Below are 55028 nucleotides of genomic sequence, written 5' to 3' on the forward strand. Positions count from 1 at the left end.
ATTCAGAATGTAAATATTTTTGTACTGCTTTTGGTTAAACAAAAGAAAAGAAATCTAAAAAGTTAATTTGTACTATTTATATTCTCTTTGATTTTTCTTTTTTTACTTTTCTTTTTCTTTCTTTAAATTTGTCTTATACCCTTTTGGTCATAAATTACAAAAATAATCCCTCCATTTCTTTTTAATTGTCACTTTAAACTAATATATTATCCATTAATAGTTGTTATTTTAAAAAATTGAGTAATTCACAAAAATACCATAAAAGACCCTTCCTTTTCACCATATGCTATTGTTTTATTATTTATTACAAACCATACCATATTTCTCCAAAACATTTCACAAATGCCATTTCTTGGTATATTCACTTAAGCTGCAAATCAAATAACACTGACCCGCGCATGACGCGCGGGTCAGTAATGATTTGGACCCAATTCAGCTTACTGAATTGGGTCCAATTCATTTTATATCTATTTTTTAATAAAATAAATAACTTATTTATATATTTATTTAAACATTTAAATATTAATTTTAAAAATAAAAAATAAAAAAAATACACAAATACACATATGATATAATTTTATGAATTATTCATCGGATATATTGTTGATACAGACACGGATCTAATGTATAAATAATATATCTATCATGTATATTATGTATCAGACATGTATCTATTAAATATATTTAAAATATATGTATATTATGTATAGATTATTTATCAACAATAATCTGTGTATCAGTGATGTATCTTTCATTTAATATATTTAAAAATCGCACCTATCATGTATAATTTGTGTATCAGTGATGTATCTTTTAATTAAGTATATTTAAAAAATATATCATGTATAAATTTAGTAAAAAATGTGTCTATCATGAATAAATTATGTATCAGAGGTGTATCAAATATGTAAAAAAAATTATATGTAACAAAATTAAAAAAAATTGTAGAAAAATGTATGTATAAATCATGTATTAGCTATGTATCTATTAAGTACATTTAAAAAATGTATCTCTCATGTTTAATTATTTATTTTTAATAGATATCACGTAGAAATTATGTACCGAAGATATATTATCTATGTATCTGACATGTATCAAATATGTATAAACAAATATATGTAATAATACTAATCAAATTAACTAAAATCTTCAAAACAACTTATCGGAGATGTATCAAATATGTATAAAGCATTAATACAACAGTCTATTAAAATATATATTTTCTCAAATTTAAAATTATCAAATATTGTATCACATATGTATCAAATATGTATCACAATTGTATCTATTTTTTAATTACGAGATCTGAATAATATTTAAAAAACAAAGTAACATATTTCAGATATTTAAAATATAAATTAAATAAATGAAACCTCAAAATTTAAAAACAAACCGATCAAATTAGTCGGTTAATTTTTAAGTATTGAGTATGTTTCCGTTAGATGTATGAGAGATGTATTAAATATACACTTTGGACTAATACCCATTTGCAAATTCACCTTCTTTTACTATTTACAAATCCATGAACCCCACACATAAACCATATTCCTTCAAAAAGAATTTATGGATTTCTTTGAAAAAGTTTGATCTTTTTATCTACAGCTAAGCCCACATCTGTAGCCTTGAAGCATTTGGTGTTATGAAGTGAAAATAATCAACATCAATTCCCTTACCACCGTCCTCCTCTTGATAGAAATATATCATCCCATCAAGTTATCCTGCATTTCTATTATTTTTTCAGCTCAAATCTCTAATCAAATTCAAATTCTCTCATTAAATAACTCCAAAATAAATAACTACCCAACATCTCAATTCTAACCAAAGGCCTTCATTGCAACGTGCACCTAGTGGCCTCCACCACCACATATAGAGATTGGATGGCGGAGTTCCGAAACTCCCAAACACTCGTCGTTCACTTGCAATGACCACTCTCCGTCACCGGACCCGACTCCCCCTCTTCGTTAGGGACCAAGAATCAGAAGAGGAGCCGTACAAGATAATCCTCGTCCACAACCTCTTAGCCGACCACCCTTCTCTCTGCTATCCGGAGGTGCGCGCCGCCGCCGCTGTCGGAAACCTCCGATCTCTTAATTTCAGGCAACCTATCTAAGATCCAGATCCAGTCAGTTTCCATTTCAAGTGGTCATGGCGTGACGTGTCTATCAAAGTACAGAACATGAGGAACAAATATTTGATTGCAGTGATTTGTTTAAAGATTGTAGTGATGAAAATAAATCATGAAAAAATGGTAGTGATGAAAAGAAATTAGAAAAATGGTATTGTGCGAAAAGAGATGCAGAATTTTGGTTTTTCTTGTTATTTTCTCTAAAAAATTTATATAATTTTTACAATGCTAAAATCTAACCTTCTTATTAAATCACTTCATTAAATATTAGTTTAATTTTCAAAATTAAATCATTCAATAGTATAATTAAAATTTTTATTTTCAACATTAAATTTTTCAACAGTGGAGTTTATAAATAGGATTAAACTAGTCTTTATGCTTATAATTTAAGACAAAAGAACAACTTTCTTCATTCTACTCCCTCCGGTCCATAATATTTGTCGTATTTGGCTTTAACATAAGAACTAAGAAAACAATTAATATGTCTTAATTTATAAACACTTTTACTAAATTAACCCTACATTGAAACTTGGTTACATTTATTACTAGCATTTTCATTTGTTTATTGTATTTTTTCAATAAATTAATTAGGGGGAAACATGAAAAAATAGTTAATTAATGCTCTCTTAATATTATAAATGACAAATATTATGAACCAAAAAAATTTCTCAAATGTGACAAATATTATGGACCGGAGGGAGTAACAATTTGTCCAAAAGTGATAATTAAAAAAAAAATAGGAGTAAAAAACAATGGATTGTGGGGCAAAATCAAAAATATATCTATGATTAAAATGAGGTCGGATCGAATTTTAATTAGTTGGCATCTAATATAAAGACAAAAAATGGAATAATTAATATCAGACACGAATTATTAATGTTTTATAATCTATACATCAAGTAATTTATGAATAAAAAATATTTCGGATAAAATATATATTATTTTGGCATTTAAGTTAATATTTTTTTATAGGAAAATTACTTGATGTTTCGAATTATAAAAAGATAATACTACATGTTAGTCAAGATCATTTAAAGTTTATAATATATTAAAATTTGTGATTTTTTTTATAAATAACTCCTTAAAATTAAATATGTGGAACTACATAAGAATAATATATGTAAATAATTGGTTAAACTAGTGGTTGAACTAGTTAAATGTAATTAAATAGCTTTACCGGTTTGGTCACTAATTTAGATTTTAAAGCACCGGTTTGAACCATCAAATTTCTCTTTGATCAAAAGGGAAAAAAGGAATTTAAGGTCAAAAGGGCAGTTGGTTTTCACTTTTACTGTATGAACAGGCTTTTTACAATGTATTTTGCATATTTAGTCAAATACTCCATTATTTTACCAATTATTTCTACTGAACAAAGTAAAAGTAAAAGACAGAAGTTGAAAAGAACATATAATAGAAATAAATTTGCTAGTATATTCTATTCCAAACCACAAGACAAAATACACCTCTTCTTGATAATTAATACTATTTCCTTATCTATAAAAATAGATAAATCTTTATCATTTATATATTATTTCCATTAAGTTTACTACTAGTTTTATTGAACTTTCTTTGTCCCAAATTAAAAGTTTATTTTATTAGTTTGGCATTCTAAATTATCTTTTATCTTCAATAAACAATTTAAAGAAAATGTCTCATTTAAATCTAATAAATCTATATATTTATTCGCAAATATATTAATTTTTCATATTTTTATATAGAATAATTCTTTTTCCTGAAATTAGTACAAAATAATTGAACTAATGAGCTTATGTGATATTTAAATGTAACGATAAAGAGACTTGTCGTTTAAAAATAATTTTAACCAACTTAATTATATATTTTCAATTTCCGTATTTCTCCAAATTCTGAAATGGAGTATTATCTTAATCATAGTTAATTGCCACTTTATATAATATAAAAATTATCATAAATTTAGTTTTTAGTTTTAATTTTAATTCTAATAAATTATTGATATTTTAAAATACATAATTAACAATTTCAAAAATATCTAAACAATTATATTAAGACTGTAATACAAAACTAACATAAATATCAATCCAATATTTATTATTTAATTTTTTTAAAATTTTACATAAATTAAACTCTGACTATTTTTATGGGTAAAAAATCGATTGTATTTAGGCATATGGATTTTTAATAATTAAAAAATAAATGATAATTAAATTTTTTTTTATTATAAATACTCATCAGCTTGTTATAATATACGACATGGCGTAAATATTATATGAAATAAACGTTTCCTGAAAATATATATTTATATAAAAAAAATGACAAAATAAAGTGACTTTTTAATGTTTAGGGGTTAATTAGAAGAGAAGTTGCTTTCAATTGAGGGTCCGGCTTGGTGTGTGTGCCGTTACATTTTCTGCCCCGCCAACCATATTCACCGAAAGCACAAATTTATTTCCAAACCCAACACATTATATATTTCTAAAACTTTACCCTTCATTCATATGTTACTTTCAATTTCTATTTATTCATCATAATTCTATTATATTTAAAAAAAAAAATGAAAACTCTTGATGAAAGTATATTCTATAATTTAAATATAGTTAAAATGGATCTTCAAACAGTTCAAGAAAGAGAGTAAATTGAAATTTTAAAATTGCGGGCTAAGGATAATTTGATAAAATTAACTAAAATCAGCTTGTGGAACATATATCTAATTTTAGAAAAAGTAAATTACAATTATATCAAAATTTATATATGATCTGTTAAGTGGATCTTGATAGAGCTAATAATTAGATTTATTTAATAAAAATATCTACATAAATACATCAATGCTATATATTTTAAAATATTTAATATTTGAGAGTCACCTCATATACAATTTTCAAAATAGCTTACGTATTCGTTTTTAAAATTATATTGAAGAATAAACTAAACTCTAGCTATCGCTTATTTTTTCTTGCTTCTTGATTCTAGTAATAAATAAATAAATTTGATTACCATCGATCAATTTTATTAATCGGACATAGATTTTTTTTCGTTAATTTAGTACTTAGCTTTTTTATTCAAATTATATTCTCACTTGTTAGATTTATCACAATTCACATTTACATTCCTCTTCTTTCAGGATCAAACAATGTGATTTCTAAGCTTAAATTCTATTAATAATTGAAGTGTTATGTGAGTGAAAAATTGTCAAAATTCACACTAAAAGAAAAAAATAAAAAGATTAAATTAAAAAAAAGACAAAATTATAGATCATATACTGAACTTTTTCATCTTCAGCGGAAAAAAACATAAATATCTAACATAATATACATTTTAATTATTTATATTATTGAAACTACAGGAATCACGTCGTTTGATTATGAAAACCATGAAAATATAAATTATAATAAATGTTAAAAGCGTTAGATTAATTTGATCCTAATTTTTTACTATAATTTAGAATAAGATGATTAATACACACACATATATATATGATTAAATTGTAATCTAAACAGTTTTATTCTTGCTAATTTCTCTTTTGGGGTGTAATAAACGAAAACTTTTGTGAGAACATAAGATTATGAACTATTTATTAAATATATGACAAATGACGTTAATAAATATTATATCCAATCAATAAATATCACATTAATAACACCACATTTCATGTATTAAATGAATTGTTCACCATCTTACTTGGCGAACTAGGTTTACACAAAAGTTCTCATAATAAGCCTATATCTACGATAATAGAAAAGGAAAAGGATATGTATATATTTGAAGGGTGTAAGTAAACTTGTCTCATTTTTTTGGTTGCTCATCCGATTTTCAGGGTTTCGCCCTGACTAATTTGAATCTGACATGCGTCGTGCACCTGACATGGTGGATAAGTCTGTCAGCGAAAATTTTCTACATATACAAAATTCGAATACGAGACTTTTTTTAAGCGATATCAAACCGCTTATCATTTGGATCAACCGCGTTGGTTTTCTCTTTTCTTTAGTAGTATAATTAATGTTATAAATATTACAAACTTGTCATAAATATTTAACATAAAAGAACAAAAAGAGACAAGCGTGAAAGCCACTCTGTTAAAAATCAATCCTCTCCTTTTCCTTTTCTTCTCATCTTTAGCCTCTCTTCTTTCTCTTGCACAAATAAAGAGATCAACCAAAGTGAGTGAGAAACACCAACAAAAACACAAATCAAGAAACCAAAACATAAAAAACATAAAACAAATTCAAGAATGTGTAGTGTTTCTTTTCCACTGTTTTCTTTTGTATAATGAGAAGCAAACCTAATCCTCTTCTTCAAAGAAGAAGATGGCAATCCATCAACAACATCAAGAACATCATCAAGAACAAGAATTTCAAGAAAATTCTTGTTTCTTGATCGACACTCTTTATTGTGAAGAAGAAAAATGGGATGATGAAACAACTATAGAATATAAAAATCAAGAACCAATGTTTTCTTTTTTCCCACTCACTAATTTGCTCGAGCAAGATTTGTTTTGGGAAGATGGGGAGCTTCTCACACTATTTTCCAAAGAAAATGAGCAAAAATTTGTAGTGAATGACTGTAATTCTGTTGCTCGTCAAGAAGGTGTTGTATGGATGCTTAAAGTTAACGGTCATTATGGATTTTCAGCTCTAACGGCAGTCTTGGCCGTTAATTATTTTGATAGGTTTCTGTCAACTTCTTATTTTCAAAAAGATAAGCCGTGGATGATTCAACTTGTTGCTGTTACTTGTCTTTCTTTAGCTGCTAAAGTTGAAGAAACTCAAGTTCCTCTTCTTTTAGACCTTCAAGTATGTCATTTTTGTTCTAGTTTTTGTTAATAATGTTGCATTTTCTGATGAATTTTCTTGAATTTTTAGATGCTGAAATGAGTTTTCTTGAATTTTTTGAGTCGCCGGGGAGTTTTTTTGTTCTTGATTTGAGTTTTCTTTATATTTTAGTTGCTGATGTGAGTTTTCTTGATTTTTTTAGATGTTGATATGAGTTTTCTTGATTTTAAGTTGCGGGTATTTGTTTTCTTGAATTTTTAGGTTTTCATATGAGTTGTATTGATTTTTCAGGTTCTCGTATGAGTTTTCTTGATATTTTTTTATAATTGGAAAAGAAATCGGTGTCTAACGCCTATAACATTTGAGTTTTTTTGATTTTTAAGTTGCCGATACGAGTTTTCTTGATTTTTTCTTTTATATAATTGGAAGGACAGAACGCTAACATATTATTTTAGCAGAATGCTGTTTAGTGCCGGTTTTCTTGAATTTTTTAGTCGCTTATATGAATTTTCTTAATTTTTATAGGTGGAGGATTCAAAATTTGTTTTCGAGGCAAAAACAATTCAAAGAATGGAGCTATTAGTGTTATCAGCACTAAAATGGAAAATGCATCCAGTAACTCCACTTTCATTTCTTGATCATATAATTAGAAGACTTGGATTAAAGACTAATCTGCATTGGGAGTTTCTAAAAAGATGTGAAAATCTTCTAATCACTCTTGTCTCCGGTAATTACTCACTTAATTTTTTTTTTGCCGTTTTTTGACTGTATTTTAGATTTTTCGATAAGAACAAAATTTAAAGAAAAAAAGAAAAAAGATACCCTAATAAGTTTTTTTTTTTGTTATGGTTAGATTCAAGATCCGTCAATTATGTGCCTTCTGTATTGGCTACTGCCACAATGATGTACGTTATAGACCAAGTTGAACTCTTTAATCCCATTGACTATCAAAACCAGCTTTTGGGTGTTCTCAAGATAACCAAGGTATGTAATCTTAATTAGTCATAATTATTATCCAATTAAAGTTAAATTCAACCCTCAAACTTCTCACAAACGATTAAAAGATTCTTAACTCGTTTCGTTAGATAAAAGTGTATACAACTTGTTAATTTTGGATCAGTTTACACCTTTACCATAACAAATGACGGTAGATTCAAGCGTAAACTGGCAAAAATTGACAAGTTTAAGGGCGAGATAAATCTTTATTGAATTATAATCCAATTGAGATTAGGTCAAATTATTATTCTCTTATATATTAAAAAAATGATTTTTTAGATTAATTAAATCATTTTACGGTTATCAAATTGTATTGCTTTTATAGAAAAGTTACCGATGTTTTATTTATTATTCCATTTTAATAATTAAATATTATCCAATCAATTCTGCCTATGTGACAATCTGTAAGCCACATTATTAATCGATCAGTTAATATATGTAGATAGAATTTGACCTGAATTCATGAGCTAATCTCCTATTTTTCAAAAAATAAATTTTGAGTTATTAAAATACGATAAATTAAATATTGGTAATTAATTTATAAAATTAAATATAATTGAGTAACCGCATAAATATTTTATTCTGATTTTTAAAATGCTGAAACAATAGAGTAATGAGTCATTAATTATTATTGGATAATTTTTATTAATTTGTGATTAGTAAATTAACCATTTTTTTTCTTCTTTTCATTAGGAAAAAGTGAAAGATTGTTATGAACTCATTCTTGAGCTTTCATCAAAGACCAAAGCCAATGGCTATCATAACAATAAGTGTTATAAGCGCAAATTTGAGGCAATGCCGAGCAGTCCGAGTGGAGTGATTGATGCAATATTTAGCAGTGACAACTCGAACGATTCTTGGGTTTCGGATTCTTCAATTGTCTCTTCATCTTCATCTTCATCATCACCCGACGAACCACTTTTCAAGAAGAGCAGAGCTCAAGACCAATGGGTTTTTGTCGACATTGTTGCCAATAGTCCTCATTGATCACTTTCTCTCTCTAAATCTCTCTCTAAAACTCTATTTCTTTATTTTTATTTGCTATTATGCTTATTTTTAATTACGTTCTCTTCTCTTTAATTAAAATTGCCCCCTCAAAATCTTTATCCCAGTTCTATCTGGCTCGATCCGATAAAAAAACCTTACCCGATTCGATCTAAATTGATTAAAACGGCGGCCCTCTTTTCATCTCTAGTCCGGTCTTATCTAGCTCGATCCGACAAAATAACACTAACCAATTTGATCAAATTAATCGGAACAGTGGTTTTTGTTTGGTTTGATTTGATAAACCTATTCAGTTCGAGCTAAATTAATCGGAACAGTGACTTCAAATATCCGACGGTATGTGTACTAAAAAAGTTGTATTTTCTCTACTTAAGAAATTCCAAAATTGCCCATTTGTTGGAATTATGTCATCAAGATAGGTGGCAATGTGGCATTCATTTTAGAGAAAATGGAAGGAGGGATGAGAGAGTCAGTTTCTTATCTTATTTATTTATGTCTTTTTGGCAATGTTCACTTTTCTTTGTATAAGTCTCTTTATGAGAGAATACTTCTTTTATATATCAATGTCATGAACATATTATAATTATCATATTCATGAAATAAATTCAAACCCAAATTTTGTTCTTTTGTAGATATTCTAATTTCTTATGCTTTGCCAATTAATTTTCTTAACTTTTCCTTTGAAAGATATTGGTAATATTTATTGATAGTCCTTTAACTATCTAATCCTTACAACATAATTTTAAAAGTTTAATTCATAGTTACAACTTCTATTTTAAATCAATACTTTTTAAACATCACTCTAGTTCTATTTATGTAAATTTTTTATGATATGTTGATCATTTATAGTTCTATTTCAATTGTGATTTTTTTAATTAAAGTCATAATACGACTCCTATTGACTGCTACATTAGTTTTGTAGGTAATAAAATTGAAGTAACGCCAGAAGTAACATTTATACAAAATAGAAATTAACTAATATAATTCTGATCAATTAAAATTTATAAAATCAATGATAAAAGAGAAAAATTGAGAAGCTGTAAATAAAAAATATTTGAGAGATACTTCTCTCGTTTTAATCTAATTAAGAAAATTTTCTTTACATACTATAATTTTTTAAAATATATTTTAATATTTTCATGCTGAATTAAATCTATCATATTATTAATTAGAGTGGATAGAAGAAGAAAAAAAGTAACATAAAACATAACTATAAATGAAAATTATCAATTAGCATAAAACACTTAGAATTTTTTTTATGAATTATAAAAATATTTTTAATTAGATTAGGATAGAGAAAGTGTATAATAAAATTCAAAGTTTTGATTAAATATGATTAAACACTTTAAGTGAAACATCAACAATTAGAAGGGAAACAACATCAACAAAACTTAAAGTAGAAAATAGAATCCCACTCCAATATCCAAATAACATCCCATTTTAGGTATGGCATACTTAATATCTTAATCAAGTGATTAAATAGGGTCTTAATTAATTATGTAATTAAGACAATGGATTTGTTTTGATTAGCATGTGAAGAGAGGAACAAGCTGTCGGCCAGTGGGGAAATGGGGTTTGTATTTATTTTTGATTGGGGAGGGTTTTGACCCAAAAACCTTCTCATTTGTTTGCTCATGAGAGTGACCTTAATGTCTTCTTTCTTTATCAAAAACCTAATCCCAACCTATAAAAAACACCATTTATATTGCTCTAGATTTTCTTCACCTTTTGTCTCTAACTATTGCTTATAGGCCATTCTCTCTCTTGATTTGTAGATGACTTGACATGGAGATAAATATACTCATACTCTAATGATTTACATGTTTGATAATACATGGATCCAAATATGTGTTATGCCTCTCATAATGAATATTAGTATACAATTTACTCTATAATTCTCCAAAATAGTACCAATCACAGACACTTATGTGTTTTTAGAGCACGTAGAAAACAATCATAATTAATTGAAATACTTTATACTAAATTTTTCTATTTTTGTTTAATACTCTGATATATTTGCATTTAATACCTTTCCAGTTACTTTCTACGCACTCTGTAAATATACAAGTTGATGTGATTAAACGTATTTGAAGAGTTGTGGATTAAATTATCAAAATAAATTAAATTTAACTAATATGAGTCTGCCACACAAATTTAACGACTAAAATGACCTATTGCTCGATATTATATAGCTCCACCATAAAAAAAACTTGTACAGAAGGGAGAAGTTTGTGTGGGGAGTGATAATTAATTCAATAATTTAATTAACTATGTATATAGTGAGATTTGCAAAACGAGAAAAAAATCTATTTTTAATTAAAGATATTCAAGTGCGTGGAATGAAATTGAGATAATTTTTTAGAGTTGGAATGAAATAATGATAAAATAAGAGTCTTCTGATAAATAATTTCATACCAAGATTTTGTGAATTTACAATGCATTAAGGCAAAGAAGAACAAGCAAAAATAGGGCATGAGAGTCACCATCAAAATAAAAAAAATGTATTTTTCTTTATGGTTGCCCCAATTTTGCTAAATTGCAAAACCTTTTGACTTATATCACTCAACTTAATAATATACATTTCCATATAAGAGATGTCACCAATATTTAATCAAGTTATATATATATATAAAACCCAATAATAGTAGCAAATTTATCATCTTTCAAAAAACTTTAGCAACCTTGATAGCTCAATTATGTATTAGATAAAGCTTTTGGTCATATTATAAATTTAGCATTAACAAACAATAATGGAAAGAATTGTAATTAATGATTTTATCTCCACTAAACAATTATGTAACATTTGAATAGCTTTACCAATAATTTAAATCCCTTCTGGATTGTTAATATGGGTTTAAGACTAATTTGGATTAACTTCATAATTTTAAGTTAAAGCATCACAAAAGTTGGGGAAATTTCCATTGATGATACTTGAACATCTTCTTTCTTCCCGTGCGGTACCTAAAGTTCAATTCATTACTAGAATATACATGAAATATAATTTTATAACAATAAAATATCTCACGTACGTTAACAAGTCTTTGTTTTTGTCAAATAAATTAACCTGGATGTCTATATGACATAATTTTATTTTAATTCCTATTAAGCAATTTTTTATCGTCTAAGGAAAGATGGAGTGTCATGTGACATTCATGCATGTCTTATGTGGCGTTATATAAATCTTTATATGGTGTCTATTTCATACTAATATGTTTTTTTATATCAAATAGATATTCAACGCCAATATCCATTTAATAAACAAAGTAGAGATATATTAATATAAAATATTTTATTTTTTAATATAAATTAAAATGTAAATACCATATTACAAAAGAGATGAAAATTTAGAATTTGTAAAAATACCCTAAAAAATTAGGGCACCCACTAAACTATAAAGTTTGTTGATTAGTATTTGATCTCATAAGTTTCCTTAATTCACAGAGATCGAGATTCATGATGCCCCATTTTGGTGGATTCTACATTCGAGCATGCTCTCAATTCCTTTTGCTTTATTTCCTCTTCTTTTCTTTGAATTTTTTCTATTCATTTTTCATGGGTTTCTTCTTGCTTTTTTCACGTGTACTATAGTATATTTTCTTGGAATTCAAATTAATTTTTAGCAATGCATGCCAACCATTAAATTGGATTTTAAAAAAATCCACCAAACTTCTTTACATTTTTTTATCTATTATGATAAATGGTAGAATATATAGTACTTTTTGATATAAAAATTCATTGTTCTTCATGTGCGGAAGAATTTTTCTACGAGTAAACTATATTTTAAGCAATACATGAGAAAATATAATCAATTAGATTATGATAGAGAGAATATTTTTTAATAAAGCGGCATAACAAATAATGAAAGTGATATCATTTAAATTTTATTCTTATAATGAGTGTCGAAATGCTGAAATCATAGTATTTTTGTGTTTGTGATCATATGTAATGAGAAATTTATTGGAGGAGGAAATACCATAAAAGAAAATTAAGGAAGAGAGAAACATAAAGAAGATTAATATAGTTGTAGTAGTTTTGGTGGAAGAGTGATTCAACCTACTAAAAGGTTTGGCAAAATATATGTTTGGGCTCCTATACTTGTCCATTTTTAGCATTAATTTATATTTGTCAATCTTTAGTCCGTACACTTTTAGTTTGTAGACATTAGGTCCGTCTATTATGGAACTAAAGCCTATACTTCATGCGTTGTTACTGTAACTGGAATAAATTTTTTGTTGATGTTTTATTTAACATTATTAAAATATAGTCCCTATACTTTTATTTTTGTTGATAGTAAGTTCCTAAATTATTATTTTTAGGTCAAAATTGACATAGTTAACATTTTTCGGAAAGACCCGATGTCTAGAAAATTAAAAGTATAACATATAAAAACGAAAGGATCCAATGCTAAAAATAAAACAAGTATAGGGACCTAAAAATATATTTGCCAAAAGATCATAAAATATGAAAGGTGGGAGATTTTGAATTTGGGAGACAAAATCTTTCAAATTATGGAGTTGTGTCTTTGCTTCCCTCATGTTTTTTTTTATTATTTCTTTCTATCTTCTCCATGCTTTAAGGTGATATATAGTGTATAGAATTGGTAGTAGATACATGCCTAGTGCTCATATTCATGATTTTTTTTAGATAAATGGTATCTTAAATTTTATGAATGTGTCTGTTTAATATCTAAACTTTTAACTTTTAAAAAAAATATTTTACTTTTAAAATATATCAAACAAGTATGCTTAGTCATTTTTATCATAAAAATACTAATAAGATGAAAAAAATTTATAAATTTACCGATGTAATTGGTCATTTTGATTCCACATAATTTACACACTACCGTCATTTTTTTATAATCGAAATTTAAAAATTCACTTTTGTCCTTTTAACATAAAAGAAAAGTAATAGAGAGGGAGACTTTGTTTTTTCAAAGGAAAATAGCTTGCTCTCAAAGTCCAAAGCAAATAAGGTTGAAATCATATTGTCCCTACCCTAATAATTTTAGAAAATTAATATTTAGATTTTTGCCCTATCATCTTTTTTTAATTGAATCCCTCTATTTTTTTATTAATATTATATCCTTGTACTTTTTATTTTATAGATATTAGGTCTTTCAGTCGAGGAAATGAAATGTATGCACACCACGCGCCGTATTCCAACTTAAATAATTTTTTATTCATTTTCTTACATTTGCTTTTTTAAATTGAGTCCATGCATTTTAATTTTTATTAAAAGTAAGTTTCTTATTCAGTTTTTTTTCGGTCTGACTTGACACCGTTAATACTTTTTGTGATGGAAGAACCTAATGTCCATAAAATTTCAAATATAAGGACTTGATGTATATAAAGTATAGCGGAGAGATCGAATTATAAAAAGTTTGACAGTACAGGAACCTAACTGTACTTTTTGCCAATAATTTTAGAATTGTACAATCATGGCCAAGTCTTACACCATAACATACTGATCTTTAAAGAAAAACTCTTTTTCATGTCCTTAAACTATATCTATTTTATTTTTCTAGTCCTTAAACTATTTTTTGTCCTTATGTGGTCCTTCAACTTAGCGAAAATTCATTTTCCAGTCCCTGGTTGACAAAAAGACGCCGTTTAGGATAACAATTTGCATTTTTAAAAATAACAAAACAACGTCATTTTTATCATTCGGGAATTTAAAAATGCATTTTCGCTTAATTGAAGGATCAAATAAGGACAAAAAAATAGTTTAAGGACTAGATAAATAAAACATGTATAGTTTAAGGGCCTGAGAATGGATTATTCCATTTTTAAAACTTTCATTTGACCTCTTCTATTTTTTCTTATTATAAAGAATATTGGTAACTATTGAATAATAAAAATCCTATTAGAAGAACTATCATTAATTTCTCCCTCTAATTTTTAATGTTTTAAAAAAGAACGGATGTCTCATTAAAGAAACAAAATCCACAGTGGCACCTGGTCTCCTTCCCTATATAATTGTTTCATAAATAAATCACATGTATTTCATTTCAGACCAAAATCTACAAATAATTAATGTAAATTTTATCAATTCTTCTACTTCTTTTTTCTTCCTCACAGCTGTAAAGTTTTAGAAAAAATGTAAGGACCATTTTTATATATTTAGAGAGAGAAAGTGGGCCTATGTTTCTCTCTCTAAATACACAACTTATGTTTTCTGCCACAGTTTTGTTTTTATTGAAAGAAAATGGAAACAACATTCATGAGAATCACTGAGCCATGAAGCTTTTTGGTAATCAATTGGTTCTTTTGACTCTCTGAAAACTATACTAAAATGTTTTAATTTACCTATTTTTAAGTAATTTTTGCCACTATACTACATTAATTATGATCTTCACATTAATACATTTGCTGTCTGTAATCCATATTTTAATGTTCTTTTCATAACAGGGTTGCAAAAACTGAAACAAACCGAATAATCAAACCAATAAATTTGGTTTAATTTTAGTTTGGTTCGATTTAAAAAATAAAACAAAATTAGTTATATTTTAGTATAAACCGAAAAAATTGAATTAAAAAATCAATTGAACCGACTAGTTATGCTAAGATTGATTTGAAATTCTTTACATCCTTATAAATTTAATTTAATTAGATTAAAAACATTAATAATTTAATTCGGTTTATTATGATTTGTACAAGATGCGAACAATGACCATCCCCTCATCTTACGATTTTACTTCGACAAATAGAATTACAAAATATTGTGCTTGTTATTATTTATATATATATATATATATATATATATATATATAATATAGAGTTGCTTTCTAATTATTCTTTTGGAATTACATATAGTTTGGTTTATAACGTGGTCCAAATTTAATGATTCAGGAATGTGACCTCTAATTTAATGCTAGACATTGATTAAGATGAATAAATTAAATCCTTCCCTTGAGAAATTAATTGACTGAACTAAAGTTTCTATTCTTATCAAGATTTTAGAATGACAATTCTCAATTAATATGAATAATAGTTAAAAAGGAAAGACAGGTAATTAAATTTGGAGGTATCGAAGTATCACCTTTTGCAATATTTTGACCAAATTTTGATTCAATTAATTTGATTAACAAATATTAATTTTATTTCAATTGAAGGTTTTTTAGCAAAAGAAACATATGTGCTTGGCAGCGATAGTTTTTTTTTTTGCCTGAAATGAAAACTCGTGATTTATGCAAAATTTAACCTAAAAACTCTTTATTGAAATAAAATTACGTACAAGTGACAACTTTTCGGAAAAAACAAACAAATTCGATTGCTACGTGGAAAAGAATAAGCAATATTTGATTGTCATGTATGCATTTTAACCAAAACCTCTTCTTAAAATAAATTAAAGTTGAATAATTAGAATGAAACAAATTAAAATTTTAGTCACCAAAATGCAATAAAACGATAGTTTGATATTCCTAAGAATTAATTACCCGAAAAAAAAAAGATAATAGAAGTTTGTATTGTAAATAGAGGTATTCATCCTTATTGATGCCATTTTTCATCTCATTCTTTTACATTCATCATTTACAACCTAAATAAGAAGGCCTCGAACTCAAATCCACGATCGGCACTAATGTATATACATTTATTTTTACCATAAAGTATAGATCAAAAATAAATATTTAAGTGATAGAAGGTTCATCTACCACATTACATATAATTGTTACATAAATTTTAGAAGATAATGTTCGAAACATAAATAAATAAGAAGAGTAAATTCTCATAACAAAAGACACATTAATGATACATGTATTATACTCTCAAGAAACTATATATTATAAATATATTGAAGAAATAAAATGGTCCCAATCATACGAATGCATGCCCCTCAAAGAGATCAGAACATAGGACCCAGAAGCTACTGTCAACTTCCAATGGCAGTTTGCATTTCCATTGCGTGATTCAATTTAATTTTTTTGCATACATACCCCTCTTCTTGTTCTTATTATCATTTAATCATGTTTTTTTTATTAATTACTACCCATTTGGTATCCTATGTTTTAATATTGTATATATTTACATTGTTTTTCATGTGGTCACTATCATATATAATGACGAGAATTTTAAACCATTTGCTATGGAACAAGTTGTTGATGATGAACTTGGTAGAGTACCAATTCAATGTGATATGAGAGAGAGATTTAGAGACAACTATATATTATATGGCATCTATTCAATGAAGCCATTCACAACATATTTATAATTTGTGGTCCAACTTTGGATATGCACATATTTAATAAGCTTCTTATTTCCCTCCTTTTTCTTGCCCTTAATTATGAAATAATCATATTTACTAATTATGTTGCACTAAAATTTCTAGAGTGGCATGTTTGCACGTTTACGTGTTTTATCTTTATTTTCAAAAATGCTTCTGAAACTTCAAAACTCTAAATTTTTCATATATTTGTATAAAATATTATTTTATCGTCGACATATCTCGTTTCTTTGTTTCCGTTCCCGTGTTACATAGCTTATTAATGATGATAAATGAGATTTATGCAAATTTTGATTCATTATCGCCTTAGTTAATCAAAACAATCTCTCACGCTTGTTTTGTATTCAAGAGTTCACACTATGTGCGCGTTCATAGAGAGCGTTTTTCATATAGTCGTATTATTTAACGATGTCATTTATTATATTGAATATAGTGGATCCAAAAAATTATAGTAGTCTGAATAATAGTGTGATTTCGTTAAGGCACCGTTTGGATTGAGGGTTTTTACAATCCATGGATTTTAGCAAAATCGATGGATTTTAAATTAATGGAATTTAAATCCATAGATTTTAAAATTCCATCGTTTGGATTGAATATAAAATCAATGGATTTTTAATATTATTTATGGAAAATAATAAATAGTATAACAATCCATCATCTATAAAAAATGGTGGATTTGGACTTTCCCATCTATTAGGTGGGAAATCAAAACCCTAAAAACTGATGGATTGTAGAAAATGAGGGAATTTATAAATCCATGGATTGTATTAATTTTTTTTCTAAGCAAACGATGGATTTTGTCTAAATCCATGGATTGTTTAGAATCCATCAATCCAAACGGTGCCTAAATGAAAACACCTGTTCATGTGTCGGGCCCGCCATGTTTTTTAATTCTTTATACAAGTCTAAGCCGGCTCGAGCTTTATATTTCTTACCCAAATTCGGTTCTAACACAATATTTTTACAGACTCGGGCTAGACTTGGGTGGATTTACATGGAAATTTTATAAAATTGAAAGCTCGAGCCCGTCCATAAAATAGCGGCATTTTTTTGGGTTCAAACTCAGACCCGGCTTGGGATAAAAAAAATATTGCCCATCCCGGCTCTAAAGATCGGATTTGAACGGGTCTGAGCGGACACCCAAACCCCTGAACAGGTCTAGATGAAAATACCAAGTATATGCTTCATTATGTATAAATTTTTTGCATAGAGAAACAATTCACAAGAAATGGTGAAAGCTTGAAGTTACTATTCTAACTAAACAAACTTTTCTAACTAGTTTTTTTTTATAGAAAGATGGAAACTTTTCTAACTAGTGAGATCAAGTTTTAAGGGCAACTTGGAATGTTTAATCTAGGGGGTGATCAATCGATTGTTTTAACCAATCTATTTCGATTAACTTCCGTCAAAGGTTCAAAATCAATTATTTAGTCCAATCAACTATATTTTGTTAATTCAAGTTGATTAAATTGGTTGGTTCTTAACCGAACCAACCGCTTAACTCAACCCTAATTTTACCATCTCAACTTACTCAAGGTAAGCCATGGCCCGAACAAAAATGGAAGTGCCATCAAGACATTTACACTCCAAATCTCAAAAATGGGTCCTTAAAATTTTACCCTTTTAGGTTGAGCCCATACCATATAATTTAAATTTAGAAGCAAAGTGTGTAGTGAGAGAAGTAGCATTCAATTGAGAAATAATGGTTAGATCAGAATTATGGGTAGGTGGTCCAAAGGGTAGAAAAGTATAATGGTTTTGGGTCAGTTACAAAATTCCTTAGAAGGTTAAAAAATAAAAGAAACAATTTTATTAATTTTAGGGTTGGCTTTTTAGGGCACAAGTGACACCCTTTAAAGAAAAGGACAAGAGAAGTATTTTGGGGTCAGCTTATGTCCCAAATCTGTGAAACTTGGTGCAAGCATGTCTGCTCTCTCAGACAAAGATTTTGGGTATCTTTTGGCAGGTTTATGGGTCACCCAACTATTTCTAACCCTATCGGTTCAATTTTGATTGAGAAAGTGAAAGATTTGGGTCCATTTTGCATTATGGACCCAATTTTCAAATACCCTTTGTAAGTTCATACTCATGCCTACTCAAATACCATAATTAGTTTCATCTAAGAAATATAATGTATCCAATGAGCTATAACTCAACTGGTATGTGCGTTGAGCAGTTTTCTATCAAAATTGTATGATTAAATTCTTCTACAAACGCCAAACAATTCCCTCCCAATGATGAAAAAGAAAATGCAATATAGAGAGCCTGATTAAGTATGATGATAATTAAGAGCATACTTAAGAAACTCATGAACTTGTATAGATTAATGAGAGCAACAAATTCAAATAGGAAAAACACAAATTTTTATAGTTTGTAGGTAAAAAAAGAAACTATTTATGAATGTTAATTGGTAGAGAATTATTTTTTTAGCAAAACTAATAGTTTAATGAGAGAAAATAGAGATGGATATATAAAGCTAATATTAAATTAAATAAATCTCTCATAATTTAATATTTTTTTTATGAAATTCAATTATTTATACATTTATTTGTAAAATATGACAAAGAAGTAGTGATGAATTGTTAGTTAAAAAAGCATTGTCATTGTAGTAGAAGGAGAAAGTGAAAGAGGGGTTGGGTGAAAGGTAATGATCGTGGGCCAAGGGGGCGTCGCCCTGTCTCACCCTATCTCCGCCACTGCTTGCAACTAATGAATTTTTTTAATCAAGTAGTCCCTTAGATTTGTCAATTTTATCGATTAAACTAAACATGTTAAAAAATAACTGTAGGAACTAACTGACCAACAATTTAGGTTGGTTGATCGAATTTGAGGTAATTGATAAAAAATTAAGTATGTGGTCTAATTGACAAGAGAGTTAATTCTACTATCAACTCAAATAGGCTTCCACAAAAATACCACCCATGGCAATGTCTATAAAATTTAGACAACCTTTTACCTAAATTTAAAGTGGTCCAAAGTTTTTTTTATTCATATGGTATGAACCACAATGAGGTGGTTCCATGATATTTGGTAACATAGAATTGAATGCTATGATACCCTTTTTTCATGCAACTAGTTCACATTTCAATTTTGAAATCAGTACTCTAAGATTCTTCTAATGTGTGAATGCTATGTTTTTGTTTTTCTTTATCATGGCTTGAAATAATCTATTTAATTTTTAATAAAATGTTGTCTCATTTCCGTACATATTATTAGGGTTTAACTCATTCGAGTCAAACTTGTGAGCTATTCAAAATTACGAAAAATACTTAAAATCGACTTGATGTTAATTGAATCGGCCTCAAATTTGAGTTACTCAGCAATTTGATTAGTTTTTTTTTTATCTTTTATAATTGTATATTTACAAAAAAAAAGAATATATTATACTAAAATTAAATTTTAATTTTTTTTATATAAATAATCAAATCGATCTAAGTCCAACTTCATCCTCAGTTATTTTACCAAACTCGAATTACTAAAATAAAACTCGATCAATTTCAATTCAAATTATGAGATTCATATTTTGGAATCGAATCGATCTCAAACTTAACAGTATTTCATCTGGAATCGACTCAATTACCATGCTACTTATCATAGTAAAAGTTGGTAGGTCAATTCGCAACTAATACAAAACATGAGCACGTGAAACATGATTATAAGATAAGAAACTAGTAATTTTTAGAAAAAATTCGCGTAAAAAAAAGAGTTTCGGTATCACAGTGAAGTCATGAACATGGGAGCTGTTCATTGCAGTGAAGTTAAATAAAATGACATGAACCCAGACCTACAATAATTAGGTCACTCGTGAAAAAGGTTTGTTTCTGTCCCATGTAAAATGATATGAACCCAAGCCAACAATAATTGTCCAAGTAAACCAAAGATTAAATTTAACATGTGACATAAACAAACCATGTCCGAATCGTCACGGGAAACAATGGCCCAGGCCATTGTTTGCTTACTAGTATAATGTAGCAAAGGAGGAATTTAATGGCAATGCTCAAACCATTTTGAGTGATTCTATCAGCCAGATATAATAAAGTTTTCAGTCTGCTAATTAAAACGAGTAAATCTTAGCAAGTCAGCACGTTTTTAAAGTCATAGCAGTAAAACTTCTATAATACATCTGTTAATTGAAGTCTAACATGCATGACGAATCCTATTAAAGCACGTAAAATGATGCAAGTAGGCTTACTCAGTACAACAGGTAGAAGTTAATGTTTCATACAGATGCAGGGATGTACTTAGCATAAAAATATGCGGTTAGGATAAGATGTAAATAAGTTCGATAAAGTAAAGGAAGGGTGCTGAAATTTTACATGCTCATCCCACGCGCATGTGAGCACCTAGCTCCCCAAACTGATCATCAGCTCCCTCGGTATCTTCAGACAGGCGAACAGCATCCAATTTTGTTTTCAGAATTTCAATGGCGTTGAGTACCAGTTGAGAAGCTTTAACTGCGCCAGTTGATTCAACTGTGAATATAAAACTGTCCTCCTTGGCACGGATACTTATAAGCCCTGGCTTCCCCATAGATTCTGCTTTCTTAATGACTTCATCATCATAAGTGTATGCTTCAGGATCTGCCACTATAACCTAGACAATAATTGCCAAGAAAAGAACGTTACTGTTTAATAGACAAATTATAGCAGCATAGGAATAGAACAAATAAAAACAAGCAAACCATAGTATAATTATAATATGATAAATTTCAAAATGATAATGTCCGCCATAAGGAAGACATTTTTAGTTTCATAGAGGAATTATCACGATGCATTTGTGACATAACTTGCATCCACGTGATAAAAAATTTGATCGGAAATTACAGCTAAGAATCATTAACACTTTCATAACCAAATTCATTAATCTGGCAAAAATTGGCCATTCAAGCTCTTGGGATCATTTCTTTAGTTAATGGTTCGCAGCCAGAAATGGATACTGAAAAATTGGCAGCAGCTAATTTCCTTGTTTCGAGATTGAAAGCTCCTTTACTTTTGAAGTTTTCAATGCCATTTTATGTCAGTGCTAAAAACACCCAATCTTTATTTACCAGATAAATTAGACACAAACCTGTTGAGTATTGGGATCAATGTCAAATACTTTGGTAGGACTACTATCCACCCAACTTTGCTTCTCCTCAAGCGACAAAGTTTCCATCATATCCTCATTGATATGAATGTCTGGTTCATACATGAAAGTCACTGTGGCAGCAGGAGACCATTTGGCATGATCCTTCCCAATCCCTTTTCTCGCAATTGCTCTCAGTCGCAATTCTTGCCCCCTTCGCAGCTTCACAATAGTAATTCCCCTGCATAAAAAATAAGCCATTAATTCAAATCCCTAACAAAACAATCCAATTCACAATTTACTCAATAAAAATTAAATAACACACTTGAGAACTATCAGCTATGTAGCACAGACACATATATGAGAAAACTGGACACTAGTATACGAACATGATGAATCAGTGTTATTTTAAAGTTCCTATGTTAAAATGAAGTTTTGTATACAAAATTCAAGTTTCCGACACATTTCCGAAGCGAGAAACGCTGATTGAATGGAGTGTCTGTCCACGGCTCCACACTACTAAGCCTATCAAAAATGCCAAATCCAAGCCCAGCAAAAAATCAATTCCTAATAGAAACAGCATCAATCTTGTGGGAAATTTAGCAATCATCAGTTAATTGACAACTAATAAGTGTAGGAATCATTAGTCTAATGAGGAAAGCAACTAGTGGTTCTATAATAGTTTTCTCTACACTTCTGTTAAAAGTCGTATAAGCTGAGGAAATCATAGAATGTTATGGAAAAAGCCATCTTCACATGAATCAACTTATGGTGCTCTTTTAGTAACTACCCAAACATTCAGGATTCGAATACAAACGACAACGTATAATAACAGTAAAACTACCAAAATCAGCTCAGAAATCCCTTCAAACTCTTCATCCTACACTTTCCAAAAATGATAAGTTTCTATCATTCACACTATACTCAGTAGAGTACACATAAAGCTAACAACTATTCACTGCTCATCATCATCATTAGTTTCAAAAACAACTTGAACAACATGCCGACTCTACAAAACCTTAATTCCACAAATCCTACACAAAATCTAACAAGAACACTGACAAAGATACAAAATTTCCAAAATATCTATCAAAACAGCAAATCCCCGGACCCCGACAATAACAAATAATAGCCAAATTGCTCAAAAATTGAATTTTTTTAATTAACCTGCATAAAGAACCAAATCCAAAAAACGTATTTCCTAATTACCTGGAAGAAAAAAAACAGAATTCCTCAAACTATCAAAAACAAATTCCTAAACAACCTAAAAAATAAAACAAAATTATTCCTCATTGCCCTACATCTATGTAGGGCGGACACGGATACAAGGACATGGACATTTGCAGTGACAAAGGGAGGGGGAGGCATGGGATGGTCATGGCTAAAAATTAGCACCTAAAGTTTTCAAACTTTACAATTTGGCGCTCCCTATTTTCAAAAATTGCCTCCATATAATATATATAGCAATCTGGTATCGTCAATGTTAAAAATTAAAATCCTGGCTCCTTCGGTGGACATTGGACACAGACACGGCATCACAGTGTAATTTTAAGGTTTCCTATCTAAAAAATGAAATTTCTAGTCCCAAACGTGAAGTGTAGGAAACATTTCCGGAACATGTTGACTGAATGAAGTGTCCGTACTATATAGTCTACATTCACACAAAACACAAATCCCCAAACTAACCCTAAACCCTAATCCGAACAAGCATTAAACCAGCATTACCTTTGCTCAGAGGAATCATAACCAGCCGAATCCGAAAAATCGACCGGAACAACAGTATGATCAGAGCTATACAAATCCTTGCTAGTAACATCAAGCGTCTGATCAGTGATACACTTAGCTCTCAAATGAAACTCAACAGAGCAGTACTCACACTGACCGTCACCATCACAAGCGTCACAGTCACGTGAGAATCGCATAGCCATTGCTCTCTCACTCGTCAACGGGACAAGCCCTAGTCTATGAGCTATGAACTCGTCGTTTAAGACCGACGAGTTGACTTCGATTTCGACCAAGTCGATTGCGACCGTCGGGACTTCGGCTATCATCACTCGCCGTAAAGCGTTTGCCATCGACACGTCGGTATCTCGGAGCTCGAATTTGCAGTAGTCGTCTTTGAGTTCGCGGATTTTGACTCGGGGGAAGCGTTGATATGACATTCCTTCCATTTTTGTTCGATTTTTCTGAGTTAACTCAGTGTTTGTGTGTTGTCTCTGTGTTGGGGACGAAGGGGTTGATTTAAGGGTTTTTGATTTGGGGTTTTTCAAGAAACGCTGTCGTTTTACTGTCTAGAGCCGGACTATTACTGTATGGGCTGGATTTTCTCTCGTGAACTAGGCCCATCTCAGATATATCAATTGTTGCTATTATTAGCTAATGATATGAACAATAGAATTGTTATTAAATTTAAGGGTTAATATTATAAAAATTTACTAACTTTATACGTTTTTTTTTATTTTAATCACGCAGTTTAAATTTTCTCATTTGCATGCACGAACTACCACATTTTCTCAAATTCATACACAGTGGTGATGTGTCACGGCTCCATTGATGAAATCCGCTGAGGTGATTTTACACCAATGAATGAGTTTCACTTCTGCTCTGTGCATGAATTTGATAAAAAAATAGTAATTCGTATATGAAAATAAAAAAATTTAAACTACATGATTAAAATGAGAAAACGTGTAAAACCCGTGATTTTTTTTACATCAACCCTAAAGTTAAATGTTGCTGTATATTATGAATGAGTCAATGGCACATTATTAATTCAAAGTAGAAAACATTTTATAAAATAAAGAGTATGCGTTGCTATATGATATTTAATGGACAATTGGAGAACTTCCATGGAGTAGGGAGTCTAGATTTAAAATAAAGATGATATATAAAAAATTAATCTACATTTTATGAATTATTTACTTTATAGCTCTTTGTTTTAATAAATTATATAAATAATAAATAATGCTAGTTTTTTTCCGTTTAATTCTTCAAATAAATTAAAATAAAAAGATATGGCTATTTTTAAAATTAAAATTTCATATCATATAGAGTGAAGTTTGACTCAGTATATTAGGAGAGTTAAATTGAATCTTTGTTATAAATTTACACTATAAAAAGTTGAAGTAAACAATCTAATGGCACTTTTTTTTAAATAATCTAATAGTACTTAAACTCATCAAATTTAAATTATAATGAGTTAAAACTTAATTGTTATTTTAATATCTATTTTTTAACTAGCATTGTGAATTTTGATCCAAAATGGACTCACATTAACTCATGCTAATTTTAGCAGTCTCATTAATTAGATACCCTCACTTGATGTTTACATAAAATTAATATACTATAATATAGTATAGTATGTCCAAAATAAACATCCAATGAATGAATGGCCGTACTATTGGATAAAAAATAAATATGAAAAATGATGGATCGGCAAAAAGACATTCCACTAACATACATAAACAAGAATATATTTAGACTTGGACACATTTGGAGACATTTCATTTAAACTAGCACTAAAAATATTAATTTGACCATATATAACTAGTTATACAACTTTCATGATTTCTATATAAATCAAACACTAATCTCATTGCTAACACAAGTTTAGTAATTTGGATTAGCATTTACAGAAGATGAGTATGAGCCATAATATTGATCTTAAGTATGAAGATATTCATGATGAAGAAGATGTTTATTATAATGAGCTTAGAAGGCAGATTTTGCTTTTAACGGCCGACGATGACGATGACGATGACAAGGGACAGACTGAAAATATTTTCACAAAGTGAGTAAAAATATAAAAATAAAAGTGGGATATATTTTATTATGATTTTATAGAAATGAGTACAATAAAAATTGTATACATGATGCGCAAAACTATTATTTGTAAAATTTAAATTTAAAAAGTGGTTGATTGTTCACAATACGTTTTATGTAGGTCCGTCCGGAAAAGCTCGAAGAGGTCGACGTTCATGACAACACAACCAGCAGGAAGGTACTTCAACTGTTGGGAGACAGAAAATGAGAATTTAGCACCATTTTGGCTAGTGAATTTGTGGAGAAATAGTAATGGAGGAACTGGTGTTTTTATACCGAATATTAATGTCAAATTAAGAAAGAAACAAAGATCGGGTAATTAATTAATTATGTGATATTTTCTGATCAATGACAGACCAAATTAAATTTGAAATTTATTTTTATAATATTTGATTTACAATTTTGTTTTTCGAATTTCAGGTCAAACCAATCATTGGAGGAGAAGAAATATGCAAGAAAGTTGAGGATGACAAGCGGTCTTAAATAATGTGCAAAATCTGATTTTTCAAGGAAATTTAGCGGACCATAAACATGGAATTTATGTAGAATCTTATTCATTTATGTAAAAAAAAGGCTTAATTATTTAAAAATCACCCACCTTATAACTTTTTTTCAATTATATCATGATCTAGAAATTTTTTTAATTGTACCCTATTTTTAATTTTTATGTCTCATCTCTACCTAATGAGTTGAATTGACCTATTTTCTTTCGAAAAAAGTTTAAATTAATCCTTCATTTTTAACCTATATTCTAATAAAACGTTAATATTAATCGTTTATGTATCTTGTTTTTAATATTTTCATCTTTAAATTAATTAAATTATCAAAAAAATTACTCTTGATATACAAACGAAACATAAAAATCGAAAATAGGGTACAATTGAAATTTTTTCTAGGTCGTGGTATAAATGAAAAAAAGTTATAAGATGAGTGGTTTTTAAGTAATTAGGCCTAAAAGAAATAATTCTTTTTTTGTTTTTACATTCTTTTTTTGGTGACGAGGACTCACTCTAATAAGCCGAAACTCAATATCATTGTCAAACCCCGGGATGTGGACCGCCCGCAAGCCCACATACCTCGTAATTCCGGGCTATAATGGCCAGCAATCCAACCTCAACCACTCCATATTAAGAAAGGGCGTAGCCGGGGTTCGAACCCGCGATCTTTGGCGCCCAAATGGCTGAGATTTAGACCACTAGACCAAACCCGTGCGGATTTTTTTGTTTTTACATTATAATGATGAAAACTATATATTCATTCTTATTTTTTAATTATTATGACTTAAAATAGTTATAGGTTTATATTACTAAAACCCTGCAAACTAACTTCATTTTGCTATCAAATCACTGTATTTTTAACTAAGCCGAGTCTATACTTTGTAAACTTAACCAATCAGAAATTAGAATCTTTTGTATATTTTTTTCTAATTTATAATTGTCAGACCTATGAAAAAAATCCAAACATTTTCAACCTTTAAAAAATCTATCCAAACTTTCTAAAAGTTGTAAATATATACCATTTGACGAATTCGTCAAAAATTAATGCTATTTTCTAAAATCATTAACTGTCATTTGACAATTTTTTCTTTGCAAGTTTTAAAAAAATTACACATTCAATTTTCATTTAAACACAATTAAATTAATACAAAAAATCGGATAAATTTTCAACTTTGAGATATTTACAATTTTTTAAAAAATTAAATAAATTTCCAAAATATAAAGAGATTCAGTTTTTGAAACCATTGAACCTTCTACTTAACATAAAGTACTATAGTGTTTATATATTTTACTTTTTCTCAAAATAAGGAAATTGTATTCCATTCATAAAAAAACACTTTATCACAAAATGTGTCAATCCAGTACACAATATAACTAGTTAAAACAAATATTATTGAAATCTACACAACTTTAGGACAACCCTTTAATCATAGCCATGGCTTGAATTTCTACTTCCACAATCAAAGAATTATTTTGTGTAAAGCCCTTCAAATTGTCATCAAGATCAAGGAGAGACATAAACTTTAGAAAACCCCATGTCTTCTTACTAGGTTCGAAATGATGATTAAGACCTGCAAAATGTAATTAAATTATGGAATGTATAAATGAAGATTTTTTGTCTACATCTTCCAAATTGAATAAATATATTAAACATAAATTTACTCAAGTCCGATAACCATTAAATTATAACTTACTAATTAAGGCTAATCCACCCAATTGAATAAAAGAGAAACAGAAAACTATACAATCATTCGACGACTTTTATACGAGCACAAATAATCATACTTAATTTATTCAATTAGGACGACTTAGCTACAATTCGTAAAATAAAATGCTACGAATCTGTCTCGTTGCATTTTAGTCTTCATAAGGACTGAATTTAAACATTTACCTTGCAATTCATAATGTTTTCCTACAAGTTGGTTCCTCACTCGAAACATGAATTCTGCATACAATTTTCTTCCATGATCAAAATTTGCATCATCCACTAGTTTTAGAAATATGGACAATTTTTTGCCTTTCTCAAACGAGTCCCCTTTTAGATAAACAAGTATGCTCCTAAACAAATTGAAATTAGTAAAAATATAATCAGCATTAAAAGTAGGAAAAATTATTTTGATGGTGTCTGAACTTTTAAATTTTTTCTATTTAATGTCCAAGTTTTCACTTTTTTTAATGTTAGTGTTTTATTTTTTAAAAAAATGTATCAAACAAGTGTTTTTAACTGTTTTATCACATACATGCTCAAAGTTAAAAAAAAAACTCATTTTCATTTAAATTTGTATATTATATTAATAAAAAAACATTCGTGTGCACAATAATATGCTAGCTTATATATATATATATATATATATATATATATATATATATATATATATATAGTATTAAAATGCAAAACTATATCACCAAATTTAAAAATGATGTTTTAACTTTGTCAGTAGTGCGTTGCTCGGAAAATCACTAAGAAAACTCTTTTGATACATTTTAAAAAAGTTTATACACTAGTTTAAAAGAAGTAGTAAAAGTTTTAGACACTTAAATAGCAAATTTTGAAAAGTCCAGACACTTTTGGTGTAATTTATCCTTAAAAACTGAAAACCATAAAATTTAATTAATATTTGTGCATACCACTTAGTGCCACCAATGGAAAACACTTCTGATTCCGTAGAATATAAATCCAATTCCGAAATATTTTCAATTGCCCATGTATATGTATTATCTGCAGGCTTCTTCACCATGGACAAACACTCACCTATATAGCCATTTTCTATCACAAAAATCTCAGCACCAAACATGCAACAATCATCAAAATATAAGTACCCATTAGAATCGTCTTTAAAATTAGCGACGGATATCAGTTTGTCGAATCCCCATTCTCTTTTAATTCCACGAAACCGCCTTACTTCCTCATTATAGTCTGCAAAATTATGCATGCAAAATATTAATGCATTCAACTTAACTTCTATCAACGAAAAAAGCACAGCCATTCATTTTATTAGTGCTAACCTAGGGTATCAGATTTTGACCGTATTTCATTTCAATTATCATATTATAACTTATTTTATTTTTATAATTAAATTTCAATTAAATTTCAATAAAAAAAATTGATCACTAAGCATATAAATATAGAGTTGATTCTTGGCTGACTTCCGATAAAAAAGTATTGGCTGATTATTTATTTGCATCAAATATATAAAACTTAGACATTAACCTCCCATTGTCATTGAAATAAAAGTTCAATACTCAAACGAAAACAAATCAAAATGAAATAAATCAAGATATGATAATCAAAAGACTTAATGGAAAAAAAACCCAAATCTTTATAACTTGTTACAATTTTATCCAAATCTTTTAATTTTTGCAATAATATCCAGAATTGCATTATTTTGTTGCAATAATAGCTAAATTACATTTTTTATGTGAATTTTTTTTTTGAGTTTTGTGCTATTTTTTGGGACTTTTACTATATTATTATACATCAAAAATAATAATAGCCTAATATCTTAATTGAAAACAACAAGTTTAGCCATCAATTTGACTATTATTGCTACAAAAATTGCAATTTGGATATTATTGCGCCAAAAAAATGCAATTTGAATATTATTGCAAATATTAAAAAGTTTGGATAAAATTGCAACAAGTCGTAAAAGTTTAGGCTTTTTTTACCATTAGCCCTAATCAAAATGAAATGAATTAAGATACAATAATCAAAATGAAATATCCAAAACCTATTACCCTAGTCGGAAACTTGGGTATCTCGACAACATACCTTGAATAATCAAGTACTTGTCGCGCATATAATCATAAACGAACAACTTGAAATTTACGTTAACTTCTTGATTCAATGTGAGATTGTTGGATTCCGACAACACTAGATATAAAGATATGTATCCATCCCCTTTTCTTTCCTTGTTTCCTCGAGGATACACAGATAATTTCCTGCACCGACAAATTTATGAATAAAAATTGATTGTACATAAAGAACAAGAAATGAAGTCTTAATTACCATTTATAGCCTCCAACTTCAAAATCAGCAAATCGGAAGCACTCAGCTTTTGCATCGGAAAGCAAAGAGAAGTTCTCAATCTTAAATAAGTAGTGTGCAGGCGGAATACTTCTTAGTTTCCAATTTATTTCTGTTCAAATAATAGCAAGAAAAAGAAAAAGAATGTTTTTTATAATTGTAAATCTGGACTAATCTGAACAAAAGAATAATATAAGGATGTAAATGAGGTAGCCAGCTAAAATATGTACCTGCATTATCATCTCCAATTTTCCTTGCATTAGCATTAGGTTCATCTTGCATGGCTCGTTTTTTTCCTATCATTTTTTGTTGATAGAGAGTTTGCTTCATTTGTTTTAAAATTGCAAGTTGAAATTAAACTAAATCATCCATTTATTTGAAACTTTTCGTTTATCAAGATTGTTTTATTGATCACTGCTTTGATATTTTCCAAAAAATAAAATGAAATTGAAGAGTTTGTTGCGGGGAAATGGTGAAGAATTTAATATTTGATTTTTTTAATAAGTCACGTTTTTTTAGAAAGTTAATTTAGGGTCTTCTATATATAGTTAATTTTGTTTTTTAGAGATTAAAACTTACATTTTTCACTTACCACCGTTGGATGATTTTTCATCACATTCATTTAATGGTTAAATGAACAAAATAAAATAAAATAAAATAACCGTAGCCTTTCCCGTTAATTTAATTACTATTTACCAGTCCAGATTCTAAATTGTTTTCAACTTAATTTTACAAATTTCCTTCAAAACTTTTAATTTCGGTAATTTTAACCTAAGTTTCAAAGGTTGACAGTAGTAATATATAACCTAAATATTTAAAATTACTCAATTGACATGACACATTAAAATTTAGGCTTAATGGTTTTGAAAAGTCATATTTTTTTGACTTTTTAAAAATATATCCAAATCTATCAAAAGTTTTAAATCTATCCTAATTTAACTAATTTGTTAAAAATCTATCCAATTTTTTGAAATCAATTTGATATTTTCTAAAATTAATTTATCTGAATCATGCGTCGTCAATTGACATTTTTTTTTAATTTTAAAAAAATGTCATATATTCAATTGTTATTATAGGCATAATTGAATCAATTTTGATTATAAAATGGATAGATTTACAAGAAATTTGTCAAATTTGGAAAAATTTACAATTTTTAAAAGGTTTGGATATATTTCTAAAAGTCAAAAAGTTTTGGCTTTTTCACACCATTAAGTCTAAAATTTAATTTATGAAATCACATGTAAAAATTAAAATAAAAAATTATATAAAAATACTTTAATTTGTCGTTAGAATACGAAAAACTTCTCAAATTGACAAATAGTAAAATTTGTTCAAAAATAAACATTTAGCCAGATGTGTAAAATAAAAAAAATAGAATTTTCGAACCCTTGCACCTTTATTTTTTATACATTACAATAATGAAAATTTTATACATATAAGAATTTCCATTCAAATAATACAAAGTGACGAAGCCAAACAATTAAAATTACAAACTTACAACATTAGAGCCTGTATTTCTTTTATTTTACAACTCCAATGCTTTATTATTCATACATAAATTAAATATCTTATTGTTAATTGACTCGGTAAATTTATATGCCTATCTCTTGCATACAACTCCCTGTGATCCTCCATCAATCCCACTCGCACAACTCAGTCCTGGCAACTCAATTCCCTGCACAAAACCTTCACCTCCATAGCCATGTCGATTATCGAATCGAGCTACTTCACAGTCCGGTGCAAATAAACTTGACGTTCGAAATTCTTTGTTCCCTCCCATTACAGGCATTTTAGCACCAATTTTAACTCGGCTGACATAACTCGGTCCGTAGGTTTGACCCAACACACCATTGACTTGATCACTTAAAGAATAGAATTTAAATCCAAGATCAAGATGAGCAAAACAATCATCATTCGTAATTCCATAGTTATGAATTCTTGAATCTTGTTCCGTTATCGGGACGACTTTAGCTGTAATCTTGAAGTGTTTTTCAACTTCAATTATGACATTGTTTGTGTTGGTTGATCTAGTGATGGATACACGTGGGGCAATCGATGATTGCCACGTGGTGCCTTCGTTTTCGGGGAGTGTCAAGGGTTCCCCGTCAAAGGAGAGGGCGAGTCGGTCAACTGAGTCGTCCCATGTTGAGGTTTTGAGTGCACCGAGGAATATTTGATGCTTGCCGAAGAGGATAGCGATGGATTGCACCCAAGTGAAGTCTCGTGTCATATTTTCGTTTGTTTTTCCGATAAAACGGGCGTTGATGTGGAGGTTTGAGTCGGAAACAAGGCAAAAGTCGTTGTCTTTCTTGCCGTGGAAGTAAAAGGTAATGCCGTCTCCGCCGATGAATCGTGGATCTTCACAAACTGCTCCGGGTTGGTAACAATCTATTAAGCATATAGCAACCAAATTTAGTCACTTTAGTGTAATAATGTAATAAAATACCGATATAATGTCATTAAAAGACCCATTGTATTATAATTTTAATTTGTAGTATTAAATTGTTACTAAAATTTTAAGTTTTAATTCATAAACTCATCTAAAATTGATCGGATAAACTATGATTTTCAAAGTATATTGTCATGTTGATTGGTTGTTAGACATATAGTTATATTGTCTAGCTATAGAAACTTACTGCACATTGGCTTGCAAGTGGCACAATTAACCTCACATCCACGTCCATTACAACTATCAGGGCAGACGTGTATAATATCATAACATTGAGTGTAGTCCTTGTCTTTACACCTGGCAGTCGGGGAAGGATTCCATGGAGAATAAGGCGAGGGCGTAGAGGGTGTAGGAGTAGGGGGCGTGGGTTGTGGTGGTGGCGGCGATGGGGTAGACGGTGTTGGTGGCGATGGGGATGGCGGGGATGGTGTAGGAGTGGACGGCGTGGGTGTTGGTGGCGATGGAGATGGTATAGACGGTGTTGGTGGTGGTGGCGATGGTGTAGACGGTGTTGGTGGCGATGGAGATGGCGTGGATGGTGTAGGAGGGGACGGCGTGGGCGTTGGTGGCGATGGCGATGGTATAGACGGTGTTGGTGGTGGTGGCGATGGTGTAGGGGCTGGCGGAGTTGGAGTTGGAGGCGTCTCGACCTCTGGTGGTGAAGGATCAGAGTTGTCAGGAGGAGGAGGCGAATCGCCACCGCAAATAGGTTTACAAGAAACACATTCAACCGTACAACTATCGGGGCAAAATTTAGGGCAAACATGCTCCAAATTATAACAATGCTTATATTTTTTTATCATACACCTTGCATTGCTTGGATTTTTAGCTATCCCTGGTGGAGTTGCCTCTCCTATAGCAATCACCATCATGAGAAAAATCATGAACATAAACTTTTTCTCTTCAAATCGAGCCATTGCAACGCTATGGTTATACTATATATAAAAGTACGTCGAAAATAGATTCAATTAGCCAGATCGAGCTAATTGAATTGGTTGTGTAGTTTGGGAGCGAATGTATATGTTAGAGACCTTATGCCCTTTTTATAGTTGTTAAATTGAGCATTTTTTCGTCACAATTTGGATCAAAATTTGAGTGAATGATGATTAGCAAGTAATCTAAATTCACATGGAAGCTCAGCAAGTCAACTGGTCAAGCCAGCCCTAATGAATTATTTAGAATTGTTAATTATTTTACTTTTGCTTCTGTTGCTTTTGTCATCAACATGGCATCACTTAGCTATAAAGATTTATGAAACTGCTTTAAGCAAATTAAGGCACACTTATATGTCGGATAAAACTTCCGAGATCACTAAATTTTTATTAAATTATCTTTTGATTACTAAACTTTAATTTATTCTGATTTGGGAATTAAACTTCAATTTTTATTTAGGGATGAATATTTCAATCAATTTAACTGACGTGGCCACCTGATAAATATTTTGAAGATATTTATCACGCCAGCAATTTAGTAAGACAATCATCATTTAAAAATCAATATCTTAGTGATTCATTTGTAATTATTAATTATTTTAGTTCTTGTGCTATTGGATTTTATTTCATTCCATTTTTAATAAATATTTTCATTTTATTAGATAGTCATAAAATTGTGTACAGATGACGATCCGTTGTAACAAATTTGTTACATTGCCATTAAAAGGTCTATGAGTGTATAAAATAAATAGTTAAAAGAATAATTAAATACAAAATATTTATTAAGGATAAAGTGAAGTTAAAGCGAATAATATTTGAATTTTATGAAGGGTTCAGCCATTATTTTATGTTGCTTTTATCATGAACATGGCATCACTTAGCTATAAAGAATTATGAAAGTGCTTTAAGCAAATTAAAGACACTCGTACGAACCAATGAGCTATAACTCAAATGATATAAGCGTTAGGCAGCAAATTGCTAGGTCGTAGATTCAATTCCTCCCACGAACGCTTTCCCCTCTCCAATTCTCAAAAAAAAAAAACACTCGTACGAATTAATGTAATTATTGATTTTGTTCCTATGAATGGAAAATTCATTTTATATAAGAAGTTCCTTTCCTTCTCTATGAATTTTCTTCTGTTGCAATTTAGTACACACCTTTACAACTATGCATTTACAAATCCTACTTCTACTCATTAGACTTTTTCATTGGATTCTAGTCTTATAAAAATTGGGGTTAATTACATATAAAAGCACCACTTTTACACGAAATTGCAAAAATAACACGACTTTTAAAACGTGGCAATTCAGGGTACCACCTTTCATTTCTTTTCAAAAACAACATGAGCACATTTTTAGTGGCGTTTTTGCTGACGTGGGATGACACATGGCACTTCCATTGGGTGTCCAAGTCAGCAAAATTTTATCTAAAAACGTGCCCATGTTGTTTTTGAAAAGAAATGAAAGGTCATGTTCTGAATTGACACGTTTTAAAGGTCGTGTTATTTTTGAGAATTCGTGTAAAGGTGGTGATTTTATATGTATTTAACCCTAAAAATTATCAAGTATAATTCTAATGAAATTGATAAATATATCATAAGTAAGGTCTTTTTGATAGTTTGATATAATAATTTTACACTTTAAATCATTATATACATAAAAAAAATAAAGGTTGTAAATAAAAAAACATTATATATTTTAATATTTTAATTATTTTCATGTTGATCTATATGTTTTTATATACTTTATATATAATAACAAAACAATTTAAATATCAATACTAAATATTTGATAAGATATTGGAAAGCTTGATTCTAGATTTTTTTTTCAGATTATGGATTAATTATTAAAAACAAGTTAAGAGAACATAATATATTTTATTTTAGGCCTAATCACTCAAAAACCCCTCACCTTTAAACTTTTTATCAATTCCACCCCGACGTTGAAAATTTGTCAATTTTACCCACTTTTGAATTTTTCGTTTTCAATTGTACCCCAATATTTTAATTTTTGTTAATTTTTTTACTTAAATGATGAAATCATTCAATTAATTAAGTCTAAACATGAAATTAAATTCTTTTTTATTCAAAAAAGTAAAAATAAGTTCTTTATTTTTAAAAACTAACTAAAAATCATAATCAAATTAACACTAATTTAAATTTTTAATTAATTTAATTAAATTTAAATAAATTTTATAAATATACAATTAATATATGAGAGACATGGAGAATGTTTTAAATAAATTTCTAAACGCAAAAGACGTTAATTTAATTTTTCAGGGTACAATTGAAATACAAAAATGCAAAATATGGTAAAATTGACAAATTTTCAACGTCAGGGTATGATTGAAAAGGGGCTAAAAGGTCGGGGTTTTTTAAGACATTAGACCTTTATTTTAATTGATTAAATTTTGTTTCTTGTTTATTATTTGGCTGTAATTGAAACAAATTATGAAATTACTGGAACAAATTAGACATGTTCATGAATTTAGATATACGTCCAGGCCTGTCCAAGTTCGGTCTTTAGGGCCGGATTTGGGCAATGATTTTACATCCCAAGCCCGGCCCGAGTCCGTATAGGGGGGATTAAGGTAGGAAATGTAAAGGCCGAGCCAGGCTTGGATTTATAAAAAAAATTATAAAGTCTGCCGAGCCCGATCCCGGCCCATGAACAAGTCTAAAGCAAATTGTCAAAATATTCTTTTTTTCAAAAAAATTATTGTATTGTAGAAATACTCTAACCACTAATTTTTTCTTTAATTTTTTTTAATCTTTTTGGCTTTATAGATCATGTACCCCAAATAATTTATTTTTTATGGTGTGGTAGCCAATTTAAATTTTATTCTAGACTTTTATATATAATAACTCTGAGATTATAGTTGACACGAAATTTGATTTAAGAATTATGTATTGATCAAGCCTATGAAATTATATTGTGATAACAAGGAAGCTAGTGATATTAATCCAATGTAATATGATCGATCATAACATTGAAATTAATAGACACGTTAGAAGAAAAACTTATTCAAGTGCCCAATTTACTCATCAAGACAGTATGTCTATCTAATTATTTAGTTAATTTAATGCCAATCTTTCATCTTTTAAACCTCAATTTCCGGTTGAATCATAGACTAACTTTTTAATTAACAAAATTTATTTTCATAATTGTAAAATCCAGCTCTTAGTTTAAAACAAATTAGCAATATTAAATTTTAAATTCTCTTCCTTTTTAGTTGTTGAAACTTAAATGGTAAAAGGCTTACTTTAACCCTTAAAGTCAGAGCGAAAGAATTAATAAGACCCTAAGGTCGAAGGTTGCTCACTTTGCTTCCTAACGTTGTCCAAATTGGCTCAAATCACACCAAAAATTTAACTTCGTCTGTTTTTCTGTCAAATGATGACGGGACATGTATGGAAAAAGTTCAAAAACATTCTTAATATTTAAAATATTTACCAATTTAATATTTATAACTTTTTTTAACCATTATCACCCTCTTTTTCATTAAATATCAATAATTATATAATATTTAAAAATAAGATGTTTAGTAAACAATCAAAACTCAATTAAACACGTCAAAACCTAATTAAACAAATCAAAATCCAATTAAACAAATCAATCGCCGGAAAATTCATCCAAAAATTAAATAAATAATAATTTTTTTATGAATGTAATTTTATTTTAATCGGAGACATGACCACCAATCCATCGCCAAAAAAAACGTCTAAAAATTAAAAAAAAATTATCGTTTTTTTTAATTCTGGAGACCCACCACGGTGGGTCTGCTCCGGTGGGTCTGCTCAGATGAGAAGACCCACTTATTTGAGCAGACCCACCGGTGAGTCTGATGGATTGTTGGGTTTTCGGAATTAAAAAATATATAAAATATAAAATATCGTTCCTCTTTTTTAATTAATTTTTTTTATCGGAATATTTTTTGCCAAAAGTTAAGAGGTGGTATCTGGCGGGTGGGTGAATTAGATTTAATTAGTTTTAAATTGAATTTTGATTGGTTTTGTTAAATTTCGAAGTGTTTAATTGAGTTTAATTGAGTTTCTATAAATGTTTTAATTTTAAATATTATTTAATTATATATATTTAAATGAAAAAGAGGGTGAAAATAGTTAAAAAAATCATAAATATAAAATTGATAAATATTTTAAGCATTAAGGATGTTTTTGAATTTTTTTTCCTAAGAGCCACATCATTAGTTAGATGGAAGAAATTAACAGTGGTGCTATCTGAGCCAGTTTGGACGACGTCGGGGGTAAAGTGAAAAACCTTCGACCTTAAAGTCTTAGGCCATCTCCCACAATAAACCTCAAAATAGTGTGAATTTTACACTAAAACTACACTGATACAGTGTTTCATCTCCAACAACTAACTCTATTTTTCACTCTAAAAGAATATTCTCAGCATATTCCTAAACAATAAAATTTTAAACATTTTATATTTACACCCATGAACTATTCAACACTTATAAAATACATTCATATATTTATTTATAATAAAATATATTATTAATTTTAATAATATATTTACTAAATATATTTATATATGTATTTTTAATTATGTTTGCTAATTTTAAAAATATTAATTAGATAATAAGAAACATTAAATATACTTTATTTATAAAGTATTCAATTAATTAATACAAAAAAATTATTTAATGTTATATATTTAAATTTCCGATTAAATCGAACATTTTTAATTTGGACTATATTGTAACAAAAACTAACAAATATTTAATAATGAAATTTATAATAAAATAGAAAATTAAAAGTAAAAATAAAATAAAGTTACTCTATTTTATTCTCCAACAGTACTCTATTTTATAGAACACTATAATAGAGTAACTCTACATATAGAGTAAAAATATAAAATACACTATAATATAGTTGGATATAGAGTACTGTTGGAGAGGATTTGCACACCAAATTGGCAATTTGGTGTACTGTTGGAGATGGCGTTATTAATTATTTCGCTCTGACCTTAAAAGCTAAAGTAAACCTTTTGCCAAACTAAATAGATGCAAGTTTGAAACTTGAAATGAACAGGAAAACAATAAATGAATAATATTTTGAGGTGAAATATTGAAATAACGATCTTGGTTCAAAAATAATAGATTTATAGTGAAATAGTTAAATTGAAATGAACTTATAAATTCTAAAAGCTTTGGATAATTTTATAAAAAATAAAAAATAATTATCTTTTTTAAACTAATAAGTCATATTATTACAAGCTAATTGTTTGCATGCCGCATCAGCCATAAATGAGTATTTTCAGGTATCTGATATGTTGAAGTGGCACAGTAAATAATCTGTTTTCATATTCAAAATTTATAATTATCAGTTAAAACTAATTTCAAAATTTAAATTACTAAAAAATATAAACTACTTCGTCTTGTAGCAAATTGCAAACCAAGTCAATAAATTAGACGAATCTACACATATTAATAGCTTCAGCCAATCAATATAAATGATAACATGATGAGGCAACTCTTCTTGCACATTACACTATAACATGAACTTATTTAAAATTTCAAATATGCAGAAAATGGAAATGATTTAATTTGATGAACTATAGAGGAGCATTGTTTTCATCCTCTTATGGCATGACAATCTTATTAATTTAAAATTAATTAATTTGTGTTTGCAATATCATTTATCTGCTCATCTTTTGCATACTACTCCATGTCCATCAATCCCACTTGCACAACTTAAGCTTGCCAGCTCAAGACCCTGCCTAAATCCGTTGGCATTGCCGTTAACACCGGCGAATCGAGCAACCGCGCAATCCGGTGCAACGAGGCTTGAAGTTTGGAACTCTTTGTTCCCTCCCAATACAGGCATTTTAGCACCAATATTCACTCGGCTAACATATCCCGCTCCATAGGTTTGACCTAACACACCATTTACTTGATCACTTAAAGAATAGAATTTGAATCCAAGATCAAGATGGGCAAAACAATCATCTTTTGTAATTCCATAGTTGTGAATTCTTGATTCTTGTTCTGTTATAGGGACGACCTTGGCCGTAATCTTGAAATTCCCTTCGACTTCAATAATGACATTGTTAGTATTGGTTGATCTAGTGACCGATACGCCTGGTGCATTCAAAGATTGCCACGTGATGCCTTTGTTTTCGAGGAGATTTATAGGTTCACCGTCGAAAGAAAGGGAAAGGCGGTCCATGGAATCGTTCCATGTTGAGGTTTTAAGTGCACCGAGGAATATTTGGTGATTATCAAAGAGGATTGCAATAGATTGGACCCAAGTGAAGTCTCTCGACATCTTCTCGTTCCTCTTGCCGATGAAATGAGCATTGATGTGAAGATTAGAGTCCGAAACAAGGCAAAAATCGCGGTCTTTCTTGCCATGGAAGTAAAAGGTAAGGCCATCTCCACCAATGAATCGCGGGTCATGGCAGACTGCTCCCGGTCTATCACATTCTGCCAATCACAAAAAATAGTTATTTTCAAAATTTTATTAGGCAAGATAAATTAATTCATATATGGAGAAACTCAAAGATTTTGTAATTTTTTCCTCCAAATATGCACTAGTTTATAATAAAACAACTTACAATATTGCACTTTATCATATTTTTGTAGACTAATTTACCAAGATTTCAGCATAGAGAAACTTACGGCAGAGAGGCTTGCAAGTCTTACAATCAACATCACATACAGGGCAATGACTTGCACATACATGCTCGGTATTGTAACATCGAGGATAGTATCTGTCTAAGCACTTGGCCCTCTTTGGTGGTTTGTCGCCATCGCCATTTCCATCATCTTCGTCGCTCCTTCCGTAGCCATCGTCGCCATTTCCATCACCGGAATCTAATAAAGAACGACGACCAAGAGCGAGGATCGACGAATAACCATCATCCTCCTGCATGCATATAGATTCGCAAGAAGCACAATCAACAATGCAACTATTAGGGCACGAACTAGGGCAAGCACGCTCGACATTGTAACACATTTTGTACTTTTTAATCGTACATTTTGCATAGCTTAATGAAGTTGCATCTGCCATAGCTATAACCATCAGAAGGAGAAGTATAGGTATGCAAAGAATTTTTGCAAATCGATCCATTTTGAATTATTAGTTATTGAATTGGGTTGTATGCTAATTTGTGAGTGAAATTGAAATAAGTGAAATCTCTTTTTATAGTTGTTTTGCATTAAAATTAAGGTTCATGATTCAACGAACATTCAATAATAAGTAATCTTTCACATGGCTAATTTACAAGTCAACTCAGCTAAAATGGTGGTTAATTATACATGAAGGTGCATAATTGCTTAAGGAACAAAGAATGGAACTAGCTTTCCGCAAAATGATGCCTTCAGACAATTAATATTCAAGTTCCATTAGTATCAAAATTTTGCTCTAAGTATCACTTTGATAGCAAAACTTGAATTAGTATTAAAGTGGTATAATAAATTTAAGGCCTAATGGTGTAGAAAAGGGAGAATTTCTTGTATGAACCAAGTTCGCCTCATAAGATTATGTACTATCCACTTATCGAATGACACGTGTCAATAATAAATGTGATAGCCAATTATTAAATACCATATTAATTATAGTTAAAATGTAATCAATAAATGTAATAATTAATAATTGACTATCACATTTATTATTGACACGTGTCCTTCGATGAGTGGATAGTTCAGAATCCTACATGGCGAACTTGGTTCACACAAAAATTTCTGAACCTTTTTTACTTTTTAAAAATCAGTCCAAAATCTTTCAAAAGTTATAAATCTATCTCAATTTAAGTAATTCGTTGAAAATCTATCTAATTTTTCAATATCAATTTAATGTTTCTCAAAATTGATTTATTTTGAACTATGTGTCATCTCAAGTGGCAATTTTTCTTCCTTTAATTATTTAAAAAAAAAATATATATCCAATTGTTACGTAGCACAGTTAAATCAATTTTGTGAAATTTGATAGATTTCTAATGAATTGGTCAAATTAAGATAGATCGGTAAAAAAAAATTAAAAGTTTAGTTAGATTTTTAAAAAATTGAAAAAATTAAAAATTTAGCACCGCTAAATTTAAATTTAATATGCATCTCAAGAGATTGTATTTGGACAAATTCATATAAGCTTTATGTGTCATTCAAAGATAAACCATACTTGTTCAATTTCAAAAACTACCGCATACAATATAAATTAAATTTATTGTATAACGTTGATATAAAATAAAGCTTCGGTAATAAATTGAAACTACGGATAAAAGTTTGGGTTGATATAAGCTAATTACCCCACAAGCTCGAGATTTTAAGGTTTTAAAAATTGTAATAATACTAACGAACTGTAATTCAAATGATATAAGCGTTGGAGAACAAGTTAATAGGTCGTAAGTTTAATTTTCCCTATAAACATTCTCTCTTCCCCAATTATATCTATAACAAAAAAACTTTACTAATGCAATTACATCCAATTAATTATATATAGAAAAAAGAGTAAACGACACCAAAACAATTAGGATGGGCTAGTTTAATGCTCTATTATACGATTGACTAAAAATAGCTTGTGGGGAAGATTTTGTAGAATACCTTTTCTTGCAAGTCAATACCTTTTACAACCTTGCATTAAGTAACTAAGATATCTAAAATGGCAATTTCTACAAGATTAAGAAATTTAATAGATATCAATACCATTGCAACCTTCCATTAAGTAATAATAAAACTTTTTTTTGTAGGATAACTATTAGGACTCCTTTGAAATTGGATCATAATTACAAGTTCATACATTATTTTGATTGAAAAAAAAAAGTTAACACTTCGACTTTTAAATAAATTTAATTATTTTTCCCCTTCGTGCAATTGCTGATGTCATCAAAGAAGTTTATTGTCAAAATAAAATCTAATTTGGTCCTTCAACTATTTTTGATTTAAGTTAGTATTTTTAGAAATATGATATTGTACAATAGCAATTTTTAAAATAATTTATTAATAACTTAAATAAATATTATTTTAAATTAGTATAATATCTATAGAATAATTAATTTTAAATGTTATTAAACATACAATCTATATCTTATTACAAAATTATTACACATGATGAAAATATAAATTATCAATATAAAAAATTAAAATATTGATTTTGTTGACAACAGGTTATGATATTAAAGAATTAAACCGAGATTACAACCTCAATGTCGAAGTACATTGCAGATAAAAAAAATACAAAAATGAAAAATAAATTGAAACCCTATAATCGATTTATGAAAAAATAAATAATAGAAATTGAAAAATATAAGTTTTACAGGTGACAATAAGATGAATTCAAGTGTTGAGAATTTTCTAACACCAATATTTTGTTAAGTAAAGAGTATTTTTAATATAAAATGTTATATTTTTAATTTATACTAATGGACTTTCTAATATTAATTTTTTATTTAATTTATTTTTATAAATATTAATAATACTAATTTAATGAATTCTCTAATATAATTTTTTATTTTATTTAATAAAAGATAATAAAAATATTAAATTATTTTAATTTTGAGTTAATTTATTTATTTAATTTTTATATTGAAAATAGAACTTAATATTTAAAATTAAAACAAGCAACTATTTTTTGAAATTGAAAATGTTATCCTTTTAAAAAAGAAATAGAGAGTGAAAACAACAAATTTATTTTTAAAAATTTGAAATATTCTTCTTTAAAAAATAAAATAGACAGTGAAAATGGTTCTAAACATGTGGAGAGTCATTTTCATTATCTACTCTAAATTTAAAAAATAGAACTCATTGAACTTTTTATTAAACTCTTTAAATTAAAGGTTAATATTATAAAAATTCACCAACTTTACACGTTTTCTCAATTTAATCACGTTCTTTAAAACTTCTCATAAGAATACATTAACTTTCATTTTTTTTCCAAATTCATATATGGTGCTGACGCGTCACTCATTCACCGGTCAAAAATGACTTACACCTCAACAAATTGCAATAACGGATGAGTGTTACGTCTGTACCGTGTATGAATTTGGAAAAAAAATGAAAGTTGGTGTATTTTTATGAGAAGTTTTAGTAAAACGTGATTAAATTGAGACAACGTGTAAAGTAGGTGAATTTTTATAACATTACCCTTTGAATTAAAGAGTTTGACAATTTTAAAGAGTTTATTAGAGTTGCTCTTATAAAAGTTTATTCTCAAATTTTGAAATTATTTCCACTTAAAACAAATATGAAAATTTAAGATTTAATGGTGCTAAAAGTAAAATATTTTTTTAGAAAAAAACTATAAATTTATTTTAATTTGATCAATACATTGAAAATCTATTTTAATTTTTTAAAATTAATTTAATTGGGTTTATATATTGACATAAAATTATAAATTTATAAATTATCTGAACTATGAGAAATTCTTAGGTAGACTCGGTCCAACACGTCATCTGTGTACTAAACTTATCACATAATGACACGTCATTAAAATTAGGGGTGAGCATCGGTCAGTTTGGTTCAGTTCGATTGGAATGTTTTTTGTTTTTTCGGTTTTCGGTTTGAAAAATTTCCAAACCGAACGAATTTTTAGTTTAGAGGTAAAAAAATCGAACCGTACCGAACCAAAAAATCTGGTTCGGTACGGTTCGGTTATTTTTATTTTAATTTTAATTTTTTATATTAAAAAATTAATTCAATTATTAAATAATTAGAGTGTAATAAACTTACATATATGTTTAAATAACGATTATTAACTCATATATCAACAATTAATAATTAAGATGTAAAGACAAAAAAACATATAAATATAAATATATATGTATATTCTTTAAAAAAAATATATTATATATTAATGTTTGGTTAATTCGGTTTTTCGGTCGGTTCGGTTTTCAAAACACCCATACTAAACCGAACACCGAACACCAAACTTTACCTAAACTAGAAACCAAATCAAACCGTTTTCACTGAAAAATCGAACCAAACAACAAAGTTCGTTTTGTTTCGGCTAAGTTTTTTGGTTTGGTTCGGTTCTTGCTCACTCCTAATCAAAATGATGGCAATTTTATAAACTTATTTAATGATACGTCATTAAAATAATGACAATAAAACATTATTAAAAGACGAATATATTTTCAGTAAATTAGGTAAATTGGAATGATTTTGTGCCAGAGGTTTAGATAAAAAAAAAAAGTAAAAGCCAAAAAGATTTGATTTTTTAACTCCATCAAAATTAAATTAAATTTATTAAAAACTACAAACTAACTTCATCATTCTACCAGGCCGATATTGATACGTTCATCGACGAGTGTAGCATTCTAGTGAAACAATTTCCTAATATTCGTTTTAGTTTTGAAATCATCATGAGTGTAGCATTTTAGTGAAACAATTTCCTAATTTTCGTTTTAGTTTTGAAAAACAATTTGCGAATGGAGCGGTACATTTTTTTAGTGCAAGCTACTCGTTTAATGCTAAGTCAGCGGAAATGATTTAATAACTTTTTGGCTTTTCTTTCTTATATATGTAATTACTTTGTGATTTGACTTAATAAATGGCAGTGCCAATGACTTCTAGCTCAGTTGGCGAAGGAGTGAGGCATCAAATCTCAAGGGGCCTGGGTTTGAACCCCCTTGTGGACAAAAAGAAAATGAAGACTATTAAAAATTTATGAAGAAGAGTACAAGCGTTAGAAGCGACGGATGCGGCATCGTCCGCTAAGATGGCGACTTCCGTAAGGCGATGTACTCAACGTAACACGGCGTGGGTGGCGTAATTAGCGTATAATTTGTATATATTTGTAATGTTGCATGTAGTTAGAGCTTATATATATGTATATATATATATATATGTATATATATATATATATATACATATATATATATATATATACATATATATATATATATATACATATATATATATATATATATATATATATATATATATATATCTGTTTAAAAAAATGGCAGCTTTTTTAAAAAAAAACTCCATTTACCAAGCCAAGTAAATTTTAAAAGTTAAACAACCCTTCTTATTTATTACATTATAATCGGAATTCTTATTTTAAAGTTCGATTATACAAAGTCATAAAGAAAATGCAAAATGATTTAATTTGATGAACCAAGAGAGTGGTATTTTTTCCCTCCTCTAATGGTCATAACAATCTCATTCTCATGTATCTTACACTTTATTATTTTTAAAAGCGAATAATGTAAATGATTCAATTAATTTTTGTATGCATCATTTAAATGCTCATCTCTTGCATACTACTCCATGTCCATCAATCCCGCTTGCACAGCTTAGACTTGGTAACTCGAGACCTTGCATAAATTCGTCGGCATTGCCATTAACTCCGGCGAATCGAGCAACGGAGCAATCCGGTGCAACGAGGCTCGAGGTCTGAAACTCTTTGTTCCCTCCCATTACAGGCATTTTAGCACCAATTTTCACTCGGCTAACATAATTCGGTCCATAGGTTTGACCCAACACGCCATTCACTTGATCACTTAAAGAATAAAATTTGAATCCAAGATCAAGATGAGCAAAACAATCATCTTTTGTAATTCCATAGTTGTGAACTCTTGAATCTTGTTCCGTTATAGGGACGACCTTGGCCGTAATCTTGAAATTTCCTTCGACTTCAATTATGACATTGTTAGTGTTAGATGATCTAGTGACTGATAGGCCTGGTGCATTCGATGATCGCCATGTGCTACCCTCGTTTTCGAGGAGAGCTAGAGGTTCACCATCGAAGGAAAGGGAAAGGCGGTCCACGGAGTCATCCCATGTCGAGGTTTTAAGTGCACCGAGGAATATTTGGTGATTGTCAAAGAGGATTGCTATGGATTGGACCCAAGTGAAGTCTCTTGCCATCTTCTTGTTCCTCTTTCCGATGAAATGGGCATTGATGTGAAGGTTGGAGTCGGAAACAAGGCAAAAATCGCGGTCTTTCTTGCCGTGGAAGTAAAAGGTAAGGCCATCTCCGCCGATGAATCGCGGGTCTTGACAAACTGCCCCCGGTCTGTCACATTCTACCAAGCACAAAATATAGAAATTGTGTCAAATATAGGCGAAATAAATTAATACATTTAAAATTATAAAAATAATTGATAACTAAATTTTGAAAGAAAGATTATGTGCATTTTTTTTATAATTAAAATTATGTACATTTGATCAAGCAATTTTATATAAGCAGCACTAAAATGAAGAATGTAATGATATAAAAAATATTTTAGTCAATTAATTTTTTGTTATGGTAAAATAATTTTTAATTACAGAAATCTCGAAACTTTTTTAATTTAATTTATAATTAATATAGCTTATGGTATTGATATATCATATTCGTATAAAGCAATTTATCAGGATTTCGGCATAAAAAAAAACTTACTGCAAACAGGCTTGCAAGTAACACAGTCAACTTCACATCCACCGGGACAAGAACTTGGGCAAACATGTTTGGTATTGTAACAATGAGGATAGTAACTATTTTTGCATGTGGCTGTCTTTGGTGAGGTTGAAGGAGTTGATGGAGTAGGTGTAGGAGTAGAAGGTGTTGGTGGCGGTGGTGAAGATGGTGTAGGAGTTGGTGGTGGTGGTGGTGAGGGAGAGGGTGTAGGAGTAGGAGGTGAAGGTGAAGGTGGAGGTGGTGAATAAGTTGGACTTGGAGGACCCGAAGGGGTTGGTGGTGATTTGTCGCCACTGCCCTTTCCATGTCCATCATCATTGTTTCCATTGCCCTTTCCGTTGTCGTCACCTTTACCTTTACCGTCTCCATTATTTTTGCCATTGCTGTCATTGTCGTCACCCTTTCCACCTTTATCGTCGCCCTTTCCACCATCGTTGTCGCCCTTACCCTTATCGTCCCCTTTATTTTTACCGTTGTTGTCATTGTCGTCACCCTTTCCACCCTTATCGTCGCCCTTTCCACCACCATTGTTGTCGCCCTTGCCTTTATCATCTCCATTATTTTTACCGTTATCGCCATTGTTGTCGCCATTGTTACCATTGTTGTCGCCATTATTACCATTGTTGCTGCCATTTCCGCCATTTCCGCCACCGTTACCATTGTTTTCGCCATTATTTCCATCATTGTCGCCATTGTTATTGTTGTTGCCATTATTATTACCATTATTGTCGCCAATGTTGCCATTACCGTTATTATTGCCATTGTTTCCCGTGTTGCCATTATTGTCACCATTGCCATGTGATGAATCATCGCCATCGCTAGAATCTAACAAGGAACGACGACCAAGAGCGAGGATCGATGAATAACCATCCTCCTCCTGCATGCATATAGATTCGCAAGAAGCACAATCAACAATGCAACTATTAGGGCACAAACTGGGGCAAGCACGCTCCACATTGTAGCACATCTTGTACTTTTTAATAGTACATTTTGCATAGCTTAATGAAGTTGCATTTGCCATAGCTATCACAATTAGAAGGAGAAGTATAGGCATGCAAAGATTTTTTGCAAATTGATCCATTTCGAATTAATTATTAGTTATTGAATTGGGTTGTATGCTAATTTGTGAGTGAAATTGAAATAAGTGGTATCTCTTTTTATAGTAGTTTTTGCATGAAAATATGTTCATTATTCAATGAACTTTCAATAATAAGTAATCTTTCACATGGCTAATTTACAGTCAACTCAGCTAAATTATACATGAAGGTACATAATTGCTTAAGGAACAAAGAATGAAACTAGCTTTCTGTAAAATGATGCCTTCAAGTTCCATTAGTATTAAAATTTTGCTCTAAGTATCACTTTGATAGCAAAACTTCAATTAGTATTAAAGTGGTATTATAAATCTAAGGTGAAAAAAGGCAAAATTTTTTGACTGTTTGAAAATTTGTCAAAAACTTTTAAAATTTATAAAGGCAAAAATATTTAAAAACCCCCCACCTTTGACTTTGTTTTCAATTGCACCACCACGTAGGAGAATTTTCAATTACACCCTATTTAGGGTTTTCAGTTTTCGTCTGTACCCCAATTGACTAAAACGACCTCTTTTTATTTAGAAAAACATTTAAATTAATCCTTCATATACTAATTTATTTGTTTTTTTCAAATGGAAAAAATAATGATACAATCCCTCTATTTAGTTGGTTTTAATAATTTTATTATTAAATTAATTAAATTATTAATTTTTTTATTTTGGGGTACAGATGAAAACTGAAAACCCTAAATAGGGTGCAATTGAGAATTCTCCGAGGTGGTGGTGGAATTGAAAATTCAAAGGTGGGGGAGTTTTCAGTATTTTTGTCATTTATAAATATATCCCAATTTAGCCAATTTGTTGAAAATCTATCTAATTTTCCAAAATCGATTTTTTTAGTGGAAGATCACAGTCGAGAGATCAAATTTCTCGTTGCCAAAATCGATTTAATATTTCTCAAAATTAATTTATCTAAAACATGTGTCATTCCAAGTGGCAACTATTCTCTCATATTTTGTTTAAAATTACACATTCAATTGTTATGTAGTACAGTTATATCAATTTTGTGAAATTTGGTAGATTTCCAGCGAATTGGTCAAATTAAGGTAGATTAGTAGTTTTTTAAAAGATTTAGATAAACTCTAAAAAAAATAGAATTTTAGCACCACTAAGTTTAAATTTTATATGCATTTCAAGAGATTGTAATTGGACAAATTCAGTGTATATTGATGTGTCATTCAAAGATAGCGATATTTGTTCAGTTTCAAAAACTATATAGCCTCAAATGTAAATTCAATTTATGGTATCATGTTTATACAGAATAAAGATTTATTGAAATCACGGATAAAAATTTAGTTCTATATGGGCTAATAACCCCATAAACACAAGATTTTAAGTTTTTAACAACTTTATTAATACTAATGAGCTATAGATTAAATACTAATGAGCTATAGATTAAATGTTAGAAATATTGATCATGCGTTTAATTTTTCCTACAAACATTCTCTCCTCTACGGTTAAAAAATATTACTAATGGAATTACATCCAATTAATTATATGTATATAAATAAAAGTAAACGACACCAAAGCAATTAGGATGGGCTAGTTTAATGCTCTATTATTCTGATTGACTAAAAATAGCTTGTGCAGAAGATTTTGTGGAATACCTTTTCTTGTTCAGGTAATCTACTTAGATTTCAATGCAAGTCAATACCTTTTACAACCTTGCATTAAGTAATTAAGATCTAAAATGACAATTTCTACAAGATTAAGAAATTTAATTGATATCTGCAATACCATTACAACCTTGCATTAAGTAATACAATATTTGTTACCACGAACTCCTTTATTATTGTGTTGTTAATTTTATGTTTAAGGGCAACTAAACTTTTAATTAGACATTAACTATTTGAATTATGTTTATTTGATTGTTGGATTTATGGATTTTATCAGAATTGTGAATTGTTTATTGTACTTAATGCTTAATATGAATTGATCACTTAAACTATTGTCATAAGTTTTAAATTTGACTTGAGAGAGCTAATTTGAAATACCCAATAATAATCAATAACCTAGAATTCAATTACGCGAGAGTGAATTGTTGGCTAGGCATTCATTAGGTTTGTTTTATCAATTTAGTTGAATTGGCTGTTTAGATTTATGATTATACAAGAGTGAGTTACAGATTTAGCAATTGATTTAATTAGGTTTTTTTCCATATTATGACTTAAGAGAGCGTAATGGGATGCATTCGAATAACCTGAATCGCAATTAAGTAAATTACCATAATCCATAAATTAAATAACATAAGGGTAGTTATTAACATCTGATTCATCTTTTATAAGTGCTAACCGTTTTGTTTCAGTTTTGTTATTTATTTCATCTTTAGTTTTATCTCTTTAGTTTAATCTGCTTCTTTCAACTATTTTCATCTGCTTGATAGACTGAGACCTCCGAACCAAGGATGGTTTAAAGCAAATGTCGATGCTGCAAATTTTTCCAATAATCTTAGAACAGGAGTAGGCATTGTAGTTAGAGATCGGAAAAGCTGCATTGTTCAAGCGAGGCAAGTCCGTTTTCAGGGTAGTGTAACCCCTAGAATGGCAGAGGCGATTGGCATTCGGGAAGTATTGAGAATTGAGCAAAAACAGATTCTTCTTCATTAATTTGCAAATGAAGATTACAGCAGCTTTTATACATAAGCTGTTACACTCAGCTCACACACTCACGCTACTCACACTGCTAACTGATTATTACACGTGGCAACATGCCATTGGTAAGCAAATAACAGAAAACTAATAACTGAAAAACTGTAGTTTGTTAATAGCCCCCCTCAAGCTGGAGCATACAAGTCTTGGATGCTCAGCTTGGATATGGAAGATTGAAAAACTTGTGGAGTAAGAGGCTTTGTCAAAAAATCTGCCAGTTGATTCTGAGAAGAAACTGGCAAAAGATGCAGTAACTTGGATTGAATCTTCTGACGAACTATGTGACAATCAATTTCCAGGTGTTTTGTTCGTTCATGAAAAACTGGGTTGTGAGCTATATGAAGAGCAGACTGATTATCACAGAACAACATAACTGGCTGAGGATGAGAAACCTGTAAATCCTTTAACAAATATGAAAGCCACTGTATTTCACAAGCTGTGGTAGCCAATGCACGATACTCAGCTTCAGAAGAGCTTCGAGATACAGTTGCTTGCTTCTTGGACTTCCAAGAAACGAGAGAAGAACCCAGAAAAATACAGTAGCCTGTAACAGAACGCCTTGTGGTAGGACAAGAAGCCCAATCTGAATCTGAAAAACCCTTAAGAACCAAAGGATTATGAGCAGAAAAGAAGATGCCTTGACCAGGTGAACCCTTAAGATACCTAAGAAGGCGATGAACTGCTTGCAGATGAATGACAGTAGGCTTGTCCATAAATTGACTAAGCTGTTGTACAGCAAAACCAATATCTGGTCTGGTAGAGCAGAGATAGATTAACCTGCCAATTAACCTTCTGTAAGCTGAAACATCAGTGAGAATGTCTGAATCTTTTGACAAATCTACTGTAGAAACCATAGGAGTTAATGCTGGTTTTGAACCCAAGAAACCAGTGTCTTGTAGTAAATCCAAAGTGTACTTGCGTTGACACAGATTGATGCCTTTTGAAGAACGAGCTATTTCAAGCCCTAAAAAGAACTTGAGAGGACCAATGTCTTTGATCTTGAATTGATCATGAAGAAAAGCCTTAACAGACTGTATTTCAGCCATGTCAGTACCAGTAAGAATGATGTCATCAACATACACCAAAAGGGCAGTGAATGAAGTAGAATTATTCTTGGTAAACAAACTGGAATCAGCATGAGCCTGAGAATAACCAAACTGAAGAAGAGCAGATGTCAACTTGATATTCCATTCTCTACTAGCTTGCTTTAGACCATAAAGGGATTTTTGTAACTTGCAGACCTGATTTGGAACAGAAGGAACAAACCCAGGTGGCAGCTGCATATAAATTTCTTCATGGAGGTCACCATGCAAGAAAGCATTGTTGACATCAAGTTGGTGTAAAAACCAATTCTTAGAGGCTGCAACAGATAACAGAACTCTGATAGTAGCCATCTTAGCAACTGGTGAAAAAGTATCCATATAATCAATCCCAGCTTGTTGAGTATAACCTTTGGCAACTAATCTAGCTTTGTGCCTCTCAACAGAACCATCAGGATTGTACTTAATTTTGTACACCCACTTGCATCCTATGGCCTTTTTGTCTTTAGGCAAGGATGTGAGAATCCAAGTTTCATTCTGCTGTAAGGCAGATAACTCAGTCTGCATTGCAGACTTCCAGGAATCATGTTGGATAGCATCATGAAAGGATTTTGGTTCAGAAGTAGTAGTTATCTGAACAGAAAAAGTTTTGTGTGTTGGGGATAATCTGTCATAAGAAAGAACAGAATTAAGGCTATGTGGTGTTGAAGTAGTAGGCTTGAAATTATAAGGAGTTTTTGAAGTACAATGATAATTTTGGAGAAAAGATGGGGCAAATCTCTGTCTGTGAGATTGCCTAGGCTCAACTGAATTATGGTTAGAGATGTTGGAAGAGGGTGGTTCAGAGGTTGGTTGGTTGAAGAGATCAGAATGGCTTGAAAGAGGTGTAGGAGAATTAGAAGGTTGAGAAGGGATAACAGGCAAGTTATCAGGCATATTATCAATATCAGTATCATAAAAATAGTTTGAATCAGAGGGAAAAGTGCACATAGGAGCAGCAGAAGACATATTAGTTTGTGAAAAAGGGAAAATGTTTTCATGAAAGATCACATTACGAGAAATGAAAACATGTTTGGAATGAAGATCATAAAGCTTAAAACCCTTTGTGGTTGAAGAAAAACCAATAAAAACAGTTTGTAAAGCTCTAACATCAAATTTACTACGCATGTGATCATTAGTTGAAGCATATGCAAGACAACCAAATGTTTTCAAATTTGTGTATGTAGGTACTGTGTGATATAAAAGTTGGTATGGTGTCTTATTTTCAATCACAGGGGAAGGAATACGGTTAATAAGGTAAACAGAATGTAAGATACAGTCAGACCAAAAAGGTAAGGGAAGAGAAGCTTGAAACATAAGTGATCTGGCTACATTGAGAATGTGTTGGTGCTTTCTCTCCACCACACTGTTTTGTTGTGGTGTATAGACACAAGAGGTTTGGTGAATAATTCCTTTGGAACTATAAAAGATAGGCATATTGAATTCCAGACCATTGTCTGTTCTTATACACTTGACTTTAGTATCAAATTGGGTTTGAACATAAGAGACAAAATTTTGAATATGTAATTGAACTTCTGACTTCAATTTTAATAAGAAAACCCAAGTGTATCTTGTCTTATCATCCACAATTGATAAGAAATATTTATAACCATAATGAGATGTAACTTTGAAGGGACCCCAAATGTCCATGTGTAAGAGATCAAACATTTTATTCACAGTGGATATGCTAACAGGAAAAGACAATTTTCTCTGTTTTGCCATATGGCAAATTTTACAATGATCAATTGTAGCTTTAGGGATACAAGAATCAAGTTTATGAAGAATGTCTAGTCTAGGATTGGATAAGTGGCCTAGTCTAAAATGCCAAAGTCTAGAGTTAGCAGCAGCTGATTCATTAGTGCTAACTGCAGCAGAATTTGATTGATGAAGAGTGTCTGTAACAGCAAGTTTGAATTGTGGAATTGATGGTTCAACCAGGAAGTATAGACCATGTATCTTTCTAGCTAAACCAATCCTCTTCGAGGTGTTGGTGTCCTGAATGAAACAATTTTTAGAATGTAAAAGAATGAAATATTGTTCAGAATCTGTTAATTGACTTGCTGATATCAAATTGAAAGAAAAGGTAGGAACATACATAACATTGTGAAGTATGAATGAAGGTGACAAAGTTACAGTACCAACATGAGAAACTTGAACCTTTTGGTTGTTAGGCAAATGCACAAAACAATTTGAAACAGTTTTATAATTTGAAAAATACTCCAAAGAGCATATAATATGATCTGTAGCTCCACTATCCACAATCCACCTATCATGTTTCAAACAAGATTTAAGAAAACATGATAAAGACAATTTACCTGAATGGTTGCCTGATGGAGTGAAATCAGTTGAGAAAGTATTAGCAGATGCATGATTGCCTGGTGAGGTGAAATTTCTTGAGAAAGTATTAGCAGAAGCATGAATATTTTGATCTTGTTTCAACAGACTCATCAACTGCATGTATTGCTCAGTAGTCAACTGCATATTCTGAGGCATTGAATTAAAATTTGATAAAGTCATGTCCATAGGCACTGGAGGGAAATGTGACTCCCTTGCAGACACAGGAGGAAGATGTGACTCCCTTGTATCATTCTGTTCATTATCTTCAGTTGTATCAACTTGATTAGAATAAGCATTTTTACCCTTGTACTTAGATTTGTAACCAGGTGGAAAACCATGTTTTCTGTAACACCTGTCCACTGAATGTCCTGATAAACCACAATGAGTACACTTGTACTGACTATTGTAGGTTGTAAACTTTTTGTAATTGTTGTTGCTGCCAGCATCAGACTTCTTCTGGTAAGTATTTCCAGAACTAGAAGCTTGATCATTACCAGAATTTCCAAAACTAGAATTAGCATAGAAAACATTTGGCTCAATAATTTTGGATGATGCACCTGAAACTTGTCTCTCATGTTGACTAGCCAGGGCAAAGACTTTGTTTATAGTTGGTAAGGGCTCCATAATAAGTATC

The 55028-nt window shown here is 29.8% G+C and overlaps 6 protein-coding genes across 6 annotated transcripts; 1 reads left to right on the forward strand and 5 right to left on the reverse strand.

The window, feature by feature from the left end:
• Positions 1-6133: 6133 nt before the first annotated feature.
• LOC126661325 (cyclin-D3-1) lies at positions 6134-9460 on the forward strand. Its single transcript, XM_050355149.2, has 4 exons — positions 6134-6891; positions 7396-7597; positions 7724-7854; positions 8560-9460. Exons 1-4 carry the CDS (start codon positions 6406-6408, stop codon positions 8851-8853), a joined length of 1113 nt encoding a protein of 370 aa, XP_050211106.1. The 5' UTR covers positions 6134-6405; the 3' UTR covers positions 8854-9460.
• Positions 9461-21122: 11662 nt separating this feature from the next.
• On the reverse strand, positions 21123-24386 carry LOC126661811 (DNA-directed RNA polymerases II, IV and V subunit 3-like). Its single transcript, XM_050355682.2, has 3 exons — positions 23881-24386; positions 22159-22396; positions 21123-21684 (listed from the first exon to the last, which is right to left on the reverse strand). Exons 1-3 carry the CDS (start codon positions 24324-24326, stop codon positions 21412-21414), a joined length of 957 nt encoding a protein of 318 aa, XP_050211639.1. The 5' UTR covers positions 24327-24386; the 3' UTR covers positions 21123-21411.
• Positions 24387-27881: 3495 nt separating this feature from the next.
• LOC126660534 (uncharacterized) lies at positions 27882-30798 on the reverse strand. Its single transcript, XM_050354095.1, has 6 exons — positions 30726-30798; positions 30478-30607; positions 30241-30410; positions 29100-29388; positions 28363-28529; positions 27882-28042 (listed from the first exon to the last, which is right to left on the reverse strand). The coding sequence occupies exons 1-6, from the start codon at positions 30796-30798 to the stop codon at positions 27882-27884; spliced, it is 990 nt and encodes a 329-aa protein (XP_050210052.1).
• Positions 30799-31872: 1074 nt separating this feature from the next.
• LOC126660043 (uncharacterized) lies at positions 31873-33958 on the reverse strand. Its single transcript, XM_050353370.1, has 2 exons — positions 33132-33958; positions 31873-32883 (listed from the first exon to the last, which is right to left on the reverse strand). Exons 1-2 carry the CDS (start codon positions 33859-33861, stop codon positions 32096-32098), a joined length of 1518 nt encoding a protein of 505 aa, XP_050209327.1. The 5' UTR covers positions 33862-33958; the 3' UTR covers positions 31873-32095.
• Positions 33959-39348: 5390 nt separating this feature from the next.
• On the reverse strand, positions 39349-41000 carry LOC126660471 (uncharacterized). Its single transcript, XM_050354003.1, has 2 exons — positions 40520-41000; positions 39349-40324 (listed from the first exon to the last, which is right to left on the reverse strand). Exons 1-2 carry the CDS (start codon positions 40968-40970, stop codon positions 39546-39548), a joined length of 1230 nt encoding a protein of 409 aa, XP_050209960.1. The 5' UTR covers positions 40971-41000; the 3' UTR covers positions 39349-39545.
• A 4840-nt stretch (positions 41001-45840) lies between these two features.
• On the reverse strand, positions 45841-48329 carry LOC126660469 (uncharacterized). The gene is made up of 2 exons (XM_050354000.2): positions 47220-48329; positions 45841-46863 (listed from the first exon to the last, which is right to left on the reverse strand). Exons 1-2 carry the CDS (start codon positions 48316-48318, stop codon positions 46085-46087), a joined length of 1878 nt encoding a protein of 625 aa, XP_050209957.1. The 5' UTR covers positions 48319-48329; the 3' UTR covers positions 45841-46084.
• Between the last annotated feature and the right edge of the window lie 6699 nt (positions 48330-55028).

Source organism: Mercurialis annua, linkage group LG8 (genome assembly GCF_937616625.2).
Source record: "Mercurialis annua linkage group LG8, ddMerAnnu1.2, whole genome shotgun sequence".
Taxonomy (NCBI): Eukaryota; Viridiplantae; Streptophyta; class Magnoliopsida; order Malpighiales; family Euphorbiaceae; genus Mercurialis; species Mercurialis annua.

Excerpts from the sequence above, each read along its gene's own strand:
- LOC126660469 (XM_050354000.2), bottom strand. The coding sequence starts at position 48,318 with ATGGATCAATTTGCAAAAAATCTTTGCATGCCTATACTTCTCCTTCTA. Across the intron at positions 46,864-47,219 it reads TACTTGCAAGCCTGTTTGCA|AATGTGACAGACCGGGGGCA; the intron begins GTAAGTTTTTTT and ends TGTGCTTGGTAG.
- LOC126660043 (XM_050353370.1), bottom strand. The coding sequence starts at position 33,861 with ATGGCTCGATTTGAAGAGAAAAAGTTTATGTTCATGATTTTTCTCATG. Across the intron at positions 32,884-33,131 it reads CACTTGCAAGCCAATGTGCA|ATTGTTACCAACCCGGAGCA; the intron begins GTAAGTTTCTAT and ends TATGCTTAATAG.
- LOC126661811 (XM_050355682.2), bottom strand. The coding sequence starts at position 24,326 with ATGGAAGGAATGTCATATCAACGCTTCCCCCGAGTCAAAATCCGCGAA. Across the intron at positions 22,397-23,880 it reads TATGATTCCTCTGAGCAAAG|GGGAATTACTATTGTGAAGC; the intron begins GTAATGCTGGTT and ends TTTTTTATGCAG. Across the intron at positions 21,685-22,158 it reads TTGATCCCAATACTCAACAG|GTTATAGTGGCAGATCCTGA; the intron begins GTTTGTGTCTAA and ends ATTATTGTCTAG.
- LOC126660534 (XM_050354095.1), bottom strand. The coding sequence starts at position 30,798 with ATGATAGGAAAAAAACGAGCCATGCAAGATGAACCTAATGCTAATGCA. Across the intron at positions 30,411-30,477 it reads GAAGTTGGAGGCTATAAATG|GAAATTATCTGTGTATCCTC; the intron begins GTAATTAAGACT and ends TTGTCGGTGCAG. Across the intron at positions 28,530-29,099 it reads TCCATTGGTGGCACTAAGTG|GAGCATACTTGTTTATCTAA; the intron begins GTATGCACAAAT and ends CAATTTGTTTAG.
- LOC126661325 (XM_050355149.2), top strand. The coding sequence starts at position 6,406 with ATGGCAATCCATCAACAACATCAAGAACATCATCAAGAACAAGAATTT. Across the intron at positions 7,598-7,723 it reads TCTAATCACTCTTGTCTCCG|ATTCAAGATCCGTCAATTAT; the intron begins GTAATTACTCAC and ends TGTTATGGTTAG. Across the intron at positions 7,855-8,559 it reads GTGTTCTCAAGATAACCAAG|GAAAAAGTGAAAGATTGTTA; the intron begins GTATGTAATCTT and ends TCTTTTCATTAG.
- LOC126660471 (XM_050354003.1), bottom strand. The coding sequence starts at position 40,970 with ATGGATCGATTTGCAAAAATTCTTTGCATACCTATACTTCTCCTTCTG. Across the intron at positions 40,325-40,519 it reads GACTTGCAAGCCTCTCTGCC|AATGTGATAGACCGGGAGCA; the intron begins GTAAGTTTCTCT and ends TGTGATTGGCAG.